We start from the raw sequence: 71,128 nt of genomic DNA, 5'->3' as shown, positions 1-71,128 counted from the left end.
CACTCGGCTCAGCTCAGTGCCCACCTGAGCAAGAGAGCAAGCTGGGAGCTGGGGCGTGGAGTGGTAAGCCCAGCCACCCTGAGGGCTTGCACATCCTGTGGTCCGGGGCCCGGCTCAGGACATGCTGCGGTATTTGTGGATTGACTGACCACTGGACAAGGGCCCAAACACTCTGCTGGAACAGTCCTTCTGGGCAGTTCTACAGGAAGCTTGATTTCAGGTGTTTTTGCCTTCCCCTGTGACTCATCTCATGACCTTGTGTAGGGGGTGGCTTTAGAGCAGCATTTCTCAAACTCACTGATCACACACTCTTTTTTCATGGGACATTTTGCAGAACTAGTGTTCCCTGGAATACACTTTGGGAACCCAGGGTTAGACATTTGCCTAAATGACTACCATCACCCTTGAAGGCCTGGAGACCAGGGATTCAGTGAGTCAAGTACAGTGGTTGGGGCTCAGAGGACTGGAAGGCCCTGGACACCAGCCTGGTCTCCCACTCCAGAGATGCTGATTGAATTGGTGTGGGGTGTGGCCCAGGTGCTGGGAGTTTGAAGAACTCCCCAGGTGCCCCCATGTGCAGCCAGCATTGAGAACCACTGTTCTAGAGCTGGCATGGGCAGGAGGGGCAAGAGGATGGCCCTTCTGTGTTGCAATCTGGGGTCACATTAATAGGGGCATCACCTATAGAAGGTGGGGGTGAAGGTCCTGTCTGACCGGGCACTGAGCAATGATATTTCATTCTGAGCTCCACATCTTAACAGAAAATCGGAAAATATCCAGAAAAGAGGAACCCATACAGCAGGAAGGTTCAAGATTGGGTCTTCAGGGGCTCACACTAAGTCTGCTCTTTCTGGAGAGTTCTTGCCACAGACTGAGAGGCAGCAGGTCCTCCTCGGAGCAGTAGCTCCACGGGTCACACGGGTCACACGGGTCACACCTGCCTTCAGCTCTTCCGATTTAAGGCTTGGCTGTGAAGCCCCTTTGGCTTCTCCAGTGCCCTGCAGGGAGCTCACTCCAGGAGAAGCTCCCTGAGGCCAGGCTGCAGATGTTGGGGTGGGGGAAGGTTGAGAGAGGGCCAATTCTTTCAATCAGACCAGTGACGCCCGGGGTCATGGGGGGGGGGGGGACCGCTAGCTTGAGGCACAGTTCAAGGAGTGCATGTGTATTCAAGAGGCGGGAGAGAGGTGAGGGGTCAGGACGACCCTGCGGGCAGAAGCTGTTGGCAGGGCTCCCTCCGGAGGTGAAGGGGCTGGAAGGGCCGTGCTCTCTGTGCTCACCACTGTATTCCGAGCCTGGGAGGGCTTTACTGAATGGATGAGGTGTCATCGGAGGAGTAAGAAGAGGTCTGGATTTGGGGGAAGGTGGGTGGTCAGGGAATGTCTCTGAAGGAGTGACATTTCTACTGAGACCTGAAGAGCGCATGGAGAGCCAGCCACAGGAAGAGCATTCTAGGCAGGGAACAACACAGGCAAAGGCCCTGGGCCTGGAAGGATTGGTGTGAGGACAGCAGTATGACTGGAGAATGGGGAATGGGGGCTGTTGGCGAGGTGGGCGGGGAGGCTGGCCACATGGGTCTTTGAGAGGCAGTGTGGCGAGGAACACACCTCAGGGGCCGCTTTCTAACGGTGTGCCCTGGGGCAAGTGTCTTAATGGCTCTGGGCCTCAGTTTCCTCATGGGTAAAATGGGGATAAAAATAGCGACCATCGCACAAGATCGGGAAGGGCGTAAGGTACGGAGAACAGAGCCTGGCATGTGGTAAGCTCTGCAGAAATCTTCACCACTACCCTGCCCTCCCGCCCCCCCACCCCCAACAATGGAGGAGTCCAGGAGACAGAGCTGGGCCTAGAAACCAGTCAACTGGCTCGGGGTTCTGGGTCTGCTCCCTCCCACCTCTCCCTGAGCACACACCCTGATTTGGAAGAGTCTGCGGCTGGCAGAGGCCCAGGGTTTCTGGATCCTGTCCAGGCCCCTAATTGGGAGCTTCTGTGTCTCTACCACTGTGACCACATCCCTGGAAAGAGGATTTGGCGGGCCTGCCCACCCCTGCGGGCTGCGTGTGCCCTGGCAGGCCTGCTGCCTCCTGCCAGGTGGGAAGGAGCTGGACTGTCCCTCTGCGCGATCCTCGGGCTCTGGTGGGGACCGGAGGGGGCGGGCAGCGACTGGCAGAGGGAAGGTACAGCCAGACATGCAAGGGAGACTGGGAGGCCAGACCTCCCCGGCCTTAGTTCCCTGTGGGGCCCAGGACTGCTTCCCACAACTGTTCTTCCTTCCTTCCAGCTGCTCGGAGTCAAGGCTGACTCCGCCTTTGTTCACACCCAAGTCATCAGCAAACCGCACCGACGCTACCTGCAAGACCATCTGGGGTCTGACCACCTCGTGCAGTGTCTACAGGCGCCAAGCGTCTGCCCTGGGCTGCTGCCCAGCCTCCCACCCGAACGGGGCATGTGGCACCCGGTCTTGCTCGGACCACAGCCCATCCGCCGCCCAGACTCTGGGATGAGCACACCAACCCAAAGCCAGGTGGTGTCCCTAGCCCTCTGATGCCTTCCCTCTTGCCAGGGGTCTAAACCAGTCTTCTCTGACATGCTTTCCTCACCTGTCTGCCCTCCTCTCCCACCTCCCTGCCCTTCTGGGCTCCTCGCTGCTTTCAGCACACCCCCTCCGCAAGGCCTTTGCCCTGGCTGTTCCCTGGGCTGAGAATGCTCTTCCCTCAGACATCCATGTGACTTGTTTCCTCAGTTCATTCACGTCTCTGCTCAAACGTCTTCTTGGTGAGACCAGAGCACCCTGGATAAAAGAGTAACTCCCACCCGCCTTGTCCAGCTGTGCTTCTCTATCTGCCCTCGGCTCCACTTCACGTACTACACACTTACTTGTTCATTTGTTTGTCTGGACCCCCACATTGGGATGCAAGTTCCCTAAGGGCAGAGTGTTTTCTGTTCTGTTCCCTGGTGGCTGTCGAGCTTACTAGAGGGCCTGGCACATGGCAGGTGCTCAGTAAATATTGCACAAGCTGAGCCTGTGGGTGTTCCTTAAGCAACAGATCATCAGGACAGCCCTCTCCTGGGCTCCTTCCTCTGGGACTGACCTGTCACTGGAGACACAGCGTCAGAGAGGGCAGCTCCTACAGGACGACTTGAAGCCCCTAGTGCTCCGGGAGCAGGCACGTGGCTTTCCCTCTGATGGTGGCTAAGGAAAACACCAGCGCAGGAGCCACTTTCTGGCCACAGAATCGAGGTAGGTCACATTCCATTCATTCAGCTAGCGTGGGGCTGGAGCTCTGTGTGGGCAAGGGCCAGGAGCACGGGGGACAGACCGTACTGCCCGTTCCTGGTGGGGCTCGGAGATCAGAGGAGGGGACGGTGAGCCAGCAAAGGGCAAACGTGAAACTGACGATGGGTGTCAGGTGGGTGGGCACAGGGCCTTGAATACTATCATCAGGAGGTTTTCTGCAAGGGGGGTTGGAAAGGCAGAAGGCATCAGCCAGAGGCAGCTGAGGGAGAAGGAGATTGCCTGCAGGGGTGGGCGCAGGGAAGGCAGAAGCCAGGGGGCTCGGGGTGCACAGAGCGGAGAGGGGAGTCTCAGGGGCATGCAGAGGGCTCATGGGGCAGGGCCTGGACCCTGTGGGGATTGCAGAACGGAGAAGGTCCGAAGGGCCAAGGTTAGAGGCTGTTGTGATGGTCCTCGAGAGTCCAAGTGGTGGGGAGGGGGTGGGGGAGGAGGGCAAGAATGGAGGAGCTTCAATGCAAAGCCGGGTCCTCATGTTTCTCATCTTAATCTGTAACCGAGGGCAGGCCTGGGTGCCCTCTGTGGGGCTTTCTGTCACAGATACCTGGATGTTGGCTTGGCCAGCCCTCCTCCCACCATCTCCCATTTCCCCGCACATGGCTCGGGGAGTGGCGGGAGCGGGCAGCAGGCATTGCTGCTGGAGAGCATGAACTAGTCCGTGTGAACTGTTACCATGCAAGCCCACACTCTCCGACGCAGCGTTGAGACCCCATCACATCTTGGACAGAGAGGAGATGGGAGTGGGGGCTGAAGGCTGGCTCCCCAAAAGACACATCCAAGTCCTAACCCCAGGAACCTGTACGTGTGACCGTAGTTGGAAAACATTTCTTTGCAGGTATAATCAATTAAGGATCTAGAGATTAGATCATCACGGACTTAGCACGTGTCTCCTTACCTGGTGACAAACAGGCTGGCCCTAAATCCAAGACAAGTTTCCTTATAAGAGAGGAGACTTGACGCACACAGGGAAGCCATGGGACCACAGAGGCAGAGACGGGAGGATGCGGCCACCGGTCAGGGATGCCCGGGGCCCCCAGAGCTGGGAGCGGCAGGAGGGGCCTCCCCTAGAACCTCTGGTCCTGCCCGCACTGTGACCTTGGGTTCTGGCCTCCAGAACTGGGAGCGGATAGAGTTCGGTTGCTCTAAGCACCCCCCCCCCCCCCACGGTACTCAGTAGCACAGCACCGGGCACTTGCACAGAAGGGACCACAGGCACGCGAGCGTCCGACCACAAGGCGATTTTGTCCAGGCCCCCCTTTCCTCCCGAGCTTCAGGCTCCCACCCAGTGGTACACCTGCTCCCTGTCCTGGGAGTCGGGGAGGCAGGGAAGGTGGTTCTGGGGGGCATGGCAGGCGGCGCCTCAGCCCCCCGGGGACACCTCCTCAGCTTTGTGTCTACCCAAGACGGAGTTGCCAGAAGTGGGGGGACATGTGGAGCTGGTGTGAGGTGTGGCCTGGCTCTGCTCGGCCTCATCTGCCCGGGGCTGCAGCCTCCAAGCCCCACAGCTATGCTGTCGACCTTGGAGGCCGTTTCAAATGGGAAATAGAAAGCACAGGAGCCATGTCCCCCCAGTTGCGGGCGAAGGACCCCGTGTGAGTGGACTGACGCGGAGCTATGCTGCTCCCCAGAAAGGCGGGGAGGAGAACGCCCAAGGCCAGGGACGGGAAGGTCAGCACCATTTACGGACCACTCACCCCGCCAGGAAGCTCAGCACATCACCTGTATTACATCACAAGGCACCTCAGCTTCCCCACCGGGGAGCTGCAATTATAGGATTTTACAGACAAGGAAACTGAGGCACATGACCTTCCCAATGTCACCCCCCCTTCAGTAAGTGGCAAGGCCAAGGTCAGAAACCAGAAGAGCCCAATCTTGTCTGAGCAGCTCAAAGGCATAAAAGGGGCTCCTGACCAAGTCGAGGGCCCAGCGGGGGCAGAGGCCGAGATTTGGGAAGAGCAGGGCTGGAGCAGCCTGCAGAGCCCAGGGCTGACTGAGGTCTGGATGCTGCCCAGCCCAGCTGTGTGTTCTCTGGGGTGGACCTGGAGGCCACGGGAGGGTGGGACCCCGGTCTGGGACTCAGGTTTGGGTCTGGGGTGAGAGCTGGGGTTCAGCGTTCTCAGAGCTGATTCTCGTGGGCAGCCAGGAGTCGTGGAGGAAGGATGGGAGATCTGGGGTCAAACTGCAGCCTGCCTTTCCTGGCAGGAAGCGGGGCCAGTGCCCTGGCTGAGTCTCAGATGTGGTTAGCTGGACAGAAAAACCCCAGCTAGGGCAAAAGTGTAAGTGAAAGTCAGGCGTGAACTTTTGAGAACAGTCAGGAGCCCAGTGAGGCCACAGCGTTCCTGGCTACGGGTGGGTGGGGAGGCGGGATCGGGGCCTCGAGTGTCCTTGCCAAATCTGTGGTCCCTAGGCAGGGCTTGAGGTTCACGCAGTGGAGCACACCATCTCCTGGGGGGACCTGCTCACCATATGTGAGGCTCTGGCCTGAATTCGGAGACTCGGAGTCAGGAAACCAAAGGCCTGTCTTGGTCTGCCTGACACAGAGCCAAGGTGAGAGCCAAAGACCCAGAAGGACAAAGGCCCGAGGGCTCACCTGCTCCTGGCCGCCTTCTCTCCCCGGCCCCAGTATGGCAGGTGGAGGGGGGCCAGGGAGGGCCTCTCAGTGAGGAGGACGCGGTGCTGGGAGTCAGGAGGGGAGGCGCCCTGAGGAGAGCCCCTGTGTCTTGCTGTGATGGGGCCTGATGACAAAGGCCAACGTCCTGTTTATAAGCGGGTTCTTCACACAGGTGCAGGCATGTGCTAGGGCCACGCATGGACGAGCTCCGTGTGGGAAGGACCAGAGTTAGCCCATTTCACTGCAGGGGAGACTGAGGCTCAGGGGTCACGGCACTTTCCCAAGATGGTATAACGGCAGGTGCCATGCTGGGGTTCACCCAGGCCACATGCTTGCTCCAGGACTGGAGGGCCAGAGGGCCTAGCCGCCCCCTTTCTGGGGCCTCCTCCTCCTCTCTGGCCAGGTGAGACCCCCACACCAGACTCCATGGCTTCCCTGGAGAAGGTCCTGCCTCTTCCTGCCAAGGGCCCCCTCCTTACCTGGTGACAAACAGGCTAGGTGCCGCAGGGTGACAGATGACCAGTGCTGGCTGGGGAGGAACAGGCACGGTGCAGCTGGTCCTCCTTCAGGGGACACCCCCACCCCCGACTTGAACGTAGCAACAGGAGAGTAGGGGGACAAGAGGCCAGGCTGTCCTGTTTGTCGCATCACAAAGTCCTGCCCTGCGCTGGCTGGGGGGTCAGGAGGGGAAGCGGCAGAGCGGTGCTGCCCCAGGGGCCTGGCCTGGCCCAGCTTCCCCCTGTGTGGCCGCTCCCCAGGAGCATCCAGAGCCTCTGTGGGGGCACCATGAAAAATGGGCACATCTTGCCAAGGTGAGCCCCAGGCCGGAGGGAACCGGGTGCGACGCCCCGGTCTGCGGGCAGTTCAGCACCACGACCTGAGCGTGTGCTCCAGGTGCAGCTTGGAGCCCAGTCTGAGTCCCTGGAAGACTCGGTCTCCCCATCTGTGGTGTGGGAGCCGGCCCAGGACACCAGGCCCGCGAGCATCCAGGGCATCTCTGACAGACAGCCGCCCGGGCCCGGGATGGGGCAGAGGTCCTTCTCTACTTACCAGAATCTTCTGGACGGAACTGCAAAAACAGAAGCGAGCCACAGCTCATCCTGAACGGAGTCGTCTCCACCACGCGAGCAGCAGAGGGAGGAGGCTGCCCAGAGTCTGGCCTCGCCGTTGCCATTCGGAAGGGCCCATGAATCATCTCGTCCAATGTTGCCAAACGTTTTCCCCCTGCAGCCACAGAGGCTTTTAATACACACAGAAAAATCTCATTTGGACTGCCAATATGAAACATTTCAAAATGAAAGACTGTTTACTAGCTTACATCTGTTTTATAAATTAAAATGGATGCATTTGCTCAGCGTACATTCAGTAACGGCCACATAGCTCAGAAGGGATGATGTCTGGATCGGACCCATACCTGGGTTCAAATGAAGCATGTCCCAGCCTCTGTGGGTGACCTCTGTGACCCCTGTGGGGTCCTCAGCAATGACAAAAATGGAAGACGACACCTGCGTAAAGCTATGGTTTGCTTGTGTGTGGAGGTCAGAGCTGTAACATGATGGGGGGGCCCCTGCACAACGCCCGGATACGTGTATTGCTCAGAAACCGCACCAGCACTGTGGGAAGCTATACTTGGCCCTGCAAGAATCTCCCGGATTTCCGTTACCGGGAGGGAAGGACTTGACCAGGGGGGGAGAATGTGTCTCCGCCCTCCGCTAACCTCTGCCCGGCACTCAGCCCTCCCTCTGCTCTCCAGCAGCGTCCCTGTCAGATGGGGCAGCACACAGCCCACGGGCCCTCATGGAACTTTCTGATGCAAGGACGTGAAGCAGGAGATGTGCACCGTTTCTCTGGTCTCGGCTGGGGCCAGGGCAGGATGGGGTGGAGTGTGAAGGGACAGAGGCGCCACGCGTTGGCTGATCAATCTCTCCTGTGTGCTGGCCATCCGGAGGCCCTCCAAGGTGCCCCCCTGCCCGGGGCTGTTCCCAGTACTTCACACCCCCCTTCAGGTCAGCCACTAGCTGCTTCCCTGGAGGTGGCTGGCTGCATGATCCCGAGGTCTTGGGCTAAAATCTTCACTTTTAGCGGCGAGGCTGATCTGAGGATCACAAATATTGGGAACGAGGGGTTTGGGATGTCCTGTGTTTGTTTCGACAAGCTGGTCCGTTTCTGTGGCTGCACGGTACCAAGGGAGAGCTGAGTCACGCAGAAAAAAGGCTGCAAATGAGTAGTTTTAGACTGTTCTCCCAGCGTGTGCTTCAACCGGGCACATCTGGGGCCAGCTTGGGTCTGCTCGGGGCTTAACAAGGCCGAGGGTCCCCCGTACCACAGGCGGACAGGTTGCTGGCGCCAGTGTGCTGAGATTTGATACATCACATTTATGGATAGGCTGGTTTTGTGGTAGTTAAGACGTCATAAATATGATTTTTAACAAGTTTAACGAAGAATTTGTGGAGCTCTGCAAGGTGCAGACAGCCTAGACAGTCCCCCAACATCACTGCGCCCAGAGGTCTCCGGGTCGCACCGGGAAGCAGCCCACCTCCCGTCCACTGAGGGCACTTCCTGGGCCTGGTTCTGAGTCTTTCCTGCCCGCGGCTCTCCTCCTGGCCCTCGTACTTATCGCAAGGCTCTCAAGAACACATCTGGAGAACCTGCCTTCGAGGAGCCCGAGGGAGAAGTTCACTTTATGTGTCTGCGGACATAATCTCTCCAAGCGTTTCCCGAAGTGTGAGATGGATGCTATCTGCTGGCTCTTGGACAGAGCAAGGATCTCACTGAATCCTTTCCCAATTCTTGTTCTTTTGGGGACTTTGTGAGTCTGCTTGGTGCCTACTCTACCTGGAATCCTCCCTGGTACTTACTCACCTCTTTCTTGGGAAGAGAGGGAGGGAGAGGGAAGACAGCCATATCTAACTAGGATTTAAGAATACTGTTTTGTTTTTATCGCATAATTTGTGCTCTGTGCTTCTACTTGTAGACGAGAAATACTGAGTTTTTATTTATGGCAATGATACAAAAAGTTACGATGGTCGCCAAATGACCATAGTTTGGGGCCATGGCTCCTAAATTTAGAAGGATCTGTGATCTGGGCTCCGTGCCCGAACCAAAAAGTCATGTCCTCAGTGAGCCCGAGTGGAGGCTCACCTAAGGGGCAGGACAAATGACCCCACTCCTCCACTGTCAATGACCTTGATTCTGCCTCACGGCCCAAGGAGCTTGTGGTGGGATCGCTTTGGAAAAGCGAGAGAGCAGCAGGCTTGGGTGGCCCCGGGTCATGCAGCGGCCCTGAGTGTTGTTCCTGCCGTGAGGGATCTGGGTGTAGGTCCAATGCCTGGGTGGATGGTTACCGGTTAAGAGCTGAGATTGAGGGCCTGAGTCACAGAAAGGAAGAGGCAGCACCGCCATCTAGTGGCCAACAGGGTGGACGGTGCCCAAGATCCACTGACTCAAGCCCAGTCGTTCCAGGCTCAGAAGCATTTTTAGCACCGGCAGATGTCTCTGACCTTGAGTGACAGGCCCAAGGTGGAACAGGGATTTGCGGCTCCTTGCCCCTCCAGCCACAGCTTGTCACCATCCAAGGTGCCGCCACATCTCTTGGGAGCTTGCTGTGTGGCAGGCACTGCGCTGGGCTCCATACGTGCTCCCTTTGTCCAACCTCTCACTCAGCCCCAGAAGGGTCCACTGAGCCATTAGCACTGAGGGCAGTCCTGCCTTCACAGCCAGGTGGCGTGATCTGGGGACACTGTCTGGCCTGGGAGAGGTGAGACTATGGAAGAGAAGTGTCTTTGTAATTTCCCTGTGTTTAAAGAGAGGTCTCTGGGGGCACAGCAGCACCAGAAGAGCAGGAGCTCCCCAACCGCCCCCACCCTCTGTCCTTGGTGTCCTCAGCTGTCACACGGGGACCGTGGAGCTCCTTCACAGGTGTCCATTCATCATTGTAAGCCAAGGCCCAGGTCGCCCCTGCAGGGAAGGGCACTCACCAAGGGCAGTTGAGATTATGGTTCCTGGGCAGACACTGGATTTGGAAGAAGTGGGATATTGTGGGTTCCAGTGAGAAGGAGGGCTGTAGCCCGGTGTCACACAGCGCCCTGGGGCAGGACTCTGTGGGGAGAGCCAGGGCCGAGGGCCAAGCATGGCCAGAAAGACCCTGCCTGTACAGAGATGTGAGGCTTTGAGCCAGGACCAAAGCAGGGTGATGAGTATGGTCAAGGCCAGGGGTCCCTCTGCAGGTGTCTGGACTGGAGGAGGCCCTGGGAGCCGTGTGGGACCTGCAGCCCAGCCCATGGCAGGAGCTGTGCCGAGCTGCTGGAAAAACCAAGCAGGGCCCCTGCCCTCAGGGAGCTTCTATCTAGGGGGAGACACATGCTCACGCACACACCCACACAAGTCATTGGTGGGGGGGGCACAGAAGTGACTGTCCAAACCCAGACACTTCTGAGATGGTTATCTTGACAACTGTGCCAGGACCACAGTGCCTCAGGCAGGGACTGCCCCAGGCAAGGGGGGGGACAACGGTCTTGTCATTGTGAAGATGCACATGGTGAGGAGACACTCAAGGTGGAAAGAAGGGGCTCCGGGGACCAGGTCTTGAGTGATCTGCAGGGATGGGGGGTCAGCAGGTTGGCCTGGAGAGCACATGTCCCTCAGGGCCTGACCGGCGTCTGAGGAACCGAGCCGCCCACCGTCCAGACCACTGCCCACAGGGCACCTGATGTACTCTGCCCCCCGGGAGGGGGGGGCGTCCCGGATGGGGCCAGAGCAAGCCGCAGCTCTTGGGGCAGTCTGACTCCCCTTCCACACCAGCAGCGTGTGAGGCTCGCGAAGGCAGCGCTCCGGTCGCCTTCTTTCCCGCCAGAGTGACCAGGAAGGGCCGAATCCCGTGCGGGCTATGTGGTCTAGCAAGCAGCAGTGAGACGTGCTTCTCTGATGGATGGAGAGTATGTACTGAGCCCTCCCGCGCCCGGCATTGCAGAAAGATGCACAAGCCTGGGGCTCCTGCCTCTGACACCCTCCTCCTTCTCTAGGAGCTCCTCTGGCCTTTTGGTGTCTCATTGCCATGAAGAGCGGTGGCCAAACTGCACCAGGGAGAGAGCCTGCCACCAGCTGAACCCGCCAGAGGACCCGTGCCTGTCTCCAAGCTCGTCCGTCACTGTCCTACCCTGGTCCTGTGAGGCCTGGAGTGACCAGAGTGACCAGGGGAGGTGGTGCCTGTAGCGGTGAAGGAGTTAGCGGAGGCGGTCCCCCAGGACCAGCCGGAGCCGGAGCCGGAGCCGGAGGTGGGCGGGGCCCTGTGCTGTGGGCGGGCCTCCAGGACCAGCCAGAGCTGGAGCCGGAGGGGGGCGGGGCCCTGTGCTGTGGGCGGGCCTCCAGGACCAGCCAGAGCTGGAGCCGGAGGGGGCGGGGCCCTGTGCTGTGGGCCGGCCTCCTCCGGCATTCGCTGGTTCACACCCGCTGTGCTGTGTGCAGGGCTGTTCTACCTCCGCTTGGAGTTTCCGAGCCAGTGCTCCCTGTTTGCCCAGAAGTAGCTGGTGCTGGGCATCCGCCCCTGACGTGCAGGCAAACACCGACTGCTCAGATTTTAGGAAACGTCCCCGAGCCCTCTAGTTCAACTACAGACCCCAACAGTTCAAGCCAGAAATAGATATGACTGCTTAACTCACGCTCTAACTGAAGCCCACTGTTCTGATTTCTTACCACACTTTCTTGAGGCACTGACAGGGTTTGCAATGACCGGAACATTCCAATCGTCAGGCCAAAAAAGCCCTGATAGCAACAGAATGCCTAGATGACCACACTCCATGAGCCCCCTTCCCTGCCCCGATGATGCTGAACACACACCACCCTCACCCATGACCTCGCACTCGTGCCTGTGCAAGTACCTCCCCCCCTCCCGACCCTCCCCAAACCTCTCTATAAAACCCTAGGTGTCCGTCTTGCAGGTGGCGAGATGACTTGTTAAGGCTTGAGCCCACCACCTGCTGCTAGCACCCAAAATAAATGTCCATCTCTTGAGTTATTGGCTTCTCTTGGGACAATTCTATCCGAGTTTGTCTGGCAACAGTGTTGGCAAACTGAGCCTGGAACTCTGCTTCGGATTTGCCCAGCCCCTGGGGACCCTCTGGTTTGGAGCAGCTGACCTTGGCAGCACCAGGCCTGGCCTGCTGGATAGCAGCTGGGCTAGATGGGTAACAAGACACTTCCTTTCCACTTTGGGAGAGTCCTGCCGAGGACCCCTCCCTCTTGCCAGAACCTCTGTGTCCTGACATGCCCTGTCCTTTGTCGCTTCGCCTGCCCGGCTGCCCTTCCAACTTTGTCCCTGTTTGTTCCTGCCAGGTGGCTCGGCGCCTCCTCTCTGAGGCTCTGCTCAGGCTGGGCTGTGGGCCTGGAGGTCAGTGTAGGGGGAAAGCAGACTGTGGCCCTGGCCAGCCCCAGACAGTCCCAGCTCCTCCCTCAACAGTGGCTCAATCCTCCCTGAGCTCAGTTTCCTCATCTGTAAATCAGAAACACCCTCAGGCCTCACAGTTGGGAGGTGAGGAGAACATTGGGCTCAGAGCAGAGATAAATCCTCTTTCTTCCTCCTTTTTTGGATGACAGGAAATTAGCTAGGTGAGAAATGCAAATGCCATTTGGAAAAAGACAAAAAACAAAGGCAAGAAAGAGCTGCTGGGTCCCCTCTATCAATTTTGCTAAATCGCAAATAATGTAGAAGCTGTCTGTGGTGGGTGGAAATCATCGGGCAGCTGTCTGTTCCAAGAATAGATCAAAAAGCACCTCCTATTCCAATGAGTGCTTCAGAATCCAATTAAAAATCAGAGAGCTGTTCACTCCATTTAAATTTTAAATATACCTTATGCTTAATTTCAAACAAAGCCCAGGAAAAGGTGATCTTTGCAAAAATGTTCGGAGATTCCTCCTCCCCACCTTTTAAGGCACGCTCAGAATCAGTAGAAAGCAGCCCCCTCTGGCTGGAGTGTTAAGGCCCCCTGATGCCCGAGGGAGGGTGGAGCTGTGCCGCCCTTAGTGGCTCCCAATATGGGCTCCCACTGGGGGGGGGGGGCAGAGAAGGTCCAGCCCTCCAGAGAAGGGCAGAGGGAGGGAGGGCAGGGAGAAGGGGAGACAGGGGAGGGAGAGGGAGGGCTGGCTGAGCCGGGGAGAAAGAGCAGGTAGGTATGAGTGAGTCTCTGGCCTGAGCAGTGCAGAGTGTAAGTTCCTGCGCCCCCCTCCTCTGGGAACAAATTACCCCACTTAGTCACCTTTAGAAATTGTCAAACAGAAGCCTGAAGACTGCCAAACACTCAATTTCCAAATATGGGGAAGAGAGGATGGAGAACCTATTCTATCCAGGTGACCATGACGGTGGTCATTCCTCTGGGTTTCTCAGCAGCCCTGAAGTGCCTGTGTGCTGCGGTTACCCCGTTTACAGATGGGAAGACTGAGGCGAAGCGACGGTAAGTTGCTCCAACTGTTGGGCCACATGTTGCCTTTCCGCACAGAAAGGGGCCAGTGAACAAGTCTGAGCAGGTCGGTCCCAAGTCCATTAGCACACCTGAATCATAATTAATCCCATTTCCAGCAGAGCCCAGGCCTGAGCCTGTGGGGAAACCCTTGTGGAAGGGAGGGAGAGAGATGGGGGTGTGTCTGAACCACAGAACCCAAAGCAGGGAGGCCTCAGGAGTGGAGCTTAGACCAGGGGTTCGGGAGGGAGGGGAGCAGAGCCTCTCCTGAGATGGGGTCTGAAGGGTGGGCTGGGGGACACAGGCGAGGAGCAGGCTCCATGGTTGGGGGGCGCGGAGTGCAGCTTCAGCTCTGAACCCGGCACGCTACGGAAACGAAGGACGACAATGTATTGAGCACCTACTGTGAGCCGTCCCACCACAGGCACTTTATAGAAGACGACATTATGGTCCGAGTGGTTGACTGGGTCCCCCGAGAGCACGTGGGACAGCTCAGGTCTGGGAGACAGGACCTACACCTGTAGCCACAGTGTCCCCTTGCAATGATGTCACCTGGACAGCAGGTGCTCTCAGGCAGGCTGCAAACTCAAGATGACGGGATCCGGTAACCCGCTGCTGCCTCCCAGGCCCGCTGCTGCCACTTTTTGCAAAGGATGCTGTGTGTGCACCTGGGCACTCGGACCATCCCTCAGAGGAAACGGGGAGCCGGGCCGTGTCAGCCACCCCTGTCCTGCTAGGAGCCGCAGGGTAAGTGTGACAAGTACAAAAACAACAGGGTTTCCTGTAACCTCAGTGGAGTGAGGTGAGTTTCAGCCCACGGCAGCACAAGGCGGCGGCCCAGCTCCCTCCCTTCAGTGATTTGGACTGATGCACCGAGACGAGATACTCGATACTCGTCTCCCCACACCCATCCCTCTTGGGCTGTCTGGGCTGCTGTGACCAAATGCCACAGACCGAGTAGCCTATAAACAGCAGGAATTTACTGTTCACAGCTCTGGAGGCTGGAAATCCAAGATCAGGATGCCAGCATGGGTGGGTGAGGGCCCTCTTCCAGGCATAGACACTTTGTAACCTCACAGGGTGGAAGGGTCCCGGGGGGCTCTGTGGGGCCTCTGGTTGAGGGCACTCATCCCACTCACGAGGACACCACCCTCATGCCCTAATCACCCCTAAGTCCCCACCTAATGCCATCACCTTTGGGGGACAGGGGTCCAAGGTATGAATTTGGGGGGGTGCGATATTCAGACCACAGCCCCATCCACATCCTGGACCTAGCCAGCTGGCCCATCTTACAGGGTACCGCAAAACCACTGTAAGTCATGAGATAAGGCCTGACAAGAAAGCAAGCTCCCCGAGCGTGGTGGGAGCCGGGTGACAGGCGCACAAGCTTGTCTGACTATCTGCTTCTGTGTCTTTGGTTTGAAAATGTCCACAGTAAGAAGCTACATGGAGAGAGAAGGTGTGAAGTGTGTGTATGTGGGGGGTGGTTCAGGGTGGTGGTCTCACGGCACCCCTGCCACCCAGCAGCGGCCCACGCGTGAACTCTTCCCCGGCTCCTTGACGGCGGCACCCCTGGGCCCATGAGGAGCTCCAGAGCCCAAGCCCTGTCAGGGTGAGCTCAGAGCCGTGCCGAGCGGCACCTGACTGCTTCCACCAGGATTCAGAGAAAGACATTTCCAGGGCTGACCACCGTCCCGGCGTTTGTTATCAGGCAACAAGCCCCACGCAGCCGGTGATGCAGAAGGAGCAGGGGTCGGGTCTGGAAGATGAAGAGCACGGAAGGCCAGGGGACCCGTCTGCAGGAGTGACAACAGTGAGACCGTGCAGGCAGACACCCCCCAGTACTCCTACAACCGCTGGCACCGCCTCTGCCTGCCTCTCTGTTCTCACCCCCTCTTCACAGAGCCCCCAGACACGGGCGGGGCAGGCCGGGACCAGCAGCACTGCTGGCATCTCAGAGCCCGTCCCAGCTTCTGAGGTCTCGGCTCCCCGAGGAGGCCACCACGCCGTCTCATGTCACCGCGTGCTCTTTGCTTCACACAACAAGCGCGCTCGGTACTACGAGGCTCCTTATGAACCTGCGTCTCCGAAACTGTAACGTCTACAACCCAATTCAAGCCCTGTGCAACACCACCTCATGTGTTCAATGATTTAATTTCGTAAACTTTGTGCAGTCATGAATATTTCCCTACATTCGGGATCTCCAAAATTTGAATAACTTGTAGCACAGCCCTCTATCCCTTCGTAGTGAGTGGAGAAAAATGGCTAAAACAACCATGGCTGAATTACTCCTGTTCTAAGCCTGAAGGAGAATCTGCTCTCACCTGGGCCATCTGCCCCGGGCCCGGCGGGGCTGGCCGGTCCACCCTGGACGACAGCCAGCAGAGGCTCTAGAGCTTTCTGAAGATGGGGGGACCACAGCGCCGCCTCTGGCAGGGAGCCAGGCCGCTCTCCCGGGGAGGGCGGAGCACCCCCGCCCGGGCCGCGTCCACCCCCCCACTATCTGGCGTCAGGCACCGCACCTGTGCGCCCGCAATGGAAGTCAGGGCACAGCCTCCCAGTGTGACCTTGCTGTGGGCCAGAGAACAAGCTCTAGCCTGGCTTGACTAAAAATCTCCTTTTGATACATAACCCTCCCTGACCCACCCAGAAAATCATCCTTTTCTGGGTGGCGGATGTCTGCTTGGGGACAGGTTTAAAGTTTGCTGTTCTTCTGAAACTGGGCCACGAGGCTGAGGACCTGCTCGGAAGCTTTGATGTTCTTGGAGCAGAGGTAGCTGGTGCTGTTGGTGGCCGTCTCCCCGGGGTAGTACCGGTAGTTGACCATCAGTCCGCAGGAGCTGGTGATGCCCTTGAGGCTCGCGTCGGCCATCCAGTTGATGCGCCATATCGTGGCCCCGTTCTGCAGATGGAAGTTCGCCACAGGGTTCAGGGCGAAGCCCCGGTGCTTCTCTCCATATAAGTACCAGGCACAGAGCCGCATCAAGGGGGCCTGGAGCGCCCTGACCAGCCTCTCAGACTTCACCCATTCACTGCTGCTAAGAAAGACCTTGAGGGTCTCATTAATGGGACCGCCTGTGATCTCAGTGATTTCTTTACATTCTGAATCGGTAAAGAGTTCACTCCTCCCGTGTTCCTTTGCTTGCGAGTTCAGGAGTCCCAGGAGCCACTTGGTGAATCCAGGTATAGGAGACAGACTTGAAAATGTCCCAAGATGAGGAAACTCTTTCTGTAAGGCACAGATGGTTGGGAAAGGAAGGTGGAGAAAACACACACACACAATTCAGCAGGTCTGTCCCTGCAGCAGAAACACCCCTCCACTTATCATGTGGGCCTCATGAAGCCCTGCACGCTGCTGTACAGGTTACGACATGGTATTTGATGTGCATTCATTCTCTCCTTTCGAGGCACATTTATTAAGAACCTGACACACGCTAGGCCCTGGAGGCATCCTGAGTCCCCAAGGTGAGCCTGTGCGCTACTTCTCTGTCTGCACTGTCTATCACAGGGGCAAGTCAGGGCCCGGGCCCGAAATGACAAGTGGGGGCTGCGGTGACGTGGGGCTTGATACACAGTCTTCTGACCACAGCTCTGGTCTGTGTGGCACACCACGCCCCTCCCAGGGACTTCTCTGCAGCCACAGGAGCCTGGTTTGGCACTTGGCACGCAAGCACTCAATGACTGTGTCGTGAGCAAGTAGTTGCTGGCCTGCGATCCCGCAGTGCGTGCGAGGATGGGCCAGAAGGGGAGGCCACGGCTGCTTCTCCATCTCAAGACAGTACAGTTCATTGGACGACACGGTTCATGGTCAAATGACAGATCTCGAGGACCAGTTTGTAAAAAGCAAGCATTTTCAGATTAAAAATGTACTATGTGCTCGCTCCAGAAGAATTTTTTTTTAACTTCTGATGGAAGCAGAAACAAACCAACAAACCCTACCAATATTCCAGGACTCTGAGGTACCTACCCTCCAGGTCTGATAAAGTGTAACTCCTTCTGGTCTTTCTCCAGGCAGTTTTTCCCAGAGTGAGACGTTTAGTTTATGCCCCTGCTTTATGAACCTGGATCATGAGCATTTTCTCATTCAAAATTCAAAAACATAACTTGAACAGAACAATATTAAAAGATAAGACTATACCATGACTTTCCTAACCACGTTCTTTTTAATGGGCATTTCGGGCGGCTCTCAAGGATCTGCCTTTATAAACCATGATGCACACGCTGGTGTGGCACAATGACAGGGCTTTTTTCGGGGTTCTCCCTGGTGACTATCAGGCTCACAGCCGAGCGCAGGACCAGTGACCCCCCCCCCCCATGGCTACTGGGCGGAGGGGCCAACTCTGACCCTCCGGAAACAGTCTGTGGGTGAGTTATCCAGAACCCTGGATTCTGCCCTTCCTTTGACGCTTTTCTCACCCTGATACACCCCCTGCTCCCTTTCCCTGCTCCATTCATCAACACCGATGCAAAAAAGAAGGCAAGAAGAAGAAACTTATATTAATTAGATGTGGCTCCTATCGCCTCTGGGGAAAAGGTGGCAAGAGAGTGATTCTAATGAAGCTGATATCCAACTGAATCCTGAGTTCTCAGATTTAAGATTGATTATGAATTTAATACAAAGCACGTCAGTATTTTAATTCCATTCTGTCACTCTCCATGGAAGGGCTTCTGCTTCGGGCGCCGTGTTGAAACCACCCAAAGCAGAGAGCACTGCTCTCAGAGCCAATTATTAGCAATCTAATTATTTTACCTAATAATTAGATTCTGCTCACTGCAGTTCACTCAAGCCCCTTATGAGATCGTTTCAGAAAGCTAGACCTGGACTGAATGTGAACATTTCTGCTGTGGGATGGTGAAGCGTTTTTCCCAGGGCAATAGGGGGAAGTTACAAAAAAAAAAAAAAAAAAAAAAAAAAACAAGGCCAGTGTGTTTACCTTTGAGCTGCCTGGTCTAACCTCGACACTCCCTCACAGCCGATGAGGAAGCCTGCGCTGAGGGGGTGTCGGGGCCAGAGCCTGGAGGGCGTGGGAGCCGGTCAGGCACGGCCAAGACGACCACAAAGCGTGCCATCCAAACTGGGACATGGGGGCTAAGGGACTGGTGGTTACGAAACCGGGACAGCACACGCCAGCCAGGAGAGGTCCCGGCCACAGAGTGGAAGGCTCCTTGGAGGGGCTGATGTCCTTGGAAGACATCTGAGAGCGAGTTTCCAGACGCACCTTTCTCGGCACTGCCTCCTTCTGAGTCGTCTCGGGGCACCTGGGACATGCCAAGGGGCATGTGGCTCTTTCCCACCCCTCTCACCCCCCTCCAGGTCCTCTCCTGTCTCTTGTCCGAGGGGCTGACACCTGAGGCCCTGCGCAGCACCCACCTGCAGCTCCTTGAGCACTCGCTTCACCAGGACGGTGCCCAGCTCCACCCCCTGCAGTCCGGGCTGCGTCAGGCTGATGGAGTAGAAGATGGCCGCGGAGATCTTGCTCCTCTCCTCTGTGTCCGCTGGGGGGCAGTCCTTCACTATGGCCTGGAAGACACCATGGTGGTGAGGGTGGGCCTGGGCCCCTCGCTTCCCATGCCTGCCCTACCTCCTGGGGCCGGGAGAAGCTGGGGAGGGTGGGAGCCCGGAGACCTCAGCCCCTGTTCACGGATGGATGAGGCTCTGGGGACCGCAGGCCTGTTCTGACTGGAAATCTCTTGGAGGCGGCAACTGCGCGGCCTCACTGGGCTGTTTGCTGCACCTGCACCATTTCCATCCTTTTGAACGTCTCAAAAAACTACCCGCGTCCCGTTTGTCTCTTCCAGGCCTTTGTGCTGAGGGAGCCAGCAACGACTCTCCTCCCGGCCTGCCCGTGGCACCCAGACCTAGCCTACCCCACCAGGGCCCTACTTCCCGTGCAGGCCTGCTGGCTGCAGCCCGTAGTCATTTCCATTCCTTCTCTCCGGCTCTAGGCTTTTAGATTTCTCAGTAGGCCATACCGGGTCCTATACAGTTTTGCTCTTAGGAAATTTACCTTTCTATGTACCTTTTTGATTTTGTGCTACATCCTTGTTTTTCCTCAGGGAACACACACACACACACACACACACACACACCCTGTGCACAACCCCCTCCCCTGTCGCCTGCTCCCGATCTCCAGCACAGAAGGCACTGCCCCGAGGGCTGGGGTGTGGGCAGGATTGGAATCCCATCTCATCCTTACTGGTTCTGGGATCCTGGGCACAGCACTGAAGTCCCCCTAAGCCTCAGTCTTCTCACACCCACACGAGGCCAGTGACAGTGGGCGTGACGCCTAACACACTGCACGGCGCAGGGACTCAGGGACGTGCTTCAGGAGCTGACGGGCACCAAGCAAACGCTCAATCCATATACACGGAAGTAAGAGCGCGCAAACATGCTCGGCCCGGGCTGGAACTTTACTCAAGCGTAAGCCAAGGCCGGCTTTTCTGTAGTAAACCCACATGTAAATACATGCACGAGAGCCCGGGTGAGAGGGTGTACCACGTGTACGTGCCTTCGTCTCTCTCCTGCTCCCCTATGCTGGGCAGTCGGCCATCATGTCCAGCCTTTCAAAACTGTACACGATGCCCTGATGAGCCACCGTCTGCGCTCTCAGGTCTGAGCATTCCCCGGGGATGAATCCCTCAGAGTGGAAATTGTAGGTGGAAAACAACGCGGGTTCTCTCTTTTCATAGACACCCCCCCCCCCCCAGAGAGCACTGCCAGCGTTTGCCACGAAACCCTTCGGGCGATTTCTCCCTGGTGGTCACGAAGGCCTGCCCATTTGCTCTGCTTGATTTCTCCGCCTTCTGATACTCGGAAACGCTGCCCGCATGACCACCGCGGTACCTGCTCTTTCCAGCTTCCTAACCGGCCGTTCCGGACGCAAAGCCCGAAGCGACCGGGCGTCTCCGCTCCCCTCACCTGCCTGCCCCCTTCCTCGCAGTCTGCCCCCATCCCGAGCTCTGCACTGGTTCTCCTTCTGCAGCCTCCCCCCTGCCCCCCACCCCTGCAGGAAGGATGTGGACTTTCTTGCCAACTCCGTGGCACGCCGGGCCTGTCCCCTCTGCTCCCCAGGCAGAGCGCTGGGCCCACAGCAGGCACGCGGCACACAGTCTAGTTTTCAAGTTTTTAGTCACAGGTCTTTTATACCTGCCCACAGGCACTTAACAAAGGTTCACATGTGGAAGCAGGTGCCCTCCCTCCCTCAGCCAGGTCTCCGCTCAAGTTCAGCTCCCACAGGGGAGCACCGTCCTTGTTCTCTAACTGTCTATACAGTACGTGCCTACACCCACGCAGATCTGGAGATTTCTTCTCTAGCCAGTTCGAAACACGAATGCCTCAAGCAATGGATTTCATAAAGAGGGATAAAACCAAGTTTTAGAAAAATGTTCGGGGCTCTGCAGGACGCCCGCGTGGTTCTGCAGCGACCGTCAGGTACCTGGATGTTGCTGGAGATCTCGCCGGTCAGTGCCACGTGCAGCACGACCAAGGGCTCCTCGGGGGCTGCACAGTGAGAAAAGAAGTAACACCTCCTGTAAGGCCCGACGCGTCGCTTCATGTCCATCCAATTTTTCACAGGATGCACGGCCTCTGACCTGAGGAGAGAATTAGAAGTAAGACGGCTGGACAACTTACAAGTTCAAGAAGCACGGCTGATTCCTATTCGTATCACTCACTAGAGTCAAATAAATCCTCCAACTACATCCTCAGAAGTCAAAGAGAATCATTTTAATATGAAACAGCACTGAGAGCAACTCCAACTAATGACCACTTTACACACAAAACTGTCCTCTAATTCTTAATACCCGCTCTTAAGACTAGTTTGTGGGGCCCAGTTGTGCAGCCATTTTATTTATGAATTTTTTAAAGATTTTATCTATTCATTTATTTGAGAGAAAGAGACAGAGAGAGAGACTCCTCACTGAACGTGAAGCATAGCTTGGGGCTCAATCTCATGACCCTGAGACCATGACCAGAGCAGAAACCAAGAGCTGGGGGCGCCTGGGTGGCTCAGTCATTAAGCGTCTGCCTTCGGCTCAGGGCGTGATCCCAGGGTCCTGGGATCGAGACCTACATCAGGCTTCTCCGCTGGGAGCCTGCTTCTTCCTCTCCCACTCGCCCTGCTTGTGTTCCCTCTCTCTGGCTGTCTGTCAAATAAATAAATAAAATCTTAAAAAAAAAAAAAGAAACCAAGAGCTGGACGCTCAACCGACCAAGCCACCCAGGCGCCCCTGCGCAGCAGATTTTAATGCAAAACTAGCCGGATGCTTTGGGGTTGAACATCCTGGTTTTATTCCTCTGAGTCTCTGCGGTGTGGGGTCCGTGATGCCAACGCGCATCCCAGTTCCATATCGTCCAGCGACCTCCTCCCAACCACTGTGTTGTTTTCCACATGTGACATGGCAGCCCCTGGAATTTGTCACACTTCAAAGTGCAACCTTCCGCAAGCCTTAGCTTCCTTAAGACGGCATGGAGCATGAAGACCCTGAGACGGAAGTGTTCCTCCTGTCTGGGGACTGTCGTGACATGCCAGCCTGGGCTTCCCTGTGTGCCGGGCACGCTGGTATCAGGCACCATACAGCCCATTCACAGATATACCCAACAGAGTTTTCCCAACTAGGGGAGATACTAATGTACACACTAGGTCCAGTGAAGTCCTGCGGCTGCGATGCTGGGGCCTGCGGGAAACACGAGGACGTCAACGGGACCCCGCGTGCAGAATGGCCGGTGCCCACCTGTGATCTCGACATTACTTGCTAGGACAGGACAACATTGGCGAATACTGTGCTTGGAACCGAACGCATGTGCGGATGGAGACTGACTTTCGGCTAACATTTAGGAGAAGTGAAAATCTTAATACTTACTCGCTGATTTTCTGCAGCACCTCACAGGGCGAGTGCCAGGTGACCCGTTCTAGGCTCAGGAAGCCAGAAGAGAACCACTCTGAGAGCATACCCTTCAGCACTCCGTTCATCTCCTGAAAGGGAGAACACGGAGCACTGAGTGCCGGGGACAGGCTTGTCGCCAGCCGGCACAGTGGATAAAGTGGCAAAGGGGGACACAAAGCCACCTGCACGGTGCTTCTCCAGTTTGTCTGCGGGACCCATCCCGACCGGGGGCGCGGCACCCAGCTCTCGACTTAGCCTGTGACCCCAATCAAATGGTATGTTGGGAAGCGTTCACCGCAGTGAACACGACTGAAAACGTGAGGTTGACGGGACAATGGAGGGCACGAAGGGCATGCTAACACCGGCGGCGCGGGACTCCACTTAGAGCCACATCGTCAGCTCTAAGATGCGCGTTTTCGTATTTGGACATCTCTGAAGTTGAGATGCATTCTTCACGTGACGGCAGGTCACTGCTGACGTCGGGAGCGGTTTTTCCTGCTCTAGTGCAACATAAAACAATAGCACGCCCGGCGATCAGTGCATTTAGACTTGATGAAATTATTCTAATTTCACTTCACTTTATTTGTATCCGATCTACTTCCAGTAGTGCCGTGAGTCAACTTCACCTTTCAAGCAAGGAATGGCACCAGGTGCGTAGGGAAAGGAGAGGACGTGGGGGCAGACCCGGCTCAGGGTAGCCTCCCGTGACACGCTGAACACCGATGGCAGGAGGCCTCCCGACAGCCAGAGCGAGAGGACGCCCGGGGCAGCAGACACGGCTTGCTCCTCAACAGCTGCCTCCCCTTCTTCCAAACGCACAGAAGCCTTATGCTTTAGGGAGGCGCGTGGCTGTCCAGGTTCAAAATCACACTGCAGCTAGGGGAAGTCATAGGACTGATTTATGGCCAATCCAGTGTATACACAAGTGTCCTGAAGCAGCTTTAGGGAACCTTAAAAAATGACAAAAGAGTATACCCTTGGCCATCTTTTCTTTGTCACTCCCCCTGCAGGCTGGAAGGTGATGTGATCGCCAGAGCAGCCATCTTGGGCCATGAGGTAAGGCTGGGGATGAAGGTTTTTAGGGGAGAGCCAAATGGAAGTCTGGGTCAACTGAAGGCACCACAGAACAGAATCAGCCCTGGGGTGTCTACCTTCAGACTTCTATATGAGAGACAAATTCTCTCTTCTTCAAACCACTATTATTTTGGGTTTCTGTTACAGATGAACTGCATGTTAACAGGTACACTGAATATTATTACTGAATAATAATAAACATCTCAGGACATCTGGTACAGAATTGACAAAGAGCTGTAACTACAAAAGCTGTGAATATAGGACCACTTCACATTTTATTCCCTGATAAAAGGTGAAAGGACTCACAATGTTGTCACTTGAGACAAGTTACAATTAAGTATAGGGTTGGTGGCTCAGAAAAGGTTTCAGAAGGAAGTGAGATCCATCTTGAAATAGTTAAGGCCTGGGGCACAGAACCAGCCCCAAATTTGTTCTGTGTGACCCTATGGGGGCGAGGAGGGAGGTAAATCTTGGACCAACGGGGAAATCACAGACCAAGTTAGGCTTGGATTGAATTTAATATAAAAGGAGAAGACTTCAATAGCTAGGGCTGACTACCCGTGCTGTCCTGGGAGAGAGTGAACCTCACCATAGGCGGGGACCGAGCGCAGGGTCGATGAGGATTTGGTGGAGCTGTTTTAAGGATTTATGGGTTGGACCAAATGCCCTTTACAATTCCTTTTAATTCTCGATCCATAACCCGGTCCTCTTCACTCAGCTCTATGCCTGCAGTGAGGGCAGACGTTGTTTCGACTTCACTCCTCTGGTGCCCGAGGAATCCAGGGGGGTCTCCCATGGGGAAGACAGCTAACAGACCGATGTCAAATGAAAGAGACAAGAAAGACTGGAGAATGGAGAGCAGGCAGTGGCAGGATGGGAGAAGAGAGGCCATCGACCGGGCAGCAGAGAACTGCTGCTTATAAAGTACTGCCTTGGACCACAACCGTTCTTACCTTCCTGGGTCCTCACGCACTCTTGAGTACGTGCTAAAAATCAGGGACCCGCTCCCTACAAAAACACAGACACATGTGTCAACATCTGCACACAATCTCCTGGGATTCACGGAACCCTCTGAAACTCAGCTTTGGCTCATCCCCAGGGGTTCGCGGACCCCAGGTTAGGAACCTGTGCACTGAAGGGTTAGGGCTATATTAGCCACGCTCCACGCCTCGACCACAGTCATGCCAGGAGCATGTGGGAAGTCCCTAGTTTCAGGATCAATTCAAGATTAATGATGAAAGAAATGGTTTGGCTGATGAGAGCTCCCCCTCCAAGGTCTCTTGGTTCTATTTCAGGTTACTGACGGCTGTGAAATGTGACCCTGCCACATGAGATCTGGGAATCTAGGTGAAAGAGCACAAGTCCCCAAGCTCGGCACTCACGCGGCACTGCTGTTCGGGCTGGATCACAGGCGACAGGAGGGGAAGACGCCACCTCTGGTTTGGGCGCATCAGTTCCGCCATCGATCCAACATACACACTCCACTTATGGCGAGGGCGGTCAGCGTGCGCTCGGCTTTCCGGACCTGCCGACTGGGGCTACCTTGGAGGGCACCGTACAGAAGGCCAGCCAAACTCTCCTTGTGGCAGAGAAAAAGCGGTCTCCCAATGCCTCTTCTGAAGTTGTTGGCTCTCAGGATCTCCCCGTTTGAAGTTCTCATTGCTCAGAAGCCCTGAGCCGGGACAGGGAGCTGGAAGCACCGGACAGGTCCCGGCGGCACAGCTAAGACGTTCTAGGTACAATTCCCACTGGAGGAAGCTGCTGTCCCTGGGGCACTGGGGCATCCCTGCCAAACTATAGAGACGGTCCTTTTCGGTCTAGCTAAGCAGAATTTAGGAGAACCAACAAGGACCACTATGTTCACTGAAAAGCAGGACAAGCCACCAAAAGAGGTCACACGACAAAGCATCCAGTGTGACTGAACCTCAAGAGAGTGGGGACACTGGCCAGTGTGCTGCGAGTTTAGCTCCCTCTCTGTTGGCCCCCGCGCTTCTGTCAAGGCCCACACACATCTCATCTCACTGGAATCTCTGTGTTCAAACTGCCATCAAGAAACCCTTCCATTTTCTAAATGCCAACTTCCTTCTAGTGTCCACAAACCACTGAACGGAGCTTAGACCTCCTAGAATGGGAACTCGAGTCAGCTTCATGGGGGATTTTCTAAGAAACGTACCTCCTCGACCCCAACTGGCCTGTGGAGGACAGCCTCTAAACCACACACACACACACACACACACACACACACACACAGAGCATGTGCCGACCCTCACACCCCTGTTTCCAGTAATCACAACCTGAGACCGTGGCGAACTGTGCCTGTTTGTGAACATGATTTTGAGCTAAGCTGCACAGTAATCAGAGCACGTCTTAGAAGAGAAGCAGGCTGACCTTGAGTACACCAACCGCCAGCAGCATCTCTCACCTCAGCGCGCAGCCCATGGGCCCCGGGGTTAAAGGACCTGGCTAAAATCATGCCTCCAATCAGCCGAGGGCACAGACCGTCTTGAGAGCAGGCCCGTCCGTCCATCTCCACACACCACTTCCTCCGCAATACCCACCGCCCCGCGAAACACACCCAGTCAGCTTCCTTTTTGGCCGCATACTTGCTGGTTACTCTAAAAATGCCATTGCCCCCTACAGGATTCGGTAAACTAGAACTGGTTGTGGGCCTGCAGCGGACCGAGAGTATTCTGGGGTGAACGTTCAGGGCCGAACCCACAGCAGCCGTCATGCAAACCAGCGCGTGTCCACGTGACTTCACCCGGCAAGTCCGGAGGTGCGCAGGTGCGGGAGTGCGACACCGCGGGGACTCAGTGCCGTGTGCACACAGGGAGGGGCGCTCAGATTGGAGGCCAGGGCGGAGTGAGCTCCCTGCTCCCCCAGCATCACAGGGCACCACAGGTCCCTGGGTGTTTGGGACTCCTGCTCTAAAGATTCATGTGCCAAACTTCCAGAGGTTTCTAACACTGAATTCCTCAGAGCAAAAGGTTCTAGCTGTGTTGCCTCTTTGGCTTGGATGCAAAATCCAGAAGGAGGGAGAAGAAACAGAATCAAAGTGGACTGCACACATAATGTGATCCTGGCAAGACATTAGAACATTGAATCCCAGGGACAATTTCTATGGATTAAAAAAACTATTCTCTGAAGGATTCAAATGACAGAGATTAAAAAAGTGTTGCGTGGCTACGTAGAGCAAAGGAGAAGGGAATTGGCAGATTTAGCTCTAGTGGTTTTGTGCACCGGACAGGACAGGATCTCCAGGTAGAGAAACGCAAGTGGGGCGACCGAACGACTAGAAAAGGCGTCTTGCCTTTGTCCAGACCACATGCAGAAGCAAAGGTCAGGCTATTGTTACTCATCCTCTGTTCAAGAAATAGCTTTATTCCACGTGACTTTCTGCCTGTCGGTACACAATGTTCGTGTGTGGACTACCTTGGTTGAAAAGCCAAGGGAACCCTGAACAGCGGAGGGCCTGGCTCAGGATCTCCCCAGAGTGGGCCCCTCTGCCCCCCCAGATCCAGTTTCAATGTCACAGCCTTCAGCTGCCACGCTCCTTCTCGCCTGAACGATAACCAAGTTTTCTCGTGTGGTGAAGAACGAGGGCAAGGACGTGTGTGGGAACGGCTCACAGAACTGGAGGATTTAGAACTGGATGGGACCTTACACATCACTGGGGCCGACATGCTGAACCTGCCAAGGGCTGTCCGAATGTCTGACGCGACGCCTCTGCTGGCCGTGCAGAAACCTTCCAAGCCCTCTGGGCTTCCCTCTGGGCTCAGACCTCTGAGTGCAGCAGTGTGACATCAAGACATACAGAGTAGTAAGTGTGCCAACTGTCTTGTGGCAGGGCACCCTGGACTCTCATCTCCTGCATCGTTCAGCATTTTGCTATGCAAGACATTCAACACAAGGCTGATCACCTAGTTGGAGTTGGGGGGCGGCTGGCGGAATAATACATTTCAAATGCTGGATTCTGACGTTAAGGTATAAAATCCAAGCGAATAATAGTAAATGCACACGTACTAACACACGCGCTGCAGCGCAAAACTGGGCGAGACCACCTTGAACGGGAGTGCTGGAGAAGTTCAGTGCTGAGCAGCTCCTGCTCTGATGGGCTTCCCAAGCAAGCATCATGCAGTGACGTGGGGTCGGGAGCTCTCCATCAAAGCGCCAGCTGGGCTGGAGAGCGGGTCCGCGGAGAGGAGCGAGTAACGGACGGTAAAGCTGGAGATGTCCACGGTAGCTTGGTGTGCACCAAGAACGCCGGAGGAAAGACATTAAATGTGGATCCTTCTGGCCACGGCAGGATTCATGATTTTCCAACAGGGAAGACTGACCAGTGGTTCCAGAGAAAGGTGAGCACTGACGTTACCGGTAAGATGGAAGCTCAAACGCTTACTCTTGGGAAAAGTAAATACACTCACAACTAGAGAACATTCAACTCCCCATTCGGTAAAACTAAGTAAAACAAAGCCATTAATTAGCTGGGTGGTTTTATCTTGTCCTTGATTTTGCAGAAAAAGGCAAATTCTAAGAAAACCAAATCCCTTTTAGATCCAGTAAAGTTATCAGCTCCAAGAATCAATGTGTAGTGACAAAGCACACAATTCTGGAGTCAAGACTGGGCTTGAGTTCCAGCTCAGGACTCTGGGCACCGCACTTGGCCATGAAGAGCTATAATCAGCTCATCTGTACAACAGGTCCCTATGGCTTGCTGAGAATGAGATGACTCTTCCCATACTAGACTGGATTGGAATCTCTTGACCAAGTGACCTTAGCGCCAGGAGCATTCCTGGTATAAGATAAACACCCGATGGCCATATGTTGTGTGGAAGGATGGACAGAAGGGGAGATGATTCCATTCTGGGACAGCTGACATTCTATCTAATTCTCCAGTCTTCTATGTAATAAAAATCAAGCTTCTGAAGGACCATAATGGAGTACTGGTCCCTACTTCAAGGAAAAAAAAACCCCAAAGACCTAAGCTTGGATCGAAGACTTAACCCAAGCAGATGGGAAGGCACAGCACATAGAACACAAAGTCTCAAGCACTCAGACTGGGCTTGAGTCAGAAATGTGATCAATTCAAATCGTGGCCCTAGATTAACATTAAGCATTATAGATAACCAGCCATCATGAGTAATCAATCACAGCCCTGTTATCACTGAGATTAACCCCATTCTTAACTATCTGCAGTGTTTATGCATCTGAGGCCAAACAGTCAAAAAAGATGAAGTTTCTCATAAACACCGTTAACTCACACTGCATGATGGGGTGATAAACCATGGTGAAAAGAACCCCAGACTGAGGTCTGGGTAGATGATTGGAGACATACCTATTTGCTTTGAGTTCTTGGTCAAGTCTCCTGACCTCAGTAGGCTTCCTTAACCCACCTAAGAATGAGGACATGAACATGAAAATCATCATGCTATTGTTCGAGTTCTTAAATGAATTAGGACATAATCATTCAAGTGCTCAATTTTTAAAAGCCAACTGCACCCAAAAAAGTTCTGAATGTCAGAAGCTTCCTGAATCATTCATATCATTTTTTTGTGCATGAAAAGGGCAGGCTAATGAACCCTTCATATTTAAACCAAGAGTAGACGAGAACTGCGTTCAACTGTCAGCAACCTTTCAAGCCACCACTATTTAAATCTTAAAGCGCTTATTTGCACCTAACATGAGCTCACTGTGCCAAGCACCTGATTACTCAAGTACTCAACTTGGGATCATCACATTTCAGGGCTGAACTCAAGAAAGGGCAATGTCCTGCCCAGTCATGAGGCAGACACCAGAGACCTCATCTCTGTGCATTCCGCAGGGCTTCTTAGACAACGGCTGACACATAGTGGGTGTGCAACTAACTTTTGCTGACACCATCCAGGTTTTTGGAGGCTACGTGATGCTCAGCTGGGCACTCGTTCAAATATACCACAAAGATGTAACTCAGCTAAAATAATAAAAAAGAGATTTCGTGGAGCACACTTAACCATGAAGGAGGCGTTGACAGTCACGTTAAAGGTAGGCGGTGCTGAGTTTCTAGTAAGCACGACACAGTAAACCCTGGAGCAAGGCAAGGATTCAGAAAGCCTGGGAAGGAAGGGGACGGGATGCAGGGGGCTGTAACTGGGGGCAAAGTGTGCGCGGCTTCAGGATGGGGAAGGTGGAGTGTGTGGGGGGCTTGAGGGGCAGGTGGGGACTGTACGGGGAGGACCGCCAAGAGCTCGTGGACCTGGTGCAAGGCGGGGGCCCGGGCGGGGCCTTACCCGGACGTGCGGCCCCTCCACCAGCTTGAGGGCCTGCGCCTCGAGCAGGTCGGCCCGCAGCCGCACCAGGAAGCGCACGCCGCCGTCCAGCTTGCTGATGTGATGGAAGAGGCCGCGGTAGCGGGGCACCAGTGCGTAGCGCAGCCGGTCCTCGGCCTGCAGCAGCACGGCCGCCTCCCGCGGCTGCTCGCGCAGTTGGAGCACGCCGGCGCTCTGCTCAGCCACCTGGCCGTGGTCCACGCCGAAGCCCCGCGCCAGGCGGCTCAGCAGCTCGGCGCGCTCGGCCGCTTCGGCCAGGCCGCCGTAGAAGCTCACAAAGTCCGCGCACTGGCCCTCGGCCGGCGCCGGCGTCTTCTCGCGCAGCTCGTAGGCCGGCGTGGCTGGCACGGCGCGGCGCAGCAGCTCGTCCATGGCCCGTTCCAGGGCGCCCGCCTCCGCCGCCTCCGCCGGCCCGCTCGACAGCCGGGATCCGACCGGCCGCGGCGGCCGCGGGGGGAGCCGCAACGAGAAGAGGCGCCGCGCCGTCAGGGCTGGCCCCAACCCCTGCATGGCACCGCGCAACAGCCGCCCGGGGGACGCTGGCGCCGCGAAGCTTCCGGCTTCCGGCGCGCACCTGCCTCATTTGTCGAGGCCGAGGGGGCGGGTGGAACGGTGGCCAATCGGAGGGCGGGGCGGGGGGGCGGAGCGCGGCGCGGGGCCAAGTGAGGCCAAAGGTCCCTGTGATGGTATGACGCGGGCGCGGGGGAGATGCGATCCTTCTCTGTGTCCTGGCCACGCAAAGTCACCGTCCCAGCTGCTATCCTCTTGCCCCACTGCGTACGCGCCTCCCGAGTAGCAGAGCCGAGCTCTGCTACTGCAGGGTGCATCCGAGTCACCTGAGGGAATGCTACGCCTGCGGATTCCTGGTCCCTCCGGTCTGGGGAGGAGCCAAGGAATCTGAGTGCTTACCAAGTGTCCCTGGTGGTAGTTCTCTGGCAGGGTAGCCTTTGTCTTAAGTCGTGCCTGGGCGCTCTCCAGTCGTTGCCAGGGTCGGATTATACAGGTTGCCTCCCAAGAGCTGCAGCCCTCCTCTCCTGAGCTCGGGACCCAGGTCTCCAGCTGCTTGCTGGAGAACTTTTCATGGATGCGGCAAATGGGGCCCTCCCCACCATTTTAGTCTCCAACCTACCCTTTTTTTTTTTTTTTTTTTTTTACGATTTATTTAGTTGAGAGAGAGCGCGCACGAGAGCGCAGGAACAGGAGGAGGGGCGGAGGGAGAGGGAGAATTCCAAGCAGCGGCTCCCCACCCCAACATAGAGCAGGAGGCAGGGTTCTACCTCACAACCCCGAGATCAGAGATCTGACCTGAGCTGACACCAAGAGTGGGATGCTCAACCAACTGAGCCACCCAGGCGCCCCTCTCCCTCCTTCCTAAATTCAACAGTGTTTATTAACCACCTAGTAAGTGCCAGGTCTTGTACTAGGCATGGAGGTAAAATAATGAGCTAGGTAAACTGGATGATGCCCCATGGAATTCACCGTCCCATGGAGAGGATAACCGAACTACAAATGGTGACTGGTGCTAAGAAGGAAACAGGCAGCCTGGAGTGACATGATTTAGTACAGTTGGGGTGGAGTTTCCACTGTGACCAGGGTGAGCAGGGAAACTCTCCGAGGAGGTGACATTTAAGCTGAGAGCAGAAGCTAGTTATGGTTTGAAGGGGGGGTGGGGACGGGGGTGAGCTGACCTATTCATTCTTCCAAGTTCAAAAGCACAGTTTTGTAACCTCTGTCCTGCCCTTCATCCCACATGTAAGTTTTGGTGATTTCTGGTTTTTTTTGTTGTTTTGTTTTTAAGATTTTATTTATTCGACAGAACACAAGCAGGGGGAGCAGGAGAGGGAGAAGCAGGCTGAGCAGGGAGCCTCATGCTCGGCTCAATCCCAGCACCCTGGGATCATGACCTGAGTCGAAGCCAGTTGCTTAACCAACTGAGCCACCCAGACGCCCCTGATTACTACTTTAAAAGGACTCCTGAATTCATCCCTTCTCTCTGGCCCCCCCGGCACCTAGAAACCACATCCCTTCTCACCAGGGCCACAGCAGTAACCTCTTTGCTTCCAGGCTCAGTCCTCCAATCCAACTTCTCCATCAGCTGTTGAGTGAACTAAATTATCTAACCATGTCATTCACTGGTTCAAAAACCAAATGCTTCAGCCTAACAAGGCAGAGCCCACACCAACAGCCCCTGCTCTCATTTCTAGCCACATCCTTTGTCTCTTCCCACCTCATTTCTTTTACTCTGTGGCCCGATGGCCCTAGACTTTTAGATTTTGGAACTCATTCTTAAAACACTAGGAGAAGCAACACAAGGTGGGGTGGCGGGAAAGGCAGTTGTCGGTAGGGTTGTTGGTGTCAAGGGCGTGGAATCACAGTCTGCAGCCTCCAAACACAACTACAGCAGTCTCTCCTTAACAGGAGGGAGATTTCCCCCACAGTTAGCGAGAGACTGGAGGGAGTTTGCAGGGCCTGATGCCAAGTTTAGTGGAGTCCAGAAAAAATCCAGCCAAGAGCTCACTGTGCTCTTTGAAAAAGAGAAGCCTCATCTAGGTACGAAGGATGAAGGACAGCATCAAAGGGCCTGATGAGGTCAAAGGGTGGACAGCGGGCGCTGCGGAAGGGGCTTTCTTGTCTGTTTGGGGGTACACAGGGCACCTCATGATCTGTGGGTACCAGAGACTGGACCCCTTTCTTTCTTAGTCACATAGTAGTAACTGACGTCCCATGAACCCCCCTTGGATGTCCCAGACATGCCTTTGAGGAGAGAGAGGTGTGCAGGCACTGGCTAAGCCCTTTACCTACCTCTACACCCTAACAATACTTTATTGAGCACTTACTAAATGTCATCTGCTATTCTTAGTGCTTAACGACATTATCTCATTTAATCCTCACAATAACCCTGCCAAACTTCAGACTGTACAAAATAAATTCCAGATGGCTTAAGGATTTAAATTTTTATAAAATGAAATAAAAGTAATTTCAGAGCAAGAAAGGTCTTTTAAAATACGACACAAACCATAAAAGAGAGATTGGTGAATTTAAGTACATAATTTTTTTTTCAAAGTTCTTTATGCTTAAAAATAAGATCAAGGGCCTCCTGAGAGGCTCAGTTGGTTAAGCGTCTGCCTTTGGCTCAGGTCATGATCCAGAGGTCCTGGGATCGAGCCCCACACTGGGCTCCCTGCTCAGCAGGGAAATCTGCTTCTCCCTCTGCCTCTCTCCCTGGCTTGGCTTGTGCTCTCTCTTGCCGTCTCTCTTTCTCTCAAATAAATAAATAAAATCTAAAAAAAAAAAAACAAAAAAAAAACCAAACCCAAAACCAACGAAGATCAAAAGACAAACACTACATTAGAAAAATATTTGCACACAGTTAATTTCCCTAATACATAAAAAACCACAATGCAATGTGAGACTGTCAACCCATCAGAAAAGTGGAGAGAGAGGATATGACCAGGGACCTCCTGGGAAAGGAAATTGAAATGGCTTTTAAAAATATGAAAAGGGCTCAACTTCACTCCTAATTTTAAAAAGGCAAATTAAAACTCCAATGAGCTATCAGCTTTCACTTACTGGAATGTAATGATCAGAAAGTTGATAAGACCCCGTGCTCATAGGCTGTGGGGAACAAAGTGCCCTCTGACCTTGCTGCTGGGAGTATAGCTTGGTACCAGCCCTGGGGAGGGTGCCTTTGCAATATTTACCAACACGGCAGACTGGCCCAGCAACTTTTACTAATAAACACCTGATCTGCTGAACAGGTTAATGACAGGTGGGATCAGACTTGGGGCACTCCATCAGCAGGACCAGGAGGTAGGCACAGAGACCAGGACAATATTGGGTCCCCCCCCCCCCCCAAGGAGATGCAGGTGGGGAGTGGAAGAGCTGTCTCTGACGATTGCTGGGACTCAGCTTCAAAAATCCTGCCCTAGAATCTTCTGGCCAATAAGAAACTGCAGCTTGGTGCGGGGGGCCTGTTGGAACAGCTACATCTGCGGACGCAAGCGAGGGAGGCAGGACGGCATCCTGCCAAAATTCACCGGCTCCCAAGTCAGCAGAAGGCTGTCACTATGCGTCCTCGACCTGCCACTTACCAGGTCAGTGACTGCGAGCAGGTTTTGTCACTTTTTAAAGGCCGTTTCCACATCTGTGAGATGTAGGTGATAGTAATATCTATCTCACAGGCTTGTGAGGATTCGGTGAAACCAGTCAGGGCGAGCACATGGGAAGTGGTAAAGACAGTAACGTCTTAGCTAAATTGTCGTTAAGTAAGTAAATGAAGGAAGGAAGTAAAGTGTTGTAAGTAAATAAAACTCAAATAGTTTGGGATGGGTGTATATCTGCATGTGTCCAAAATGAAGCAACACGCTGACCCAGGGCAGGAGTATTTCCTCATGACTCTGAGACCTTAATTCCCGCGCAGCTTCATTCTGGAACCCTCAAGCAGGCGAGGGGACCGCAGCTGTGGATGGCGGGGGCGGGGAGCTGACTGACCCAAGCCACAACCTTGAGCAACCGCCAGGATGACAACAAGATATTTTCTTTTGAAATGATTTTCAAATAGTTACAGAGATTAAGAGAGATTTGTTTTGTCCTCCAGGCAGTTAGGCTCTGAACTGCCCTTCATTTCCTCCTTCTCCTTTGCCGCAACGCACTACCTTCATGGAAGAGAGTATCACACACCAGGCAGGTCCCCCACACTGCCAAACTGCAGGAAGCAGTAGCACTAGGATGGGACTTTGTTTCATTCAGATGAAATACAGTATCTTTTGCTCAAGGGAGAGGGGAGCAGAGCACCTGGTTGACTCTCTCCAGGTGCCGGAATTTCATAGCTGGAAACCTCCAGTGCAAGTCTGGCAGGATACAAATCCTGGGAGGTAGTTCTTTGTGAGACCATCCTTTGTTGGGCATGTCTGATCTCAAAGGGACCGTGGAAACTACATTTGGTTCATTCTGCAAAAACACAGACACATGAAGCACCCCAAGTTCCTCTTTACAAGGAAGTGGTATGAACTTGTCATCAGCGGGTAAAGAGCCACTCTGGTTTAGATGGGCTTCGCATCTGCCATGTCCCACATGCTCTCATCTGGCTTGGGGATCCTCCTACTTAGGCAGGAATCTGGTCTCCAAATCTCCTATTTTGCCTAAGCATTTGCTTCAAGTACAGTTCTCACTCTCCTTCTTCCAACTGCCTTCCTTTTCACATGATTTCTGGTTTCTGCCTTTATATGTGTTCACACTCGTTTTTCTCTAGGTGTCCCTTGCCACTCCCTATTTCTCCCTGTTCATGCCCTTGGTTAAAAAAACTTTCTTGATCCAAGAATGAAATTAAGGAAACGGTTCACTTTATCAGAGTAACAAAAAGGAAATATATGAATCACCTTAACCAAAGAAGTTTCAGATCTGAACACTGAAAACTACAGAGCCCTGTTGAAACAAATTAAAGAATACCTCAATAAATGGAATGACGTTCCTTGTGAATGGAATGGAAGCTTTAATATCATTAAGATGGCAATATTTGCCAAATTAATCTCTGCAATTCCTTTCAAAATTCCAGTTCACAGACATGGAAGAGCTGAATCTAAAATCCACATGGAAATGCAAGGGATCCTAGACAGCCAAAAGAATCCTTAAAAAGAAGAACTAACTTGGAGGACTCACACTTACTTCAAAACTTACTAAAAAGCTATACTAATCAAAGCAATGTAGTACTGGCAAAAAGACAGACATAGGGATCAATGGAATAAAACTGAGAGTCCAGAAATAAACCCATACATCTATGGTCAATTGATTTTTAACAAGGATTCCAGGACTATTCACTAGGGAAAGAATAGACTTATCAATAAATGGTGTTGGAATGACTAGATAGTCACATGCAAAAAAAAAAAAAGAAAAAAAAAGAGTTTGTATCCCTACCTCACACCATATACAAAAATCAACTCAAAATGGATCAAAGATCTAAGTGCAAGAGCTGAAACTGTAAAACACTTCGAAGGGCAAATAAGTATAAATCTTCATGACTTTGGATTAGGCAGTGATTTCTTAAATGACGCCAAAAGCACAAAGAACAAAAGAAAAATTAACTGGACTTCATCAAAATTAAAAACTGTTATGCATCCAAGAATACCAACAAGAAAGTGAAAAGACAGGGGCGCCTGGGTAGCGCAGTCGTTAAGCGTCTGCCTTCGGCTCAGGGCGTGATCCCGGCGTTACGGGATCGAGTCCCACATCGGGCTCCTCCGCTGGGAGCCTGCTTCTTCCTCTCCGACTCCCCTGCTGTGTTCCCTCTCACGCTGGCTGTCTCTCTGTCACATAAATAAATAAAATCTTTAAAAATAAAAAAAAAAAAAAAAAAAAAAAAGAAAGTGAAAAGACAGCCCACAGAGTAGGAGAAAATATTTGCAAATTGTATGTCTGATAAGGATCTAGTATCTATAATATATAAAGATGCTTACAATGCAACAATAAAAAGACAAACAACCCAATTAAAAAGTGAGCAAAGGATCTGAATAAACATTTCTCCAAAGAACATATACCAATGGCCAATAAGCACACGTAAAGTCGGTCAGCATCATTAGTCAGTAGGGAAATGCAAATCAAAGCCACAATGAGATATCCCTTCCAATCCACTAAGATGGCAATAATAATAATAATAATAATAATAATAATAATAATAATAATAGAGGCGCTTGGGTGGTGCAGTCAGTTGAGTGTCCGACTCTTGGTTTCAGCTCGGGTCATGATCTTGGGGTTGTGGGATTGAGCCCCATGTCAGCTCCAGGCTCAACCAGAGATCTCAATATCTGCTTGAGATTCTCTCTCTTCCTTACCCTCTGTCCCTCCCACTCATGCTCTCTCTCAAATAAATAGTAAATAAATCTTTTAAAAAATAATAATAAAAGAGAAATAAGTGTTGGTGAGGATGTTGAGAAATTGAAACGCTCAAACACTATTGATGGGGATGTATAATGACACAGCCATTGTGGAAATCATTTGGGGAGTACCTCAAGTAGTTAGAGAGTTATTTTAGAAGTCCAGCAATTCCACTCCTAGGTACTCAGGAGAATCGTAAACATTTACTCGCACAAAAACTTGTACATAAATGTCCATTGAAGCATTATTCATAATAGAAGAGAGAAACAACCCGAAAGTCCATGAGTGGATGAACGGAATAAAACAAATACGGGAAGGGATACACAATGGAATACTATTCAGTCATAAAGAGGAATGAAGGATACATTTTTTTAAAAGGTTTTATTTATTTCCTTGACAGAGAGCGAGCGAGCAAGCACAAACAGGGGGAGCCGCAGAGGGAGAGGGAGAAGCAGGCTTCCCGCTGAGCAGGGAGCCTGATGTGGGACTTGATCCCAGGACACTGGGATCATGATGTGAGCCGAAGGCAGATGCTTAACCCAATGAGCCAGCCAGGCGCCCAAAAGCACTGATATGTTATAACACGGATGGACCCTGAAAACATTATGCCGAATGAAAGAATCCAGATATGAAAACAGCATATTACATGGCCCCACATATATGAAATATCCAGTACAGGCCAATATGTAGAGACAGGAAGTAAATTTAATGGTTGCCTAGGGCTGGGGAAGGGGAGAATTGGGAGTGACCATTAGTAGGTATGGAGTTTCCTTTTGGGTGATGAAAATGTTCAATTAGATAGTGGCAATGGGGGAGGGAGTTAAGATGGCGGGGGAGTAGGGGACCCCTTTTTCAGCCGGTCCCCTGAGTCGAGCTGGATAGGTACCAGACCAGCCTAAATAACCACGGAATCAGCCTGAGACGCAGGAAGATGCATCTGGATCTCTACAAATGAACATCTCCAGTGCGAGTATTGAGATAAATAAATAAAATCTTTAAAGAAGAAGCCCACATCCCTAAGATCCCTATAAAACAAGGGGCACGGCCTGGGACCCAGTCAATAATTTGGGCTCTGGACAACCCCGCAACCTCTCCTCATCAGAATGACAAGAAGGAGAAGCCTCCCCCAGCAAAGAAAAGACAGTGAGTCTGTGGCCTCTGCCACAGAAATAATGGATATGGATGTAACCAAAGTATCAGAAATGGAATTCAGAGTAACGATGGTCAAAATGATGAGCAGAATTGAAAAAAGTATTAATGAAAAGGTTACTGAGAATATAGAATCCCTAAGGACAGAAATGAGAGCGAATCTGACAGAAATTAAAAATTCTATGAGCCAAATGCAGGCAAAACTAGAGGCTCTGACGGCCAGGGTCACTGAAGCAGAGGAAAGGGTTAGTGAATTGGAGGATGGGTTAATAGAGGAAAAATACAAAATAGAAGCCGCTCTTAAAAAAATCCACGCCCACGAATGTAGGTTATGGGAGATTACTGACTCAATGAAACGATCCAATGTTAGAATCATCGGCATCCCCGAGGGGGTGGAGAAAAACAGAGGTCTAGAAGAGATGTTTGAACAAATTGTAGCTGAAAACTTCCCTATTCTAGCAAGGGAAACAAACATTCGTGTCCAAGAGGCAGAGAGGACCCCTCCCAAGCTCAACCACGACAAACCTACGCCACGTCACGTCATAGTGCAATTCGCAAATATTAGATCCAAGGATACAGTATTGAAAGCGGCCAGGGCAAAGAAATTTCTCACGTACCAAGGCAAAGCATCAGAATTACGTCAGACCTGTCTACACAGACCTGGAATGAGAGAAAGCGTTGGGGGAGCATATTTAAAGCTCTTTCAGAGAAAAACATGCAGCCAGGGATCCTTTATCCAGCAAGGCTGTCATTCAGAATTGATGGAGAAATAAAGACCTTCCAGAATCGCCAGTCATTGACCAATTTTGTCACCACGAAACCAGCCCTACAGGAGATATTACGGGGGGTTCTATAAAAGTAAAAAGGCCCCAAGAGTGATACAGAACAGAAAGTCACAGCCAATACAAACAAAGACTTTACTGGCAACATGGCATCATTAAAAGCATATCTCTCAGTACTCAGTCTTAATATTAATGGCTTAAATTCTCCCATAAAACGCCACAGGGTTGCAGATTGGATAAAAAGAAATGACCCATCCATTTGCTGTCTACAAGAGACTCGTTTCGAACCCAAAGATGCATTCAGACTGAGAGTAAGGGGATGGAGTACCATCTTTCACGCACATGGACCTCAAAAGAAAGCTGGGGTAGCAACTCTCATATCAGATAAATTAGATTTTAAACTACAGACTATAGTTAGAGATGTAGAAGGGCACTATATTATTCTTAAAGGAAGTATTCAACAAGTGGATATGACAATTATAAATATATATGCCCCCAACAGGGGAGCAGCAAGATACACAAGCCAACTCTTAACCAGAATAAAGAGACATATAAATAAAAATACATTAATATTAGGGGACCTCAACACTCCACTATCAGAAATAGACAGAACACCCTGGCAAAAACTAAGCAAAGAATCAAAGGCTTTGAATGTCATACTCGACAGGTTGGACCTCATAGATATATATAGAACACTACACCCCAGAACCAAAGAATACTCATTCTATTCTAATGCCCATGGAACATTCTCAAGAATAGACCATGTTCTGGGACACAAAACAGGTCTCAACCGATACCAAAAGATTGAAATTATCCCCTGCATATTCTCAGACCACAACGCTCTGAAATTGGAACTCAACCACAAGGAAAAATTTGGAAGAAACTCAAACACTTGGAGACTAAGAACCATCCTGCTCAGGAATGACTCGATAAACCAGGAAATCAAAAATCAAATTAAACAATTTATGGAGACCAATGAGAATGAAAATACAACAGTCCAAAACCTATGGGATACTGCAAAGGCAGTCCTAAGGGGGAAATACATAGCCATCCAAGCCTCACTCAAAAGAATAGAAAAATCTAAAATGCAGTTTTTATATTCTCACCTCAAGAAGCTGGAACAGCAACAGAGGGACAGGCCTAATCCACGCACGAGGAAGCAGTTGACCAAAATTAGAGCAGAAATCAATCAAGCAGAAACCAGAAGTACAGTAGAGCAGATCAACAGGACTAGAAGCTGGTTCTTAGAGAGAATCAATAAAATTGACAGACCACTGGCAACACTTATCCAAAAGAAAAGAGAAAGGACCCAGATTATTAAAATTATGAATGAAAAAGGAGAGGTCACCACGAACACCATTGAAATTGGAAGGATTATTAGAAATTTTTATCAACAGCTATATGCCAATAAACTAAGCAATCTGGAAGAGATGGAATGCTTCCTGGAAACCTATAAACTACCAAGATTGAAACCGGAAGAAATTGATTTCTTAAACAGGCCAATTAATTATGAAGAAATTGAGTCAGTGATAAACAACCTTCCAAATAACAAAACTCCAGGCCCGGACAGTTTTCCTGGGGAATTCTACCAAACATTTAAAGAAGAAATAATACCTATTCTCCTAAAGCTATTTCAAAAAATAGAAACAGAAGGAAAGCTACCAAACTCATTCTATGAGGCCAATATTACCTTGATCCCCAAACCAGGCAAAGACCCCCTCAAAAAGGAGAATTACAGACCGATTTCCCTAATGAATATGGATGCCAAAATCCTCAACAAGATACTTGCTAATAGAATCCAACAGTTCATTAAAAGGATTATCCATCACGATCAAGTGGGATTCATACCTGGGATGCAAGCGTGGTTCAATATTTGCAAATCAATCAGTGTGATACATCATATCAACAAGAAAAGACTCAGGAACCATATGATCCTCTCAATCGATGCCGAAAAAGCATTTGACAAAATACAGCATCCTTTCCTGATTAAAACCCTTCAGAGTGTAGGAATAGAAGGTACATTTCTCAATCTCATAAAAGCCATCTATGAAAAGCCTACTGCAAATATTATTCTCAATGGGGAAAAGCTGGAAGCCTTTCCCTTAAGATCAGGAACACGACAAGGATGCCCACTCTCGCCACTATTATTCAACATAGTACTAGAAGTCCTTGCAACAGCAATCAGACGACAAAAAGGGATCAAAGGTATTCAAATCGGCAAAGAAGAAGTCAAAATGTCTCTCTTCACAGATGACATGATACTCTATATGGAAAACCCAAAAGAAGCCACTCCCAAACTATTAGAAGTTATAGAGCAATTCAGTAACGTGGCGGGATACAAAATCAATGCTCAGAAATCAGTTGCATTTCTGTACACGAATAACGAGACCGAAGAAAGAGAAATTAGGGAATCCATCCCATTTACAATAGCACCAAAAACCATACGTTACCTTGGAATTAACTTAACCAGAGACGTAAAGGACCTATATTCTAGAAACTATAAATCACTCTTGAAAGACATTGAGGAAGACATAAAAAGATGGAAAGATATTCCATGCTCATGAATCGGAAGAATTAACATAGTTAAAATGTCCATGCTACCCAGAGCAATCTACACTTTCAATGCTATCCCGATCAAAATACCGAGGACATTTTTCAAAGAACTGGAACAAATTGTCCTTAAATTTGTATGGAACCAGAAAAGGCCCCGAATCTCCAAGGAACTGTTGAAAAGGAAAAACAAAGCTGGGGGCATCACAATGCCGGATTTCGAGCTGTACTACAAAGCTGTGATCACAAAGACAGCATGGTACTGGCACAAAAACAGACACATAGACCAATGGAACAGAATAGAGAGCCCAGAAATGGACCCTCGGCTCTTTGGGCAACTAATATTTGATAAAGCAGGAAAAAACATCCGGTGGGAAAAAGACAGTCTCTTCAATAAATGGTGCTGGGAAAATTGGACAGCTACATGCAAAAGAATGAAACTTGACCACTATCTCACACCATACACAAAAATAAACTCCAAATGGATGAAAGACCTCGATGTGAGACAGGAATCCATCAAAATTCTAGAGGAGAACATAGGCAGCAACCTCTACGACATCGGCCAAAGCAACCTTTTTCATGATACATCCCCAAAGGCAAGAGAAACAAAAGATAAAATGAATTTATGGGACTTCATCAAGATTAAAAGTTTCTGCACAGCCAAGGAAACAGTCAGAAAAACTAAGAGGCAGCCCACGGAATGGGAGAATATATTTGCAAATGACACTACAGATAAAGGACTGGTATCCAAGATCTACAAAGAACTTCTCAAACTCAATACACGAGAAACAAATAAACAAATCAAAAAATGGGCAGAAGATATGAACAGACACTTTTCCAATGATGACATACAAATGGCTAACAGACACATGAAAAAATGTTCAAAATCATTAGCCATCAAGGAAATTCAAATCAAAACCACACTGAGATACCACCTTATGCCAGTTAGAATGGCAAAAATAGACAAGGCAAGAAACAACAATTGTTGGAGAGGATGTGGAGAAAGGGGATCCCTCCTACATTGTTGGTGGGAATGCAAGTTGGTACAGCCACTCTGGAAAACAGTGTGGAGGTCCCTTAAAAAGTTAAAAATTGAGCTACCCTATGATCCAGCCATTGCACTACTGGGTGTTTACCCCAAAGATACAGACGTAGTGAAGAGAAGGGCCACATGCACCCCAATGTTCATAGCAGCAATGTCCACAATAGCTAAATCGTGGAAGGAGCCGAGATGCCCTTCAACAGATGACTGGATTAAGAAGATGTGGTCCATATATACAATGGAATATTACTCAGCTATCAGAAAGAACGAGTTCTCAACATTTGCTGCAACATGGACGGCACTGGAGGAGATAATGCTAAGTGAAATAAGTCAAGCAGAGAAAGACAACTATCATATGATTTCTCTCATCTATGGAACATAAGAACTAGGATGATCAGTAGGGGAAGAAAGGGATAAAGAAAGGGGGGTAATCAGAAGGGGAAATGAAACATGAGAGACTATGGACTATGAGAAACAAACTGAGGGCCTCAGAGGGGAGGGGGGTGGGGGAATGGGATAGACCGGTGATGGGTAGTAAGGAGGGCATGTATTGCATGGTGCACTGGGTGTTATACACAACTAATGAATCATCGAGCCTTACATCGGAAACCGGGGATGTACTGTATGGTGACTAACATAATAAAATAAAAAATCATTATAAAAAAAAAAAGAAAAAAGAAAAAAAATAGATAGTGGCAATGATTGCACAACACTGTAAACGTACTAAAAACTATTGAATCGCATGCTTTAAAATGGTAAATTTTATGTCATATGAATTTTACCTCAAAACGACAAAAACAAAAACAAAGACTGCCCAGACAGGTCAGCATCCTGAATCTCTCTAGCCAATCAGGAGAGAGAACCTGATTGGTCCAGGTAGGATCAGGTGCCCAGGCTGGGCCACAGGGTCACAGAGACCAAGCAGGGCTGAGGGGGATTCACCCTTTCGTGTGGGGACACAGTGTTGAGCAGAGACGGGTATGGGCTGGGCAGTTGTCCTGAAAGATGTCTACTTTAAGTATAAAAAAAAAAAAAACAGCATTAAAGAGAATTTTAGGAAAAAAAAAACCTCCCATAATTTGAGCATCTTAATTACGACAGTCTTTATTTCTGCAAATCCTTCCAGTATTTGTCCACAGGCCAACATATTTTTCTGAGTTGTAATCACTGTGTTTGTGCTGTTTATTTCCTGTTTTTTTCACTTCCCATCATATCACAAACATTTCCTTCGTTTCTAAATCACCTTCATAATTATCCTTTTTAATGGCTGCATAACATTCAATTGAGTTGATGTACCATAATGTCTTAATCACTTTGCCATTTCTGGATATTTACATGGTTTCTAATTTTTTTCTATTATGTATGTATCAATTACACTGCAGGAAAGACTTCCATGCATACTGATTTTTTTTTTTTTTTACTGGAGCTGCCCAAATTACTTAAAAAGACCAAATAGGATAAATCTCCCCAGGAAAAGGCAAAGTAACCGAAGGGCCTAGAAAGAAAAGAGACTCATCAAGTCAAGGATGCTAGCTGGGAATGCTGCCACGGTTCCGAGACCCCGTCTCCCTCAGGGGAAGCCTCTGTTCTCTCACCCCTGCTGTGCTTATGCCCCTCTCCCCTCAGCCCGCTCCCTGAAGTTGTCTGTGCGAGAAACATGCTAATGGAGAGTCATCGCTTCATTTGGGCTGTATCTGAGTGTTTGCTGTTCCACTGTACCATAAACATCTTTAGACATGTCTCTTGGTCCTGGAGCACACGTCCAAGGGTGTGTCTAGGCGACGCACAGCCGTGACACGGTAGATATTGGGGATGGATCATTCTTTGGATGGGGGGGGGCTGTCCTCTGCTTTGTGGGATTTCAGCAGCCTCTCTCGCCTCCACCCGCTAGATGCCAGTAGCGCACGCCGTTGGGACCACCAGATGTTTCCAAACACTGCCACTGTCCCCTGGGGGACAAAACTGCCCTCCCACTGTGGAGACCCACCGCCATCGACTGGCGTTTCTCAAACTCTGCTAGGCTTTAGAATCACCTGGGGGAGTTTTGCAAATACCCAGGTCCAGACTGCAGCACGTCCACTTAAATCAGCACCCGGGGCACGCGGTGAGCGCCAGTGCCCGCACTGCCTGGAATCACCTGAGAGCTTTAAAACACATACGGATGCCCAGGCCACGCGCCCAGAGGTTCCAATTTAATTGGGCTGGAGGAGGGCCCAGGCATTGGGCTTTTTAAAAGCAAAGACTTCAGTGAACCTGACACGCAGCCACACCGGAAACCACTGCGGCCAACGCCTGTGAGTGGAACTGCCAGGCCGCAGGGTCTCGCTACACTAAGTAACGGCCAGCTGTTTCCCACCATGTTTTCACACACATCTGCCTTCCTCCCCCCATCCTTGCCTCCAACACGGAGCTCGGGGAGGGCAGGACCCGTGTCTCGCTCATTCTCCCATTCCTGCGGCCTAACCCCGCCCCTGGCACAGCAGCCGCTTCATGGACGTTATGTCTGTTCGTGGTTGAACGACTGGAAACGGGCTGTCATTTGGTTGCGATGTAAAAACACCTTGTTGGCGCAGCCAACGGGCAAAGCGGCAGAACTACAGTGAGCGGGGACGGAGTCCTGCACACACTCCCCAGAGTCAGGCTGAGAAAGGTGGTCGGGATCAGCACCTTCGACTCTTTGAAGATGCTGCATTCTGACGACTGGGCAACTGCAGGCACCGTAAGTGTGCCTGCAGTTGCGTCTGAAGGGGCGCCAGGAAGCAGAGGCGCAGGGCGCTAGGAAAGAGGAGTCAGAGCTTTGATGGGGAGGCCTGAGCAAAGAGAAGTGAACAGAGAAGGGAGGGAAGGGACCCCGCTACTATTCCGTGGTCGGCAGAGGGATGTCACCCCTAAACATGTCCGAGTCCTACTCCCTGGAACCTGTGATCATGTTAGGTTATCCTGGAGTTATCCTGATGGAAGGGGGAGGCAGGAACGTCAGAGCTGGAGAGAGATTTGAAGGTGCTACGGAGGAAGACGGAGGAGGGGCCACAGACTAAGGACTAGTGGGAGCCTCCAGGAACTGGAAAGATGGGATTCTCCCCAGGAGCCTCCAGAAGGGAGGAGGCCTGCCTGTCAACAGCGTGATTTTAGTCCAGTGACAACAGGGCTGGACTTCAGACTTCCAGAACCTTCAGAGGATGAGCCCGCGTCACGTTAAGCCAGGAACTTTGTGGTCTTTTTTAGAGCAGCCGCGGGAAACTTACATACCTTCCAAGGTTTGCTTTGTTCGGGGCAAAAGGAAATGCAATGGGAAAAATATGCTTTGTATCAACCGCTGGCCTCCGTTAAGAACAGCTAATCCTTGGTATTGAACTTACTAGGTGCCAGACACTGGCCTACGCGATCGCATAAACTCGTTCCTTTAGCTCTCACAAAGCTCTGAGAGATAGGCTCTTTCTCTGCGTTTTTACTGAGGAGGTAAACCGAGGCACAGGGAGGTTACATAACTTGCCCAAGGTTACCCAGGCAGTCTGGCTTCCGTGTCCAGGTGACATAGTGCCCCGCTTGTGATTGGTTACTCAAAGGTCCGTTTCTTGGACTAATTCCAGGCCTTCTAGGTATGTGGTGGGACACAACCACAGGGCAGCAGGGCTGAGAGGAGCGGGCTTGTGTTCCTGTAGTCCAAATAAGCCTCCGCATCAGGCAGGGGAGGGGTCAAGTGATGCTTCTGTCTTATGAGCTGTGAGACTCCAGGCAGGTTACCTAACTTCTCTGAGCTTTAGCTTCTTTGCTGGGAAACAACTCAACTCTACCTTACAGGGTTGACATTTCAGGGACACGATGAAAAGTACGAGAAAGCACTCAGTAATTGCATTTCCACTTCTTGTCCCTACCCGGTTCTACGAAGCAGGACAGTGGTTAAGTGGCGAAGACAGAGGACGCGGAGTCCGAGGTCCCGTGTTCAAATCCTCAGCCACCACTGTTTACAGTGGCCAGAGGCAAGGTACTTCACCTCCCTGGCCTCCACTTCCTCATCTGTAAAATGGGTGTGGTGGCGACAGCACCTTCACAGAGCACTAGCAGAAACTGATTGGGGTACTGTGTGTAATGTCCTTGGCACAGCGCTGGAGACTCCAGAACTCAGCGGGTGTTAGTCCTTCTGCTTGCCTCACAGGGAGGAGCGGGAGGAGGAAGTAGAAGCAGGGACCCTGAGGGAAGGGCTGAGGGGGACAGGGGCAGGCACGGAGCCTGAGATCCAGGCATTTCCAAGAGCTGGCGCTTCCGCCAAGCCTGCAGGGACAGCCCCCAGCTTACACTGTGGTCACGCAAAGTGGGAGAGAGAAAGGGAGGAGGGGGAGAGACAGACAGACAGACAGAGCAGCTGCCCAGAGGCTCCTCTGCTCCTGTCCTGCTTTAATTCCCTGCAAGGCACATGGCAGGTCTGGTGATCGTGCTGCCATGTGAAAAATATCAGGTTACAAAACACTGTTACACCACGCTTCTATTTTTATTTCTTAAAAAGAACTTGAAAAAAAGTTCATCAAAATGTTGATAGCAGTTATTTCTGGGTGATGACTTTTCTTTTCCTTTTTTTAAAAACTATCTTTTAAATATATTTTTCAGTTGCCTGAATTTTTTTGCCTGAAATTAAAAAAAAATATTACAATGAGCATGCATGACTTTTAATAATAAGAAAAAGTCCTATTTTCCCCATTTCCATTTTGGATGGAAAAGAAGAACCTATATTTATCTAGCTCATAACGTGTGCATCTTCGAGAAAGCTGTTTCCTCCTTCATGAGATGGGATCTGATGCCATGAACATTTGGAGAGCATCTACCGTGTGCCAGCTCTTGGCCCTGGTGTGACAAGGACGAATAAAGCAAGCTCCCGCTTCCAGAGAGCTCAGAGTGCCCGAGCCGCCACTCCTGGTGTTTATAAAAACGTCTCATGTTTTCTGCCTTAATAACTGTATTAAATATAATTCAATCTCTTCTTGATAATTCAGTGTTCTCACCAAGACCCGAGTTATAGTGAAATACTTTGTGGAAGATCAATTCCTATGTCATGGCGTGGCTGGCGTGTTCCCAGGGTGTCTGCAGCACATGGGGTCACTTACCCCCGGACTAAGTGGCCTTAGTAATCACAACGGTGGTGTTCGCACCGGAGCTCTGACTACATGCAGGGGAGCCGCTAAGCCTTTCACACGCTTGATCTCATTTAATTCTCAGACGGCCTCATGAAGGAGGGGCTCAGTTTCCCCATTTTACAGATGAGAAAACTGAGATTCGGAGAGGTTATGTAATTTGCCTGAGGTCACACAGCTGGTCAGGGGATGTGCCAGGATTTGAACGCATTCCAGCTGATTCCAAGGCATGAGACATTTCCCTCCATGCTGAACCACTCTTCCGTGCTCACAATACTTGCCCTGGGCTGCCCCGGGATGTCTGTTCCCAAGACAGCGGGAAGGACAACTCCTGTCCTCCTGCTGGTCCAGCATCTAGCCGACCCCCACCAAGGGCCGGGGCCCGAGGCTCCTCCCCTGGAGGCTGAGTGGGCCTGTGGGCCACTGCCACTGGGGTCACTGCCTGGAAAGGAATGTGGAGCAACCGAAACCACTTTCTAATCAAATTGTGGTGAGGATCCATTCTAAGACACCCTGCAAATATTTGTTGGTTAGAGAAATAGAAGGCGCTTCTGAGACCTGGGATTTAGTTCATCAGACTATGAAACTCAGAATTATGAAGCCTCTAATGTCAAAGAAACAGGATTTTCATGCGGTACCGGCTCCCGACCAGTGTCTACCTTCCGATGCGTGTACGGAGGTGACGCCGGGAGAGAAAAGCTGTCCTTGCATCTCCTTGCCCCCACCCGCCCCCATCAAGTCACAGCCACGATCTCTTTAAAAAGGAAGGGACACAAAGAAAAAGAAAGGAAGGGAAAAGGGGAAAAGAGGCACGGGGGCAGTCCTGAGCCCAGGCCCGGGAGTGAGGAGCCCGATGCCAGCCTTCTGACGAGGCGCACGGCCAGGGCCGCCTGCTGTCAGGGACGCCCTCCATCTGCTGGGCTCAGGGTCCCCATCTGCATATGCACAATAACACCAGCACCTCCCTTAATGGGTTGTTGTGGGGATTCAACGAGATAGGAGATATTAGGGGATATAAAATGAGATATACAAGTGAGTTTTATTGCCTTAAAGTACTTCGCACTCGGAAGCTAAAATTACTACGAAGAGGCGTTTATTCTCTTGCTGTAAGGTCGCTTGTCATACAGCTTAGAAAGCAAACATGGGAGTGGAAATGGAGATTCTGAGCTGTGCACTCCGGGGTCTGAATCCCATTATTACTGATGTAAACCCAGCTTGGCTGGAAGCGCTGCTGGCAGAGTCCTGCTCAAGCTGAGCCCATGCAACCCGCACGACCCAGCAGCTCCCTCCCAGGTAAAGGCCAAACAGAAGCGCTTACAGATAGCCCCCGAAAGACGTGTACTGGAATGTTCGTAGCAGCCCAAGTTTTAACACCTGGGCACTTCCCAAACGTCCGTAATGCTGGTTTTCTATCGTTACATGACCGATCGCAGCAAAATGAGTACCTTCAGCTGACGTACATCTTGTATCCCACAGTCTCCGAGAATCAGGAATTTGGGGATGGACCTTGCTTCAGAACCCTGCCAAGCTGCTATCTAGGTGTCTGCTAGGCAGCAGCCTCATTTCTAAGCTCAACTGGGAAGGGTTCGCTTCCAAGCTCATGTGGTTGTGGGCAGAATTTACATCTTGGACTGTCAAACGCAGGGCCTGAGTTTCTGGCTGGCTGTCGGCTGGAGGCCATCCCTAGTCACTGCAGGCTGCCCTAGGCCACAGGTCCTCGGCTTGCCACGTGGGCCTCCCCAAAATGCCACTTCTTCATCAAAGCCGGCAAGGGGGAGAGTCTCCTTGCAAAGTGGGGGTCATCGTGCTCTGTAACGTAATCATGGAAGTGAATTCCATTACCCTCGCTGTATTCTATTGGCTACAATCACATCACACACCCTGCCCACTACCGAAGGGAGGGGACCACACTGAGGTGTGAACACCAGGAGGTGGGCATCATGGGACCATCTTTGAGTCTGTCCACCACATCGATGGTGGGATGCGTAAATAAGGCGTGGACTATCACACCATGAAATACTCTCCAGTAACGAGAACGAGCAACCTCAAGCCCATCCACAGTGTGGGCCAATCTGCAAACATCGTATGAAGTGGAAGGAGCCAGTCGCTAAGAGGACAGGCTGTGAGATTCCATTACACTAAAGGTCAGGAATTGCCAACACCAAGCTCTGCTGTTAGAAGCCAGGATGGTCGTTCCTCGGGGGTGGGAGCTGAGATATATGGGAGGTGAGGGGGAAGTAATGTTCTGTTTCTTCCTCTGGATGCTGGTTACAGGGGTGTGTGTTCTCTTCTCTGTACATACATCATGCATCAGAAGTTTTAAAATAACTGACCCAAGAAGAAGTGGAAAACCTCAGGAGCCATGGATGACACTGAAATGACAGGAAAGAAACTATCACCATTCCCTACTCTCCCTGTCCTCTCCTCCCCCAAGGCACGTTGAACTCAGTTCTCCAAGTCTTCATGGGTCATATAATTCTTCCCCAGCTTAATGGTCGGTGGTAGTATGCTGCTGTGATCACAATCAGATTTGCCCTCCAAACCGCGTCCTACATGACCCTTCGTGTTCTGACCCATCTGGTTCCATCATTTTGTCTCCTGCCGCTCCCCCCTTGCTCTGAGGCCCCAGTCACAGTTGGCATCTCTCAGCCCCTCTGGTGTGCCAGGCTCTTTCCACTTTCTGACCTCTGGGCATTTGCACAGGCTCTCCTCATTCTTCAGCTGGCTGGCCCCCTCCCGGGGCTGCCTCTCCGAGAGGTGGATCCCCACCAGCGTGACCTCCGTCGCCCTCCCCCCCACTCATGCCTTCCTTCCTCTGTCCCAGCCTTTGCTTCCATCATAGCACCCCTCACAAATAGATACTTAGTGATTTATTTTTAATTGATTTTTGTTTCTCTCCTCCCCACGAAGATGCAAGCCCCCCGAGAGCAGGGACCCCACGTGCCTTGCTGTTAGGCCAGGGTCTGCGCGGAGCTGAGCCCAGAGCAGGTGCTGGGGGAGCAGCGGCATGGGGCCCCCTCGCATCACCCGCTCACATGCGCTGTGACAGAGGAAGCCCAGCGGCTCAGCAGCGCTCAACTCTGTTTCCAGATTCGCAGGCTGACATGTAGCTCTGATCCAATCAGCAAAGGCCAGAGAAGCTGAGGTGTGAGGCGCCTTCTGAAGGCCGTGCGAGTGGATGCAGGAAGGGCTCCAGGGGCACCCCCAGAACGTCCCACTGTGCACGGCCTACATCAGCTCCTTGCCCACCCGTTCAGCTTGGGTTTCTCTGGTGAAACCAACATTGTGGGCACGTCTTCTCTTCGAGGGAGGCAACAACGGGTGGCTGGCGTCATGTGCCGGAGACACAGGCGAGGTGCTGTCACCACGGGTTGGGACCGCAGTCGGCTGAATGGACAGTTCTGACAGGCGCGGGGCAAAGAGAAACAGATCTGCTCCTTGTAACTGAAATTTAATCCCAGCTGCGGGCTTTTCCAGAACGGAGCGACAAATGGCAGAAGAGAAAAGGAAAACAAGCAATCCCACCACAGAGCGCAGTCTCTGTTCTTGAGGACACCCTCTGTGTTTTCAGCTGCCAAAGCACAGGGCCGCCCCAAGTGAGGGCAACAGTTCGGTCACCACTGGGGGTGCGCGGCTGCCAGACGGATTGTTGTCAAACCGTAAACTACTGCATCACTCTCCTGCTCCAGGCTTGTCAACACCCTCGGTCACTCAAAACAGACTTTTCAGCAGTGGTTCAAAGCTGTAGCATTTTGGGTTTGCAGGCGTTGTGAGTTACATCCCAAATAATTTGGTACTTACTGTGAAAAGTTAAAATATGGCTCTTTGCAGATGACTTAAATATTTTTTAAATTGGAAATTTCTAAGAGAGACATGTATTTATCAAACGAAAAGAGCAGGGAGCACTGATCTATGGTGACAAAAGGCGGAACAGTGGTTACATCTGCGGGGAGCGTGTATTCACTGGGAAGGGAGTACTTGGGGGTGTTGGAAAAGTTCTGCATTTCCTTTTTTTTTTTTAATAAAGATTTTTAAAATGTACTAGAGAGAGAGCACTAGCGGGGGTGGGTGAGGGAGGGGCAGAGGGAGATGCAGACCCCCTCTGAGCAGGGAGCCTGATATGGGGCTCAATCCCAGGATCCAGGGATCATGACCTGAACCAAAGGCAGGCGGGTGACCAACTGAGCCGCCCAGGCACCCTGAGTTCTGCACTTCTATCAGAGTAGATTACAGAGACGTTAATCTATGTAAAAGCCATACAACCGTACCCTTAGAATGTATGCTCTGTAGCCCGATCAAAATCACGGGTTTGAAGTTATTCACGTGTTAATCATCACATCACTCTCGCTTGCCTTCTGAGAAACCCCCCGGGGGGTTGAGATGAAGGAGGGGAGAAGGTAGAGCTTGTGTGTTTGGAATTGCACAAAAGTGGAGTGCCCCCCGAGGCTGCTGTGACTGCGGAAACACCAAACACCGCTGAGTCCCTCTGTTAAACAATTCCAAATCAGGATCTGGAGAAAGCAGGCCCCCTCCCTGGAGCCCTTTATGATGTGGCCCCTCCTTACTGCAGGACGCCATCACTCCCCATCACCACCCCCCACCCCCGAACTGTAAAAGAGTAAATTTCTGTTTAAACTGCTAACCACTAAGTTTGTGATCATTTGTTACAGTGGACACGGGAAACTAACACGGGGATTCTGATTATTGCTTTAATAATATTGTGGTCATTTCCCATGGCTCTTCTTTCCCTTTTTTCTGTCGACCTTCGACGACACACCCATATGCCAAACTCAACTCAAAATGGATTAAAGACTGGGGTGGAAAGGTTAAAACTCTAATACTCCTAGAAGAAAACCCAGAGAAAAAGCTTCTTGACGTTGATCTCGGTGACGATTTCATGGATGTAACACTAAACGTCCAGGCACCAAAAGCAAAAATAGACAAGTGGGACTACATCAAATGAAAAAGTTCCTGCCCAGCACAGGAAACAATCAACAAAGTGGAGAGTCAACTTCTGCGGTGGGAGAAAATATTTGCAAACCATATATCCAATAAGTGGTTAATACCCCCCCATAACTCAATAGCAAAAAACCAAATAACCTGAATTAAAAACGGTCAAAGGACTTGAATAGACATTTCTCCAAAGACGATGTACAAATGGCCACCAGATACATGACAAAGTGCTCCACATCACCATCACTGGGGAGATGCAAATCCAAGCCACAATGAGCTACGACTCCACACCTGTGAGAAGGGCTACTATCCACAAGCCAAGAGATGGTAAGTGTTGGCGAGGATGAGGAGAAACTGGAGCCCTCGGCACTGCAGGTGGGACTGCAGACACTATGGAACACAGTATGGAGGTCCTTCAACAAATTAGAAGAATTACCATATGATCCAGCAATTTCATTTCTGGGTATATTTCCCCCCCCAGACTAAACGGAGATCTCAAAGAGGTACCTGCACTCCCATGCTCAGTGCAGTGCTGTTCCTTATACCCAAGGTATGGGAATAAGCCAAACTGAGGCACGTAATGGGGAAATTCCGGGTAATTGCAGGCAGAACAAAAGACGGGAGCTGAGTTTGACACCTGACAGAGTGTTTGCCACAATTGAGTAAACCCTGTGATAGCTTTGCGGTTTCTCTTGTCCACACGCATCCTGCTGTTGTGCAAGCCCATGCCAGGCATGCGCACAAAGTCCCAGTTAGCCTGCAAATGACCGAGAACGAGCCCTCCACTGTGGGGCTGGAAGACTCCTGTTAGATCTGGACTCTAGATGGAGCCTTCGCAAGAGAAAAATCAGACTGCGCCCGCACAGAGTAACTAGCATAGAGCATGCGCAATGATATGCAGAGTTCCTGGAAGTCCCCGCCCACTCCCAGAACCCAACATGAATATTCCATCCCTTTATTATGACTACAAAGCAGAACCCCACATCTCCCCGTGGGACTTAGATCCCTCACTGGGCCCCCACTCCCCCTTCCAGTGGGTACTTTCCCTTTTGCAATAAAGCTGCTTCTGCTCTGTTTTATTCTGACTCATCCCGGAATCCTTTCTCAGTCCAAAGTCAAGAACCCGGCATCGGCTGGTGATCGACGGGGCCCAGGAACCCCTCCAGTCTCTGGTATCAAAATATCCACAGACAGAGGAATGAATAAAGAAAAGGTAGTACACGCATACAACAGAGCATTATTCAGCCTTAAAGAAAGAAGGAGATCCTGCCACTTGCAACAAAACGGATGCGCCTGGAGCACATTAAGCGAAGTTAAATATGCCAAACACAGAAGAACAAATACTGCATGATTCCATTTATATACAGTATCTAAAATAATCAAACTCATAGAAGCAGAACGCAGACTGATGGTTACCAGGGGCTGAAGGAGAAGGGGAAATGGGAAGTTCCTTTTCAACTATATGGAGTTTCAGTTATACAAGGCGAGTAAGTTCTAGAGCTCTGCTGTATAACATAAGGCCTGTAGTTAACAATTCTGTAGCGTGCTCTGAATTCGTTAAGAGGTCGATCTCACGTTAAGTGTTTTTATCACAGAAGACAATGAAATAAACAAATGGGATGCAAAGAACTGTTTGGAGATGACGGATATGTTTATTAACCTGATTGTGGTGATGGTTCCGGGACGTATGTATACGTCCCAATTCATCAACTGTATGCAGTAAATATGCACAGTTCTTTCTACATCAATTATACTTTGTTAAAGCTGAACATAGAGGAAGATACAGATTTTTTGAGCTTGAAAATCTCCCTTTTCCTGCCGAATCCTCCTAAGGGGACAAATTTGATGCCCGCACCTCCATTTGTCCACCACCTGCCCTCCTTCATTTAGAATTCAGCCAAATTCTCCTGGGAAAGCCATATGTATCAGACTCACTGGGATAGGCAGGAGTGGGGTGTGGGGTTGCGAGGGCTCTAACCAGGCCCCACTGCAGGCTTCCTCTTTCTAATTCTTGGGAGATGGGCAAGGAGTACAATGATCTCCATTTTTCTTATAAAAAGCCAGTACCCTGGAAGATTCTTACATACACAGAAGTTCAAAAACCACAGGCTTGAATGCAAAACACATCTCCTATTCAATTATTATTTGTTCTATTAAAAAAACAAAATTCAGTCAGTCATCATCGAAGAAATGCAAATCAAAAAAACCATAATGAGGTATCACCTCACACCTGTCAGAATGGCTAAAATCAAAAACACACGAGACAACAGGTGTTGGCGAGGATGTGGAGAAAAAGGAACCCCTGTGCACTGCTGGTAGGAATGCAAAGCAGGGCAGCCACCCTGGGGAACAGGATGGGGAGAATCCTCAAAAAATTAAAAAGAGAAGTACCATTTGATCCAGTAATCACACTACTGGATATTTATCCAAAGAATACAAAAACTAATTAGGAAGGATATATGTACCCCTGTGATTACTGCAGCATTATTTACAATAGCCAAGCTATGGAAGCAGCCCAAGTGTCCATCAGACTGATGAAGGGATAGAGAAGATATGGTATATACAGACAATGGAGTACCACTCAGCCATCAGACAGAATGAAATAATGCCATTCGCAGCGATGCGGATGGAACGAGAGAGTACAATGCTAAGCAAAATAAGTCAGTCAGAGAAAGACAAATACCCTATGATTTCACTCGTACGTGGAATTTAAAAAAACAAAATGAACGAAGAAAAAAAGAGAGAGATCGAAAAATACACTCTTAACTATAGACAACTGATGGTTACCAGAGGGGAGGTTGGTGGGGGATGGGTGAAATAGGTGATGGGGATTAAGACCACACTTATCGTGGGTCCCCTGGCTGGCTCAGCTGGTGGAGAATGTGACTCTTGATCTCTGGGGTCGCGAGTTAGAGCCCCATGTTGGGCATAGAGATTACTTTAAAAAAAAAGTGCACATATGGTGAGCACTAAGTCATACATAGAATTGTTGAATTACTATATTGTACATCTGAAACTAATACTGTATGTTGATTAAACTGGAATTAAAATAGAATAAACAAATCTCAACTGAGTAAAGTGACAATCTAATGGGCTTTATGAAGCAATTCATGAATCAGGCAGCATCCCTTCTAGCAAGTACAGAGATGCTCGGAGGAGTTCGACAAAATGGAAAGTTTTTATGGGTTAGAGGGTCAGGCAAGGAAGTGATTAGCTAAAGAAAAAGAAAGGACATCTTTTGTGGGGGAAGGGACTGGCAGGATTTTTATCATGTGGTTACCTCTCCAGTGCTGATCAGGAAATTTCAGAGGGACTGTTAACAGGTCATATTCCTGGGAGAGACTGAAACCATAACTCAGTCTTGGTGCCTGTTCTGTTGGGGGTGGTGGTGGGGGGGAATGACTCCTTTTAGGACTTGTTTCTGTCTTAAATTTTAAAACACTTCTTAATAAAGACTGTAGCAAAATCTACAAGTCCCAGCAGAGGGAGATGTTACTGCATGAAAGAAAAAGTCTTTGGCAGCAAACCGGGGTTTGACAAGCCCCACTTTCCAGAGCAGGAAAATGAAGATGTTTCCTTTGGACGATGTCCACCTGTGAATGGGTTTCTCCACCACGCACTCTCTTCGAGATCTCCAATGAGAATCAAGGCACTTTGCAGAACAAATATGGCTGATTGTGTTTACGTTCTGTGAATCTCGGAAATTGTCAAAGCACACGGCTGTTAAATTAGGGAGATCTTTGTTTTCAAGGAAATTATTTTGACACCCATTGCCCGGTCAAGGATGCGTTTGGTTCTAAGTTGGTTGATTTATCAATGTCATGCTTGGCACTGCTTTCAGGAAGCTGGGAATGAAGCTGTATGTCTGTTAATCCCTAAATGAAACCATGAAATTTGTGCAAAGTGGTGTTTACTCTTGGACTCGACTTGCTCTCATGTTTCTGCATATTTACCAGTGAGGTTTTCTCCATGGATGCAGAATTGCACGGATGGAAATTCTGACCCCACGGGGGGGAGAGAAACTGACATTTCCTAGTGGAGCTCTTGTGCAAGCCATTTATACACGGTGGCCTTTCGTCCTCCCCGCCACCCTGCAACGTCTAGATTAGCTTCTCTTTTTTTAAAGAATGTAACTCTGCATCAGAGGAGCAGGAAATTTGTTCAGGTCATACAGGCAGAAGTGCCTGCACCCAGATCTGAACCTGGGTCTGGCTGACTCCATAGACAGCAAAATATCATCTCAACTTCCTGTTACTTAAACAGGAGGAGTTATTACTGTTAGCCAAAAGAGCAGAAATGTGACAAAAGAAATACCACATGCACTAGCTAAAGATGGGGTCCAGCGCCCCTCAAAGCACAGCCTTGACAGTGAGCTTGTGGAGACTGCCCTGCTAGCAGCTTCCACACCCAGTCTGACCCTGGCTGGCACAATTTCTTTCTTCCTTGGGTCATTTTTACAGTTCTTGCTCAAGGTCTATGTGGCAGGCAGGACAATGGCCCCTGAAGATGACCGCATCCTAATCTCCAGAACCCGTGACTATGAGACCTTATGCGGCAAAAGGGACTTTGAAATGAGGACCTTGAATGGGGAGATTATCCAGGTGGGGCCAACTTCATCACAACGGTCCTTGTCAAAGCGAGGCAGGAGGGGCGTCTGCTGGCTCAGTTAAGCTTCTGACTCTTGGTTTTGGCTCCGGTCATGACCTCAGCGTCTGGAGATCAAACTATGCGTAGGGCTCCGTGCTCAGCGGGGAGTCTGCTTGAGATTCTTTCCCTCTGCCCTTCCCCCCGCTTGCGTGCTCGCTGTCTCTAAAATAAATAAATAAAACTTAAAAAAAAAAAAGAAAAGCAAGGCAGGAGGAACAGTCAGAGAAGGTGGTGTGACACGGGAGCCCTGGGACACAGGTGACCTGTAGAAGCTAGAAAGGCAAGGAAGTGATTTACCCTCAGAGCCTCTGTAAGGATCTCAGTCCTGCTGATTTTAGCCTCGGAGACCCATTTTGGACTTCTGACTTCCAGGAAAACATTAACTGAGTATTGTTTTATGCTATTAAGGTCATGGCACTTTTTGCAGCAGCCATAGGAAACTGCTAAAGTCTCCAAGTGTTTTTGACCAAATATACCACCAGTAAGAAAGTTCGGAGTGTACAGATGCAGGCATATTATAAAGCGATTGTCTTTCTCTGATTGACTTACTTCGCTTAGCATAACACCCTCTAGTTCCATCCCCATTGTTGCAAATGGCAAGATTTCATTTTTTTGATGGCTGAGTGATATTCCAGGGTGTGTGTGTGTGTGTGTGTGTGTGTGTGTACACCCCCCCATCTTCTTTATCCATTCATCTGTGGATGGACATCTGGGCTCTTTCTATAGTTTGGCTACTGTGGACAGTGCTGTGAGCACTTTCATAGACGATACATTTAAAATGGTTTATTTTTGGGGGAAAAGTGACATCATAATGAAAACCTTTCCCCAAATACTCTCTCCATAGCAGGAGGTTCTTTAGAAAAGCAATCCCCTTCTTGCCTGTATGAAGAATGCAATCTTTATGTGACAGACTGATAGGCCTATTCTCTTCATATTATTTGCGGGGTTATATATTCCTCAGAACTATTTGTCATTACAGAAAACTTAAGCACGTTTAAATGACTGTGATTTTGTTTTTGTTTTTATTTTATTTTTTTAAAGATTTTGTTTATTTGACAGAGAGAGAGACAGCCAGCGAGAGAGGAAACACAAGCAGGGGGAGTGGGAGAGGAAGAAGCAGGCTCCCAGCGGAGGAGCCTGATGTGGGGCTCGATCCCAGAACGCCGGGATCACGCCCTGAGCTGAAGGCAGACGCTTAACGACTGAGCCACCCAGGCGCCCCTGTTTTTATTTTTTGAAAGTGTTTATTTGTAAGACAGAGAGAGGGAGCACAAGCAGGGGGAGCAGCAGAGGGAGTGGGAGAGGGAGAAGCGGTCTCCTTGCTGAGCAGGGAGCCCGACGCGGGGCTTGATCCCAGGACCCTGGGATCATGATGTGAGCAGAAGGCAGACACTTAACCGACTGAGCCACCCAGGTTCCCCTGTCATTTTTGTTTTTAAACAAGTGTAACGTCTTTAAGTTCAACGACTCTTCTCTGGCCTCTGCCACAGGGTTCTCCCCGCATCTGTGAGGGTTCTCCCCATGTCTGTGAGGGTTCTCCCTGTCTCATTATGAGCTCTGGCTTTCCCAGGGTCACCTACACCCATGACATCTAGGGGCACTAAGGTGTGTTGTACTTCTGACTTCAGCAATTTCTCTTCTTTCCTTGCCCTCTTCCCCTCTTCTCCTTTTCTGACCTTGGGTAGAGAGCTGGGTGCAGCATACTCTGCTATTCACAGCACGCTGGCATCGCTGGCTCCCCCACGATCTCTCACGGACAGTAAATACTCCCTTGTGGTCCCCATAGGTCACTCCCATTTCTCTAGTTCACCAAGCAACACTTCTCCTATTTAATGTGGGGTTTTCGGGGTATGTGTCCTTGGAAAATATAGATCATTGTCTTATGTAATGTATTTTTAATGCACATCAATGGTATTATGTTAAATCTCATTACTTTTTTCATCGAGCATCTGTTAAGTCCATTCACATTGCTGTGTGTACATCTGCACTGTTCCCTCGAACGCTCTGCCATGGTCAGAAACCCCATATTTTTTTCCCTTCCCTCCCAGCAACGGGCATTCAGCTTGCCTGACTCATTGCCACCACAAGAAATGACACATAGGACAGCCTTGTACCTGTCTCTTTATAAAGCTGTGTGAGCCCTTCTTTGACATACAGACCCGAGGGCAGCGTTGCTGGCTATCGGGCACACTTAACAAAGAGCTTGTTTTCTCCTCCCCAGAGTAGCTACACGGCCGTTCTGCTGACGGGACGGGGGGCCCACTGTACCCACATCCTTGCCAACACTTGGCATTATTCAGCTTTCTAATTTTGTCAGTCCAGTAGGTGTAAAATGCTTTCTCGTTTTAATTTCCAGGATCACTAATGAATTGGGACATCTTTTCAGATGCTTGTCAGCTTTCCAGGTTTCCTCATTTATAAGTTACCTGCTGATGTTGTTTGTCCATTTTCCTATTGGGATTACTCTTTTCTTCCTGCTTTCAGGAGGTCTGCAAAGAGTCTCAAGAGCGTCCCTCCCAGTGGCTCCTGACCACGTGTGATCACCGCGTGCTTGAAATACGGCTGGTACAAAGCGACGTGCGCTGCCTAGTCTAAAACGTGCTAATGATTTTGAAGGCTCTACACGACAAAGAGAAAGCAAAGTTCTCCATAATTTTTATATTAATTGCATGTAGAAAGGATATTCTAGATACATTGGGTTAAATAAATTATCACACGGATTTATTTTTATGTTTTTAAATGTGGTTGTAGAAAACTTAAAATTATGTAAGGGGCTGCATTATATTTCCAGTAAAAGTACAGCACTGGATATCAAGCCCTCATACATTTCAGACGTTCTAAACGTCTTTTCCCCGTTCTGTCCTTTTTTTTTTTTTTTATCAACTTTATTCACAGTGTCCTTTATTTTTGAAAAAGTCTTAATTTTGATCTAGTCAAGCTTATTGATTTTGTTGCCTTGTGGTTGACCCTTTGAAATGCGTTTTGAGAATTCCATCCCCTGTCCTGGCTCACAACGGTATTTTAAGTTTTTTTCTCTCTCTTGTAACTCCTCGGTTCACGGGAGACCACTTTTATGTAAGGCTTTCTGTGGGGATCTTATCTAGTGAGTTTTCCTTATGCCATGCAGTAAGCAATTCGTGGTGCTACTTTTATTGTTTGAAATTCTTACCCACGCCCACGCGTGCACACGCGTCTGAGTGTTCCTGCTTCATGATTAATCCTTACACCACCCTTCCACAGACATTATTCTCACAAGAACAGACTATTGAGAACATGTACTCCCTGGTACAGCGCTCACTTAATGGCTCACAAAAATTGGTCTTTTGTGCCTTTCCTCACTGAAACAGAATCAAGCAAATACCATTAGTTAATGACATCGTGGTTTTGCTTTTTTTTTTTTTAATCTGTGGTCTCATCCAGTTGCACAGAAAACCTCCCACAGAACCTACTTTCTTCTAATTCCAGTTTGTCCAGATCTTCAGTGTTTTCTAGGCCGTTTCCAGTGGCAATGCTGACAGAGATGGATTTTACATTTTGCATTTTCCTTTATATTGTTTTCCCCATTTTTATGGTAGTAGGAAGAATGAGCATTTCCCCAATGGCACGTGTCTCTTCTTTCACTAAGACATCTCAAAAGAGGCTTTTCTATATTTATGATTCTATTCAGTACAATTTTTTTAAAAGATTTTATTTATTTATTCGACAGAGATAGAGACAGCCAGCGAGAGAGGGAACACAGCAGGGGGAGTGGGAGAGGAAGAAGCAGGCTCATAGCGGAGGAGCCTGATGTGGGGCTCGATCCCATAACGCCGGGATCACGCCCTGAGCCGAAGGCAGACGCTTAACTGCTGTGCCACCCAAGCGCCCCAATATTCAGTATAATTTTTTAAAGCACGAGACTGAGTACTGTCTGATTTTACACACTGCTGAAGAAAAAGTATGGGGTTTCGTCTTCATGTCCTGGAGGTTTGGTTTTTTTTCCAAGGTCTCGTTAATCACGGCAGCTTTGATCTCATTAGCTATTAGGACTGGTCTAAGAGTGGGTAGGCTTAGAAAGGGGTCCACTGTGCTGACATACTGGCCACGTCTCCTTCCCCCCATTAGCATCTTGATCTGATTTGGATGACTCACCCCCTTCACATGGGGTTTCCCTGCCACTGACACCAGCCCGGCTCACCTGGGCACATGACCCAGGCCCAGCCAATCAGCCTATTCCATCCTCCTGGCCTTGATTGGCTCACTGACGGGCATGTGACTGAGTCCTGGCCAATGAGACTCGGTTCTAGGGTTTTACTGGAATATTAGGAAAGAGAAGCTTCTCTTCCCTTGGGGACACAAACCTGGACCGCCAGGGAAGAGAGTCTGCCCAAAAACCCAGCAGGCCTGATGGTGTAGCTTGAGTCGCCTACCCTCCATGATATGAGCCATTTGTTTATGGCTGTTTGGGTTCTTTATGGTCGTTTTAAAGCTAAAGAAAATCAGAGGACCCATTACACCCTAGTCTTTAAGGCTGTTTCTTTTTATTTCTTTTTAAGATTTTATTTATTTATTTGAGAGAGAGAGTACACAAGAATGGGGGGAGGGGCAGAGGGAGAAGCAGACGCCCCACTGAGCAGGGAGCTGGAAGGTGGACTCAGTCCAGGACCCTGGGCTCATGACCTGAGCCGAAGGCAGACTCTTCACGGACTGAGCCACCCAGGCGCCCCCTTAAGGCTGTTTCTTAAATATAAAAGTGAAGGCATCCTTCACATCCTCTACTCTCTTAAGCTGGAGCTGATGGCATCAACCAGGAGTTCACCAGCTTCGCGCCCACCTCTCAAACTATGTTAAATAGTTAGCCATCCTGTATTGCATACTTGACATTCACTAAGAGGGTAAATCTTCACTGTTCTTATCCACCCCCCCCCCCCACCAAAATGTTACTCAGTGATGGATACATCAGCTAGCTTGATCATGGCAATAGTGTCACCATGCAGGCGTGTCAAAACGGCCACGGTGTGCATCTTCAGTATACACAACTTACGGTTGTCAGTAATACCTCAATAAAGCTGATAAAATATATAATACTGTGGTAAGACTACTCGCCTCTGATTTCTGATCTATGCAGATGTTCTGGGAAAAGGGCGGAAATGCCAACTCAGCAACCTTCTGTGAAGCTAATTACCCAGAGAACTGTGTGTTAGAAAACAGTGACGCTGGCATTACAAGGGAAGCACAGAGCCCCACACCTGACAGGATCTCACAGATTCTGATTTGGAGCCTTATAATCAGAGGACGTGTGTCATCCTAACAGAAATTCATGCTCCTGTACAGTTTCAGGGCAAAACTCCTTAGAAAAAGGCTGCAAGTTTCTTTTAAAATTAACACTCACCCCACCCTGCAACCAAACAATTCCATCCCTGTATTTTTACGCAGGGGAAATGAAAACGTGTTTACACAAAGATGTGTATACCAATGTTCCCCACAGCTTTATTCACGATGGTCCCAAACTGGAAACAACTTCAAAGTCTAGCAACAGGAGAAAGAAGGTGGTTGTTGTTGTTGTTTTTAAGAAGTGATATATTCAGATGATGAAATACTACTCAGCAATGAAAACGGATGGACTCCTAACAAACGATCTGATGAAGAAATGGGCAAAGTAACCAAGAAGACATTTTCCCAAAGACGACAGGTGAACGGCTAACTGGTACCTGAAAAGATGTGCAATCTCCCTAATCACCAGGGAAATGGGAGTCAAAAGCACCATGAGATGTCCCCTCACGCCTGTCAGAATGGCCACCAGCAAAAGAACAAGAGATAACAAGTGTTGGCAGCGTGTGGAGAAAAGGGAACCCTCTTGCATTGCTGGTGGGAATGCGCACTGGTGCAGCCACTGTGGGGACAGGATGGAGGTTCCTCAGAAAGTTAGAAAGAGAAATACCACATGATCCAGCATTTCCACTTCTGGGTCCACGTGCAAAGGAAATGAGAACAGGATCTTGTGAGATCGGATGAGAATGGGCACGTTCAGGGTGGTATGGCCGTGGACATAAAACAGGACCTTCAAAAGATACCTGCACTCCCGTGTTCACGGCAGCGTTATTCGTCACAGCCAAGACACAAAGGCAACCCAAGTGTCCATCAGTGGATGAACAGATAACGATGTGGTATATATATTATATGCAATGGACGAGAAAGAAGGAAATCCCGCCATTTTTGACAACATGGATAAACCATAAGGGCATCATACTAAGTCAAATAAGTCAGAGAAAGACAAATGCTGTATGATGTCACATATGTGGAGTCTAAAAAAGTCGAACTCACAGAAGCACAGACTCAAAAGGCAGTGACGAGGGACTGTGGGAAAGGGGAGATGCTGGTCTAGATTATAACCCCCTGGCTCTAAGATGAGTAAGTTCTGGGGATCTAACGTATAGCATGGGGGTTTTAGTTCATGATACTGTATTATATACTCAAAAGCTGCTGAGAGTAAATCATCAATGACCTCACCACGAGAAAGAAATGGTAGTTAGTAATGTGACGTGACGCGCTCGTTACCTGAGGCTGGGGTCAAGCACGGTCTGCAGTACGTAAGTGTAATGAATGAACACGTTTTGCATTTTTAAAAAAAAGTAGGCTCCACCAATGCGGGGCTTGAACTCGCCACCCTGAGATCAAGACCCCAGCGAAGATCAACAGTGCGGGGCTCAACCAACTGAGCCACCCAGGCGCCCCGACACACTGTGGGTCTTAAACTTACACAATGTTAATGTCAATTGTATCTCAATAAAGCTGGGGAAGAAAGAGATGAACTACTGATAAGCACAACATGGATGAAGCCCAAAGACATTTTGCTGAGTGAAAGAGGCCAGGTCCCAAAAGTACACAGTGTATGACTTCCATTATTGGGATTCCTAGAGGAAGAAACTCATCTAGGGTCTAAAACATGGGTTTTCCAGCGGAAGCTGGGACCCTGGAGAAAAGGCAGCTAGGGCCAGAAACACCTGCTTCTCCCTTCCTCCCCTCCCCCCACCAATCGCTGCCAGGGGCTCCACTGCCCAGACTACTTGCACAGGAGCCTGGAAATCAGCCAGGGATATTGCCAACGCCAGGGTCAGTGATGGAGCACAGAGGCAAACCCAGCCCTGCCTTGCTCCTAAGCTCAGGTTGCCAGATTTAGTGAATAAAACCACAGGATGTGTAGCTGAATTTGAATTTCAGATGCACAATTCTTTTTTCCGGGGGGGGGGGGGTAGTATGTCTCATGCAATATTTGGCATTTACTTATCCTAAAAAAAATCATTATCTGAAATTCAAATTTAGCTGTGCATCGTGTATTGGACCCTGAATTTTCTGGGTTACGCATGACAGAAATCCAACACAAACTAGTGAGGCAAAAAACCCAGCTCATTAGCTGATCGTGTCAAACCTTGGAAAGGACAGGCCTCCGGGCCTGGAGCAGGAATCCTCCCTCCGTCCCCGGTCCGCCTCTCTCGGCACGGGGCCGCGCTCTCTCAAGTGGCTTGGCTCGGGACCCCCTGGCCGGCACCGGCGGGGAGCCACCCGCGGGGCGCTGTCCTGGGTCACAGCCCCGCAGCCCACACACTAGGCCTGAGCGCGCGCGTGGAGGCAGGTGCAAGCGCCAGGACGTACAGCGTCGGGCGTGGCAGGAGCCTCCAGGAGATTCGGAGGCACGTGGAGCCCGTGAGACGCACGGTCCTGGATGAAGAGACGCCGCCCTTCCCCGAGCCGGAGCAGGGTTCTGGGCGGAAGTCAGTTAACGGTTAGCCATCACCACGCCAGCCTCTCTGAACCGAGTTGGCGTGAATTCTCCCGCGTTTTGATCAAACTGCGCCAAGAGCTCGCAAGAGCTCCCTCAGCCCGCCGAAGACGATGACGTCACCAGGACAGGTGCACCGGCGGGGTCAGCCGTCCCCAGGTGCATTCCCCACCAGTCTTGCGACCTGACCTCTCCTTCCCGAGGCAGCTGCCTTCCTACTCCCTTCCCTCCACAATCGAACTGCGATCAGCATCCCAGACAGCGCAATTAAGTGGTAAAAATAAGGCTGTGGGCATCAGCTGTCCCCTTTAAAGACATAACAAGGAGCATTTCGCATTTTGTAAAGAAAAAAAAAAAGAGAAGAAAAGAAAAATGCTATTATATTAATATGTCTAACCTGATTATGGTTTCTTCAAATGCCTTTCTTCACTTAAGATATTAAGGCAGACATTTTAAACCATATCTTTGTGCGTCTCCAACATTAACGAATTATCAGACACTAATTGCTCTGGGTTCTAGCCACTTCTCTAAACAGACAAAGTTTTCCATTTGCAGAATTTAAAACATACCAGAGCAATTTGTGTTCCTTAATAGCTACAAATTTGGTAGCTTGACTTGGAACCAGCAAAACCTGGGAAGCTATTATGTAAATATAGATAATGTCTCTCCAATGATGGTAATTAATGCAGATCTCTAGAAAGACATTCTCTTTATGATTGGGTCTATCATGGCAAGCGCCTGAAAGCCTGTGGGTGGCACAAAGAACCTCCAGAACATTTCCCTCCTTCCTTAGTGTTTTTTTCTGAGTCTGAGGAAGCCCTTCAGTCTCAATGGAGGGAATGAGAAAGAAGATGGAGGCCGTGCCTCCTCCCACGCCCCAGCACTAACCAGGCGCAGAGAGGCCCCCTCGCCGGTCTCTCTCCAGCGCTCGGAACATCAGAATAGGCTGCCGTGTCTGCTGTTGAGTCATCTAAGCTGCATTAAAATCAGTGTTGTTAAAGGTGGTGTTTACTCTTAATCAGGACACAGAGTTGCCTGTTTCAGGTTTCCTTAGACAATCAGGTTCTATTTGCGATTGCAGCAAAGGCCTTCATGATAAGCTGATCTAATGCTTGCATTTTCCTTTTTGGAAACTGAGGCCCAAAGAAAGGAAGTGATTCATGGGAGCAGAGAAGCAGCAGATTGTGGAGGGGGACCTGGGAACCTCCCCCCAAATATGGACTGGTCTTTATTATAGTATCTATTGACTTCAGCTCAATGGAACTAACTTTTTTGGGGGGTTGTGTATTTGGCTTCAGTTACTGGGCAGGGGATGTGGAGGACAGAGTGATGGGTAAGAAGTGGTCTTGGCCTTCAAGAAGCTTTCAATACAATATGAGAATTAGATATGAAATCAGCAACAATGTAAGACAGAAGGGAAAAAAACCATAGTGCTATCTTTTAAATGCCTCGTCCGACTTGCCACAGGGCCTTTGCATACGCTGTTTGCTCTGCGTGTTTCACTCTGTCCTTCCTTCTTCCCCTGGTTAACTCTTCCTCATCTTCCTGGTCTGTCATACTTCCCTTCCCCTAGGAGAGGTCAGAGTTCCTTTCGTGCAGTCATTATACACTCAATTCCTTAACCAGACTGAAAGCTCCTTGAGGCCCCAGGTACATCTTTACTGCTCCCCTTTGTACTCACCCACATAAGAGTGTAAACTAGCATATTCTATGTATATTAAAACTATATGGGGCGCCTGGGTGGCGCAGTCGTTAAGCATCTGCCTTCGGCTCAGAGCGTGATCCTGGCGTTCTGGGATCAAGCCCCACATCAGGCTCCTCTGCTAGGAGCCTGCTTCTTTCTCTCCCACTCCCCCTGCTTGTGTTCCCTCTCTTGCTGGCTGTCTCTCTCTGTCAAATAAATAAATAAATAATCTTAAAAAAATAAATTAAAACTATAAAAGATGCCATGGGTTCCCATGTAAGCAGAACAGAAGGTCTGGGAAAACAGAGACTCTTCCTTCTTCAATCTCACTGAGGTCTAGTGGGCACAAATCATATATATTTAAGCTGCACAATATTACGGCTTGATGTGCACGTCCACTGTGAAACGATCGCTGCCGTCGAGCTAATTAACAGTTCTTACCTCACAAGTTTCCTTTGAGTGTGCGTGTGTGGGGAGAGCACCTACAATCCGCTCTTGGCAAATTTGAAGTATATGATTCTGTGTTATTACCTCTAGCCACCGTGCTGTGTATTCTAGCCCCCCGAACTTACCCATCTTATATCTGGAGGTTTGCCGGATGACTAACCTCTCCACTCCGAACCACCCCCGAGTCCTGGTGACTTCTGCTCTCCCCTAGGCTTTTCTGGGTTCCAAGTTTAATGGCTGAATAAACAGGGACTCCTCTTGATTGAAGGCCCCAGGCATTGCAGGACACCGAGCATCCCCCCGAAGGCCACGCCAGGCATTGGGACAACCAGAACCCCCTCTCCCAAGCTTCCGGAGCACCCCCAGGGAATGACAACTCCCCCATTAAGAGCCACAACTCTAGAAACCCAACAGAATTGGCTTCATCTGAGGATGCTAACCTGCTGGGTGGAGACGGAGGAGGGACCGTGTGATGTCAACCTTCATCCCTTCGTTCCTCCAACACCTGTGTGTCTGTTTGCACAGGCTGGGTGCTGGGGACCCAGGTGTGAGCAACACTTGACACATTCCCTCCGTTCATGGGGCTTCCCATCCAGAATCCTAATGCAGGCCATAGGGAGGGTCTTTGCCATGTATATGGCTAGGAGCTTTGCCCCACTAGAGCTTGACAGAATGTGCCGGAAGGAGTTACACAATTTGGGAAGGTCTTTGCGCCTCTTGGCTGAGTGCTGGTGCAGGCCAGAGATGGTGCTCCTGACAGTTCATTTTCACATGTGCACTCATCTGTCTGCTCGTCCCAGATGAGATGAGGGCGTATTTATCAGATCTGGATGTGAGAACACAGAGAGATGGCTCTTACACTGGATGATAGAATTAAGGTTTGAAAGAAATCTCAGCAGGTTGAAAGGATGGTTGGAGAACCACTAGAGTAAATCAAATGCAGGTGAATGCTAAGAATTAGATTATTACTCTCTCCTCCCCAGTCCCCACAAATACAGGACAAAGGAGACCGAGCTTAAGAGAAACGTGTATGAAGGATCCTGGGAGGTTTAGGTACCTCCAGACCAGCAAAGTGAATGTAAGCCATTGGCTATATTAAATAAGGTATAGGGTTCACATGCAGGGAGGGGACAATCCTGCTGGAGAAGCAGTTATTCTTGACTTGCCAATCCTACAGAGTCCTCCCACCTTCCCCATTCTCATCGCCCCTCCCTGGGGCCACTCTGGAGGCATCCTGCTGACACCACTACAATGTCGGGGTGTTGAGAGATCCTGGGATACAGCCTGGTGGAGGGGGAGCAGTCTTGCTCCTCGGCTGTCCTCTTGAATCTCAGTTCCACCCCTGTTTAGCCGAGTGACACTGGTCAGGGCAGATCACCTTTCTGAGCCCCGTTCCACGGCCTGTGAGGTGGGGCTGACAGTGTGAGGATTCAAGACGGTGTTCCCCGCAGCGTATCAGGTGGCCTCCCGGCACCCTGAGCCCCCTTCCATATAATTTCTAAGATTGGCTGTGATTTTATTTCTTCTTTCCTTTTCATCTAGATTTGATGAATGCTTCAAACATTCCACAGAGTGAAAGCGAGGGTCTTGTTTCCAATCCCAATTAGGTATTACAAAAGCCCCATAAATCTTGGTGAGTATGTTAGAGGGACGTGAAAGCTGGAATCGTCCGGCCATTGTTCTAAAGAATACAGCAATCATTCTCAAGTCCTCGTGTAATTTTTTGTCTGCTTAGCAGTGTGTGTCTATCAATAATTGGCCCGTTATCGATTCCTAACCCTGAATAACACAGCTAATGGCTCCCTTTTTTCCAGCCAGCATGAAATGAAGAGGCCGGGGTAGGCTGACAGATGGCTATCTGCCTTATTATTTGGGGGCATGTTAACCCAAAGCGCGAATGACCTACAGAATCTGGGTGTGTCTGGCTTTTGAGAATGGGATTGAGTATTGATTTCTGGACCATTCTCTCAGTGTTTAATTAAGCAAACCACGGTCTCGGAGTGTGCGCTGACAGCCCGGGCTTACTCATTAACACGCTAAGTGGCTTCCCCTGCGAGCGCCACACACCTGTCACGGCTCCGTGTGCAGGGGAGCCCGTGGCTTCGTGACAATTTGGGCTGCAATTTATAGCGCATGTTCCATTTCCTGGATAAGACCAACTCCGTTCGAATCCTCAGTAAATGACCCTTGTTCCAGAAGATCAGGCGGGAGGAATCTGGGATGGTTAATTTTATGGGTCAGCTCGACTGGCCGTGGGGTGCCCGGATTGCACACTGTCTCTGGGGTGTGTCTGTGAGGGTGTTTCGGGAGGAGATTAGCATCTGAATTGGCAGACTCAGTAGACTGCCTTTCCCGGGGTGGGTGGGCATCATCTGGTCCCGGGGGGGTCTGAGGAGAAGGTCGAGGAAGGATTTGCCTCTTTCCCGTCTCACTGATGGAGCTAGGACTCAGCTCCTGCCTCCTTCCAGGAATTACAGCATCAGCTCCCCTGGTTCCTACACCTTTGGACTTGGACTGGCTGACACTGCTGGCTTTCCTGGGGCTCTGACTTGCGGATGGCAGCTCGTGGGACCTCTTGGTCCCCATAACTGCCTGAGCCAATTTTTCGCACTAAATCACCCCACCCCCACGCACCTCCTATTGGTTGGGTTTCCCTGGAGAGCCCCAATACACTACACTCCAGTGGCGCCCTCGCTCCCCTTCTTTACCAGTGCACCTGTCTGGCTGGTCACTGCCCAGCCCCCTTTGGCTCTGGAAACCCTTGGGAGAAATGGGGGAGTGCGCGGGAGCTAAGGGGGGACGAAGGTGAGAAGGGAATGGGATCAAAAGCCCGTGTGTTTGGTGGGAGGAGTGCACGCTGCTCTGAGGACCTAGGGCTTAGCCTCGAGACTTGCTTTGGCCAAAGGAATATGGGACCAGTCTTCACGTGAGCTCTTGGGGTTTGGCTTGGCCTCTGTGCCTCAACTTTTGCTCTGAGAAGAGCATGTCCCAGAAAGCCACTGACCCTTCAAGAATAAAAGGCCCAGGGGCGCCAGGCCGGCTCAGTCAGAAGAGCACGGGACTCTTGATCTCGGGGTCATGAGTTTGAGCCCACGATGGGTGTAGAGATTACCAAAAAAATCAAAGAAACTTAAAAAAAGAGAAAGGAATAAAAGGCCCATCAAGGAGAGGGAACCAGCCCACGGCCAGAACAGAGGCTCGCCTCGCTGGCCTGCGGATGCACGAGCGAGGTAACGACCTGGTGCGACACCCCGGAGTCTGGCCCTGTGCTCCCCCCCCCCCGCACTGCTGTGGCCAAGCCCGCCTGCCCCAGGAGCTGCCCCAGGTGCCGGGGGGCAGGAAGCCAGTGGGGATGAGATGGGGATCTGAACAGCCCCCCTCGCTCCCCCAGATTGATTTCCCTGACCGGTAGATACACCTCAGTGACGAGTCCCGAGTGCTCAAGGGGCCGCGGGTAAGCCAGCAATTGCAGTATTGTTTGTAAAGACGAAAACTGGATACAACCTAAACGTCCGACCAGAGAAGAAAGGCTAAAATCCATGCAGTGTATTGAAATTCGGTGGCACACGAAACGCAAGGCACACGGAACGGGCTAGAACCACACATCAGCACTGGGATGGGCTTCACCACCAACGGAGACAAAAAAGCGAGTTGTGGAACGAGGTGGCGAAGGACAGCATTTACACAGAGATTAAACCCCTAAACAACACCAGACATTGCTTACGGATGCGTACACACGTATGACGAGTAGAGACGCAGACACGTGAAGGAGGATCGCCAAGTGGATGGGAGCACGTCAGGACAGCGCGGCCAAGGGAGGGAGGCAGGCGGTCGGGAGGCCTCAGCCGAGGCGGCCGCTTCACTCCTTCCCCAATAGCCAGAGTCCCGGCAAACGCGACACGGGGCTGAGACCCGTCAAGCTGTGTGGGGCACACAGGCCTTCCTCTTCTTGCGCTCTCTTTTTGTCCATGTGTTGGAAATACTTCAGATAAGACTGCTTTCGAGAAAGAAACATCCATGGTGTGTGACGTGTGTACACAAGGGAAGACAAGGGGTGAGGTGGCAGCTGGGTGTGTGACGAAGGTCACAGTGGACCCTGTGATGGGTTGGAGGGAGCTGACATCCCAGACATTCGCTGGGGGAGCCCTGGGATCAGCGCCATGGGGTGAGGGGAGCTGCCGCGTGGCCTCGGCTGGTCCCCCCAGAGCTGTAGGGCTGCGGTGGCCCTCAGAGTTGTCACCAGCTGGGCCATGGTGCCCGGGCCCTTATACACCAGTGTCGATGAGTCACTGAGCATGGGCCACCCAGGAAGGGTCTGAGCTCGGCTGAAGCAGACCCTGAGGGGCGACAGCTGAGCGCTGCGGCTGACAGCACGGCCCACGATCGGGACAGGTCCCCACTCAGTGGTCTGGGTGGTCCACAGGTCACCTGCCATCTTAGGTCATTTGGGGCAAATCCACGAAGGACTCAGGAAGCTGGGCTTGGTGCTCTATCTGTCAGTCT

At 50.7% G+C, this 71,128-nt stretch overlaps 1 protein-coding gene and 1 long non-coding RNA gene across 3 annotated transcripts; one reads left to right on the top strand and one right to left on the bottom strand.

Moving 5' to 3' along the window:
- Nucleotides 1–15,486: 15,486 nt before the first annotated feature.
- On the bottom strand, nt 15,487–30,162 carry MLYCD (malonyl-CoA decarboxylase). Of its 2 annotated transcripts, none has more exons than XM_026495322.4 (5): nt 29,578–30,154; nt 22,214–22,326; nt 20,788–20,944; nt 18,723–18,872; nt 15,487–16,580 (listed from the first exon to the last, which is right to left on the bottom strand). In XM_026495322.4, exons 1-5 carry the CDS (start codon nt 30,124–30,126, stop codon nt 16,047–16,049), a joined length of 1,503 nt encoding a protein of 500 aa, XP_026351107.1. In that variant the 5' UTR covers nt 30,127–30,154; the 3' UTR covers nt 15,487–16,046. The 2 variants fall into 2 exon arrangements, with proteins under 2 accessions (XP_026351107.1, XP_057170289.1); XM_057314306.1 differs by lacking the exon at nt 15,487–16,580 and adding an exon at nt 18,277–18,610 and having other exon boundaries at nt 29,578–30,162.
- Nucleotides 24,694–61,796, top strand: LOC130544124 (uncharacterized). The gene is made up of 2 exons (XR_008960133.1): nt 24,694–29,332; nt 59,220–61,796. It is a non-coding gene; the product is annotated as an uncharacterized LOC130544124 (long non-coding RNA).
- The last annotated feature ends 9,332 nt before the right edge of the window (nt 61,797–71,128 follow it).

Source organism: Ursus arctos, unplaced genomic scaffold (genome assembly GCF_023065955.2).
Source record: "Ursus arctos isolate Adak ecotype North America unplaced genomic scaffold, UrsArc2.0 scaffold_19, whole genome shotgun sequence".
Lineage (NCBI taxonomy): Eukaryota > Metazoa > Chordata > Mammalia > Carnivora > Ursidae > Ursus > Ursus arctos.
This window is presented reverse-complemented; position numbering and strand designations above follow the sequence as displayed.

Coding starts and splice junctions, on each gene's coding strand:
- MLYCD (XM_026495322.4), bottom strand. CDS start 30,126: ATGCAGGGGTTGGGGCCAGCCCTGACGGCGCGGCGCCTCTTCTCGTTG. Junction 20,945..22,213: donor GTGCTGCAGAAAATCAGCGA/GTAAGTATTAAG, acceptor TTCTCTCCTCAG/GTCAGAGGCCGTGCATCCTG. Junction 18,873..20,787: donor AGATCTCCAGCAACATCCAG/GTACCTGACGGT, acceptor GGTGTCTTCCAG/GCCATAGTGAAGGACTGCCC.